Here is a 72,089-nt window from a genome sequence, read left to right as displayed (position 1 = left end):
AAATCGTGGACATGACACTCAAGAAATATGGAGGCAAACCGCGGACACGTGTTTCTGGCTATTGGCCTCATCAGCGCGGTGCAGCCAATTGCAAAGGTGGACAACAACTGGTTACCAAAAATGGAAAAAAAAACATCACATATACACGGTGTCACCAACAGGAGCCAACCGCACATTTGTGGTTTCAATTTGATTTATATCATACACACTCAATAATATATATATCTCTGTATCTATATCCTGGACCCGGAAGTCACTCTACAGGTAGAGTTCTTGGAAAGGTCTTGTTTGTTCTCAAAAATATTGTGCCAAATAAATTTTCAAAAAGGATAATAAATGTAATATTGAATTCCAAAACTATGGCACCAATACAATCAACCTTAACCTTAACCTACCTACACCTGCGAAAAATATCTTAAATTTTAAATCATGAACAGAATTACACCACAAAGTACCACTCTATAATAATTGCTGTTCTGTGGTATAACCTTGTTGAAACTAAAATGCTACAACGTTCTCTGCCTTATGACAGATTACTAAAATGGCTGCTCAGTGAATGTTTATAAATTAATCATTAATATCAATTTTACAAATGGTTATCGTTCTCAATGTGTTTTAAAATGGTGAATGAATGTTCAGTGAGTTTTCAAACACTGAGAAATTGAAATGTCTCTCCTGGATCCCTTCTATCAGCAAACAGGTTCAGTGATGGCGGTTTGAGTTTTTGGTGCGGTGAATTGATCTCGATGTTTCTTCTTTCTACTCCAATTTTTCCAATTGATACTATGGTAAGTTCAATTGTCTGCTTTCCACTATATAATTTTATTTATAATTGAATCTATATGTATTTTAATAAGTTTGATTTATCAATTCTCAATTTTAATTCAATTTTCAAACTTTCAAAAATTGTACGTGCTTCTCGTTCCAGCGTTGATAAATCGACTCCCTTGGCTTCCCCTTTCAACAAACTCCCCTATCTCCTTGGCAACCAATTTTTGGAAAATTCCAAATGCTGTCAAAACCTTCTAATTTGTAAATTTTGGCACTTCACTCAAACTACACTTAGTTTATTTACCATTTGTACTCATAAACAAACTCTAATATCTAATATTTACAATATTGGTTGTTTTATAACAATTCATGTTCTGTATTTTACAAAATTAATTTTTGAAATTTGCATTTGGCAAAATTCATGAGCTCCTCTCCAATTCTCTCACCTAGTAGGCTAGACAATATTTTAGCTTCATGGTTTTTTCATATACTGAGTGTTTTTCCTTTCACAAATTGAAACTCTTTCAAAATATTGATTTGGATAATTTGAATAAATTGTAATGTTGTTTTGTTTTCTAATATTGATTTAAAAGGTTTTATCAATTTGTTTTTATGTTTCAGGAAAATATATATCTGGTGACTGATCTTTTCAATACTGGATTGTGACATTTGAATTTCAATGGAAACCAACTAAGGAATGATTTAGTTGTTACATTGTGTGCGTAACCATTTTACTGAGAATAAAAGATAAGAAATTTTTAACGGAGGTAACGTATCTAACCTATATTTTAAATGAACAAACTTATTAACTAGTCTCATCGGTCAAGATTCTTATAAACAATAAATATCATTACAATATATATATATATATATATATATATATATATATATATATATATATATATATATATATATATATATATATATATATATATATATATATATATATATATATATATATATATATATATATAATAAAAAAAATAATATAAACTCCAACAAGATATCCAATTGAATGCTACAAATATAAAGCATGATATAAAATAGAAAACAATAACTAGTAAAATACAATAGACTATTAAAAAAATATTACAAGATATGTAACAGGGAATTTTCCTGCATCTCCTTGCTGAAATTTTCCAATTCCCGAACTCAAGGTGCAAGTTTTTTCATTTGTTTCTCATGGACCTCGCAAATGAAAACCAATCTTGTAATTTTTCAGGGTTAAGCGTAGGTGGGGAAGTAGATTCTGCACTATCATGTTCGTATTCGGGATTGATCACTTGAATCTGTGGAATAAATGGAGGTGATGAACTAAATCTTGTTACGTTTGAGTTATGATAATTACCTGCTGAACTGATGTAGAAGTTTCTACTGTGACTTTCATCTCTCTCACTTTGATTGACTTGCCCTTTTCCCTTTTATCACGTTTCAACTTTTGCCTTCTTGTAGATTGCGAGTTTAGCCTCCTTCGCTCCTTCATTATTTTTTCTTCACTCTTTCTTTTTTTTTACGATTCTCAATGCCATCATGGTTAGACATCCAACCTTTCATTAGTAGGTTGATTTCCAATATATTTCCCAATGATTGGTTGAATGTGAAGATATAAACAGAGTAAATCGCTGTTTTTATTACCATCTTTCATGTTCCACATTGAAATTTGTATTTAACTTATCTATTTTTTTCTATCTTCTATAAGTGATAGACATGAGTAATCAGTTTTCAAAAAAATAATAGATTAGGTTGAACACTGTCCTAAATCACGTAGTGTTCCATGTGCACCAACCAAATTTTGTACACTCCGAGTAAACTAACGTAACCTAACCAGTCAGATCATCATCGGTAATGTCTATTTCAGGATCAGGAGAATCAGGTATCACAATGATTTCTGGGGGGTCGGCCAATTGATTTTGTTGTTCAATTTTTTCATCCAAATATGGCTCCATAACGTCAGGGCTGCGTGATTACCAAAAGATCGGAAAAAATTCATTCATTACATTCATTTGTATCATGAAAATGACCAAATTCTTCAGCTTCGAATTCAATTCCACGATAATGTCAACTTGAATCTCTCCATAGAATTAATCCTCGGAAGAAACGAAATCAGGCTTACTTGTGGAATTCGCTTCTTTCACAACCGGTGTTACTTGATTCATGATGAGTGAATAAGTAGTCAGTTATTTGCAGTGTGAAACTCAAAACCTTCAATTATTCGACCTTGACCTTGAATGACATCACAAGTCTTTGAGCTATATACATGTCATATGACCTTGAGTTATGAATACGTCGTATAACCTCGGGCATGGGGTTTTGACCGATCTCCAATTATTCTACCCCAACATTGAATGACATCACACGTCCTTGAGCTATATGTATGTTATATGACCCTGTGTTATGAACACGTCATATAACCTCAGGCATGGAGATTGACCTTGATGATTGACTTTGTCTTCGACACATAACCTTTGAATGTATTGAAGGAGTATCTTATTTCCTTCTTAGAGAAATATCCATTGATTTGACTTCATCTGAGTCGGCAATCTCAATATAGCATGTGGAATTTTTATGAACTGTGCCATTGATTGCATTCAATAACACATTATTCAATACTGCAATCATTTATTTTTTCAGAGAGAAAATTATTGACTAATTGTTACTTTCAATATTGTTTTAATTAATCAGATTTACACTTTTAGATATGACTAGAAAATAACATATATAACTCCATTTTTTTTTAATGAATGACTAATGATTACTTTCATCATTGATTTTTCAAATATAAATATACACTTTTGCATATAACTAGAAAATGTTATTTTTTTGAAAGTAAATGACTGATTGTTACTTTCATTATTTATTTTTTCAAATATGAATAATCAAACATAAACTTTTAAATATGACTAGAAAGTGACATTCACACATTACAGAAGAATAATTAGGGGAGGTTTCCCGAACTATTAGTGCAAAAAACATCAATAAGTGATGAACATTCCTTTTCAAAAAGATTTATTTATTTACGAAATACAACTTTCAACCTCAAAGAACGATGTTAACTGTATGAATGCTAGTAACTAGGTTTACTGAGGAAGTTGAACGGTTCGAAGTTCGGATGGTGCTTCCAAAGGTTCCTTGGACTTCGATCTGGTTCGTTGCATTCTTTAGTAGATGAGGTGAGCCGTGAGCCAGAAAGACTACCAGAATACAGTATATGATGACAGTCCATGCACTGGGGGTGAATGGGATCAAGTATGTTGGTAATACAGTACGGTTTTCAATTATTCTCGACTTGATGTCGTGTAGCTCGTCTAGTTCAAATTTTTCCAGTTGTAAACTCAGGTTCAGTTTTGTTGCTGAGATTTGCTTGGGTATGTTAACTTCAGGGAATAAAATCGGCTCACTCGGCGTGGCTAAACGAATTTCATTGGAAATGACTTCTTGGAATGTCGTCAATTGGCAACCATTTGGGATCTCGAATAGAGATCTATTTTCTTCTTCTTGGTGGCATTTTATTTTAACAGTTCTTCCTTTTGGTAGGAGGCCAATCCATTGGTTGAATTCTTCGAGCCGTTTGAACATTGGGTTAGGTGGATATGGATTTGCTGGCAGCTGCATGGATCCTTGATGTCTATAAGCTGAATTTCACAAGGATTGGTGTCTTTTGCTTCGAAGAGGTCAGCTTGTTCACAAATGTATAACTGTGGACGGATTTTCATGCAAGCGTCGCTCATGAATGCCTACTACAATTCATTTTTTTTGTAAAAATGAATAGGAGTTGAATAAAGGTGGTAAAGGTTTAGTTCATAGGAGTATGTTATTGGCACATAGAGAATATAGGTAATCTTGTTGTTGAATATATAACAACCAATTTTTCAATCAAAGGTATATTTTCTTTCAGTATTTACTTCAGTTGATTTTCAGCATTTTCTTCTACAAATTTTTAAATTCTCAAATTATTTGATGTGTCTTTCAAATAATCTGCATTTTTTTTTAAATTTAATGTTTTAGGTTGTATGATTCAGTTTTCAATTTGTTAATTTCAGTTATTATCGGATTCAAATCACAATAATGAATAATCGAATGATAAAGTTCTCGTATTTTTGCTCAGCCAAGTTTAACGGGAATCAAGCCGGGATTATTCTCAAGGTTTCGAAGTGTTATTGCCTTTTGGGTCGCGAGAACTCCGGGTAAGCTGGAACGGTAAACACATGTTTAGTTGTCGAAAGAGTAAACTCTTCGAAAGTGAGCGTTTGACATTGTCCATGTGAATCTTTGCTTGATGTGCAGTAAATAAAACTTTTCTGTGTTCATCAATTGTTTTAATTTTGCTGGGTTTCGCGAATTTATTTGCATTCTTTTTCCGTACGTGAGTTTCAACAAATATCTTCTGTTTTCGTTTAAAGATTTCTAGAAAATCTCTATTTTCATTCAGTCTGGAAATTGTTTTTTGTTTCTTTGAAATAAGGTCGGAATTTATTTTTAAATAAAGTAGTTTCACACATTCTCTGTGTTGTTCGACGTAATCCTTTAGAAGTATTTGGTTTAATTTCATGTCCAAAAGTTCGTTACCTACTGGTTGTGTGTCCATTGATAACATCAATAGGTTTTAATTTAATTACAGAATGAATGGAGTAACTAAGCTAGAGTTCCATAAATCATTTTTATTTTTATTGGTGTTTTTGAAAATCCCTTTGTATTGAGAAGGCGACGATGCTCGGAAATGGTGGAATGAACTTAATTTTATACAAACAAGTAATTCTGTAGCTACTGCATTTTGAATTCAGTTCTGTTATCTAAAATTATTTGTTTAGAAATACCATAGTGTGAAAAAAAGTTAATTGAATTAATCGCAACTTCAGTACCTGCGACAGCGTCGCGAAGGTATGCTTGTGCATAATTTGAGACGGTATGAATTATTGAAAGGAATTTAGATTTTTTAAAGGTGAAAATATCTATGTGAACAATTTCGAAAGGACCTACCGCCGTGGGTGTGACATTCATCTGTGTTTTCACAGATGAACGTCATTATTAACGTCGTTGACAGAACTCGCATTCATTAGTAAATGTTTGAATCGAGTTTTTCATATATGGTCAGTAATATTTTTCTTTTATTCTTTGAGGTGTTTCATCGATGCCTCTGTGATTTGATTTTCCTCCATGATCATTTCTGATTGTGTTTTCTATACCCCGTTTTTTCGTGACATCTAAAAGTTTCTTATTACATTTTTTGAATTTAAGTGCTTCTGAAATGGTTTTGTAAGGTCAATGAAAAAGGCACATATAAATTAGAATCTTGTGATCTTGCTGGGGAGTACAAAACTGATGAGATCAAGATTTCGTTCTGACCATAATCAACAGTGTAATTTACTATTGGGATATTTACGATTGGGTTTTCGTCTGTGTTGGAATTAACAGTATGTTTATCGGTTTCTTGGGTATTTTCTAGGGTGGTTTCATTATCAGTCCTTGTATTATCCTCGCGAGTTTGTTCGATTTCGTTACTATTATTCAATAGGGGTGTATCGTCACCACCTCCCTGTATAGTGTGTTTGTCTGATTAAGTAGAGTTTTTGTTTTCATTTTTTTTGTTTATATTCTTATCGCGAGAGGACTGTGGTTTTCTGTCTGCCGCGAGAGGAAGAACATATAGACAAAAGGTTCGATTCCGGAGAAAGAATCGAACCGAAAGTGCTCGAGAAAACTGCAGTTGTACTGGAAAAGTGCAGTTTCTTATCTCTCTCTCTCTCTCTATTCACCGATTCCTCAAGTGCCGTTGTGACCAAAATCAAGGCAAGGAAATCACAGACACGTTAAATTCTCTCTTTTTGATATCATTATTATTGTTAGTTAATTCTCATTCATTAGCACCACTGAACAGAACGAACTACTCGATAATTTTCAAAGACCTATTAAAACAGTCCACTAAGTTACCCAATATATAACATGGTCCATACGATCCGGATATTGTGAATTCTTGAAAATTTTCGTTTGTTCGTTTTGTTCAGACTCTTTAGTTCTCAGACAAATACATTTAATTTTCTCCTGTTGGCAAAAAACCCAAGAAGTCAACGTTCTGTTGAATACCTCTCTATCGTTTTGTTTTTTAATTTCACATCCAATCTTTACTTGTTTTTTTTTTTTGAAAAATATTTAATACTTGAAGTTTTTGCTAGAGGTGAGATATTGATTCTCAATATACGAGGTGTGATCGAATAATTTTGATCGGTACGAGTATTTATCAAGCTATTTTGAAGCTTGTTATTCAGCAATTCAGTGGTAGTTCAAGATGACGGCTAACGCGAATAAAATAAAACAATGTCGGGCTCTTCAACAAATTTGTATAGACCGTATGAGCGATATTGCTGAAATAGCAGAAGCTGCCAAAACGTCTGTGGATCTTCATTCTCTATTTAAATCAATGTGTTCGCACTTAGAAAATATTTATCAAGACTTTGAAAAGCATAATGCAGTTCTTTTGCCACTCCTCATTTCAGTGGATGAATATGACAATGAGGAATTTAAAGTTCTATCCAGAGGATTTTACAAGCATTATTATGCAGCAAAATCTACCTTTTCTCAATTATTCAATACAGTCGATGTTGTAAACAACCCAGGTCCACCCGAAATGAGTCATGTGAGATTGCCAAAAATCGAACTTGTTAAATTTGATGGCAATTTCAAGCAATGGAAAACCTTTATTGACATGTTCAACAGTTTAGTCCATGATAACTCCTCTTTGAAAAACATAGATAAATTTAATTACCTAATTAATTCCTAATTTAATTCCGTGTTAGGAATCACACGTTAAAAGGTAAGACCTCGTTAATCCTTGGCTCGCACAAGTTTCGACTTCTGAGGGTTGTCGTTCGTAGGGGTGCGACAGCTGGTTAACGGAAAATCAGATTTTAAAACAGATTTTTTTTTTTAAATCTCATCTCTGTCGGGGTCTCCGTTAGCACTTGTGAAGTGTAACCCTATCTCGGATGCAAACTATATTGTTGCATACAATTCTTTGATAAAACGTTACGAAAACAAAAGACTCCTTGCGAATGCTCACTATCTCGAGTTAGAAAATGCTCCTCGAATCCCTGATAATAATATTTCCTCTCAAAATCTCAGAAAACTCGTAGACACGTTCACAGAAAATATTGCAGCTCTGAAAAATTTAGGGTTTCCTACAGACCAATGGAGCTTTTTGCTTTTTAATATGCTTGTACGGCGGTTAGATTCAAATACAGTTGGTCGATTCGAAATTGAAATTGGTTCGGATGACATACCTACATTTGATGACCTTCGAGATTTCGTGCTAAAACAATCTAGTGCCTTAGATAGAACTTTCGATTGCACACAGAAGAAAATTCCTAAACCCGATATTAAAGCCAGAACACATTTGCAAAACTCATCTTCCAATTTTACCCCCAGAAGATCGTTTCACGCCCAGGTTAAACAAGTGATCTGTTCAGTTTGTGATGGCAATCATCATATTTACAAATGTCCACAATTCATCTCTCTGAATGTTAAGGATCGCTTTAATATGGTGAAAACGAAAGGATGGTGCTTCAACTGTCTCGGTTCAAGACATGTGATAAAAGATTGCACTTCAAAATCACACTGTCTTAATTGTGGGCAGACACATCATACTTTGTTACACTTTGGCATCACCGCTCCTCCCATAAATCAACTTCATCAAGATCAAAGCTCATCTCTGCCTCCTGTAGGAGATAACCTACCACAAAATCAAGCTTCTTCTGCTTTCACGAACATCAAACCCTCAACTCATTCTCAATGTCAACCGTCGAACATGAATACTACCATACTCTTATCAACAGCTCTTATTGAAGTTCTTGATGCCCGCGGTGACTATCAGCAAATTCGTGCCCGCCTCGATTCAGGTTCACAAATCAACATTATAAGCCAAAGTTGCTATAATCGTCTTGGATTATATAATCAAAAACACAATATTTCCCTCTCCATTCAAGGTATAAATGAAATGAATTCCTCAGCTTCTAAAGCAGTCTCCCTGCAGATTCGCCCGTGCACTAGCCCTAAACCTCTTATCAAGTTGAATGCCATCGTAATGCCCAAGGTTTGTAATAAAATGCCTAGTCATGACCTCAATGTTACGTCTTGGTATCATTTGTCGAACCTCAAGCTTGCTGACCCTCATTTCAACATCTCCAATGAAATCGATCTTCTCCTAGGAGCCGAAATATTTTCTTTGATCCTAAATAGTGGTCGCCGGCCTGGGAAACATAACGAACCCAACGCATTTCATACCATTTTTGGTTGGATTCTCATGGGATCAATTCCCAACCCTTCTAGTTCGGAATTACTCACATCTTTACATTGCTCTTGTAATCCTCATCTCGACTCTACACTCAAACGTTTTTGGGAAGTGGAGGAAGTCCCAAGAATATGTAAGTCCTCTCCTGAAGATTCTGTTTGCGAAGATATATTCTCTAAAACTGTGTCCCGAACAGCCTCAGGCAGATATATAGTCTCACTTCCCTTTCGAGCCAATGCACCTATATTCTCTAATTCTCTAGAACTCGCTCTCCGACGATTTCATCTTCTCGAACTCAAATTGAATAGAAATCCTTCATTAAAAGAACAGTATTCCGAATTTATGCGGGATTACCTCTCTCAACACCATATGTCACCTATAACAGAAACATACAATAACGCTGATTAATATTTCATCCCACATCATTGTGTTTTGCGACCAGAAAGCGCTACCACCAAACTGAGAGTGGTATTCGATGCTTCTGCGAAAACCACAAGTGGGGTATCACTCAATGATACTTTATTAATAGGACCCAAGCTTCAGAGTGACTTGGTTACTCTCCTATTGAATTTCAGAATAAATCCTATCGCTCTCATGGTAGACATTCGTCAAATGTATCGTCAAATTCTCCTTTCCATACAGCATAGGAAGTATCAAAAAATTCTATGGAGATTCTCTCCAAACGAGCCAGTTCAGAAATACGTTCTAAATACTGTCACCTATGGAGTGAGCTCGGCCCCTTTTCTTGCGATGAGAACCCTTCTGCAGCTTGCTCAGGATGAAGGTGAAGAATTCCCCTTGGCAGTCAAAGCCATAAAAACCTCCTCCTATGTAGATGACATCGTGACAAGTTGCCAGTCAGTTCAAGAAGCTCAAAGTCTCAAATCTCAACTCATTTCGTTGCTCAGAAGAGGAGGATTCGTGCTTCACAAATGGAAAAGTAATCACACTTCTTTACTTGCCCAAGAAGTTTCGGATAACTCTACCTCGCTTGATCTTAATGATGATTCAACTGTAAAGGTTCTAGGTTTACAGTGGAATGCTTCCGCTGATCATTTTTCTTTCACTATATGTTCCAAGTCAGTACCTTGCTCCAAGCGAAATATACTTTCCGAAATTGCCAGGATATTCGACCCCTTGGGATTTCTAAGTTCTCTTACTCTTTTTGCAAAAAGGCTCATTCAACATTTGTGGACCTTAGGAATAGGCTGGGACGAAAATCCTCCTTCGGAAGTGACATGCATTTGGAATCGGATAAAGGATGAGCTTCCAATTCTCTCAAACATTAGCGTTCCTCGCTTTCTATTCCATACCTCTTCTTTTTCCTGTACCCTGCATGGCTTTGCTGATGCCAGTGAACATGGTTATGCGGCCGTTATATACTGTCGATATGAAACTATGGATGACATACGCGTTAGCCTGATATGCGCAAAATCCAAAGTATCTCCTCTTAAAACCCTCTCTATCTATACTAGCTGATCTCCTCTTTTTCGTTATAAAGATTTTTGACAAACAAATTCCCGTAAGCAATATTTTTGCCTGGTCAGACTCATCAACAACCTTGTCATGGATACGTTCGTCTCCTCATAAATGGAAAACTTTCGTGAGTAACCGCGTAAGTCGAATTCAAGACAAGCTCTCCCCTGAAGTTTGGCATTACATTCCATCAAAAGACAACCCTGCTGATTGTGCATCTCGAGGACTTTTTCCATCCCAGCTAATAGATCATTCCCAATGGTGGGCGGGGCCTTCTTGGCTTCGCCAACCTTCGACGTTTTGGCCCTCCATGGTTAGCTCCGCTGAGTTAGATGCAGAATATCTCCTGGAAGAAAAAAGAACTGTTTTGTCCACCCAAAGAGAAAGTAATTTTCTCGATATCCTGTTAGAAAAGTATTCCTCGTTCACCAAAATTCAAAGGATTGTCGCTTATGTAAAGCGTTTTCTTCATAATTGTCAGCTTCCTCCTTCCGAACGAAAGTTGTCTTACCTCACGTTCGAAGATCTCCATCATGCTTCACTCTCCCTAGTTAAACATATCCAATCTCACGTGTTCCACTCTGAAATCTCCTCCTTACTCAATGGAAAAGTTTTAGAGAAATCACTCCGCAAGTTGAATCTCTTTCTTGACACAAATGGTCTCTTGAGAGTAGGTGGTCGTCTTACACACTCCAAACTCACTTATGACAAACGACACCCGTTATTATTACTCAGCAAACATCGGTTAACCGACTTAACCATCGAAAGTGTACACTGCCAATATTTCCACCCTGGTTTCCAAACTCTGTATTTTCTCTTACTCCAGAAATACTGGATATTATCTGCGAAACGCACCATCCGTAAGAAACTTTCAAAGTGCCTTACATGCTGGAAACAAAATCCCATTCCATCCCGAGCTCCAATGGGAAACCTCCCTCCATTACGCGTGTCACAGATGAAACCATTCTCTTGCATTGGCATCGATTTCGGCGGACCCTATTCCATAACTCTCGGTCGACATCGTGGTGCGAAAACCCACAATGCCTATATTTGCCTCTTCGTGTGTTTTGCGACTAAGGCACTCCATTTAGAGTTGGCGACAGATTTGACATCCGAGACGTTTTTGGCAGCTCTGCGGCGCTTGATTGCTCGACGTGGTAGGGTTACAAAGATATTTAGTGATAACGGGACTAATTTTATTGGAGCTTCTCGAATCCTCAAAGGTTTTCATATTGCTGCTCAACAAGAGCTAATCGAGTGGAGTTTTATCCCCCCTTCTAGTCCTCACTTCGGTGGATTGTGGGAGGCTGGTATCAAGTCAGTTAAAAATCACATTTCTAGAGTCCTTGGAAATCAGCTTTTTACCTACGAAGAATTCAACACTTTATTGGTCCAAGTAGAATCAGTTTTGAATTCTAGGCCGCTCTGTCCGTGCAGCTCTGACCCTAATGATCTGCCGTTCTCACTCCAGGTCATTTTTTAACTCTGGAACCGCTGAATGCTTCCCCCGATGAAGAGCTTGGCAAAGTCACGTTAAATAGACTATCACGGTGGCAGTTGATTCAACATTTACATAAAGATTTCTGGTCGCGATGGAGCAAAGAGTATCTCCATACCTTGTTCCAGCGAGGCAAGTGGACTGATCCCACTGTTAACATTGAACTGGGTACGATGGTTTTAATTAAGCACGACTCAATGCCTCCCTCACGTTGGCAACTTGGCCGTGTGGTTGAAGTTTATCCGGGCACAGACGGAATAATACGCGTTGCCTCAGTAAAAACTCCTACTGGATTGCTCAAACGGTCAGTGGTAAAGCTTTGCCCTTTACCACTCGAAAATAATCAATAAAATGCCTCGGCATTTTAGGTGGGCGGTATGTATCGTCACCACCTCCCTGTATAGTGTGTTTGTCTGATTAAGTAGAGTTTTTGTTTTCATTTTTTTTGTTTATATTCTTATCGCGAGAGGACTGTGGTTTTCTGTCTGCCGCGAGAGGAAGAACATATAGACAAAAGGTTCGATTCCGGAGAAAGAACCGAAAGTGCTCGAGAAAACTGCAGTTGTACTGGAAAAGTGCAGTTTCTTATCTCTCTCTCTCTCTATTCACCGATTCCTCAAGTGCCGTTGTGACCAAAATCAAGGTAAGGAAATCACAGACACGTTAAATTCTCTCTTTTTGATATCATTATTATTGTTAGTTAATTCTCATTCATTAGCACCACTGAACAGAACGAACTACTCGATAATTTTCAAAGACCTATTAAAACAGTCCACTAAGTTACCCAATATATAACAAGGGGAATAGTGTCGTACCTATATGGTGTGGTGTGTCGATGTTTCATCGTGAGTAGACGTGTTGTAGAATAGCTCCACAGAAAAGGCAAACAAACTATCAAAAAGTGCAATAACAAATTTGAAAAATCATCTTGCCATACAAGTAAGTGTTAAATTACAAGTTGTTAGTGTCATTTCAACTCTAAACTGCACGTACTAGTTAGAAGTTGCAACTATTTTTGCATCATGTCGAAAACTAGAACCAACAAGGGAGAGGACGAACTGCACACAACCATTTAAGCTGTAGTCAACAAACTTGTTTCACCTAACGAGTTTATAACACTCCTCTCCGATTCTATCATGGATGTAATCACAAAGAAGTATGATAAAGAAATAGATGTGCTCAAGAAACAAAATAATGAACTCACAAAAGTTTTGCGAAATCAAGAACATCAAATAAAAACTCTAGTTGCTAACCAAGAATCATGTGATCGAATCCGAAGATCTAGAAATGTCATATTCTATGGCGTTCAAGAAAGTGACAATGAAAACTGCATGGACACTTTTCTGGGTATAATCAATAATGAACTCAATATAAGACTTGATCTGATGAGTATTGATAATTGTTTTCGCATGAAAATTCCGGGCAGAAACAATATTAAACCAATTATGACCCAGTTCTCTACGGTTTCTATTAAACAATTGGTATATAATAAAAAGAAGCTGTTAAAGGGAACGGGCATGGTAATTAGAGAATATTTGTCTCCTGAAACACTGAAACTTTTCAAAGCGGCGGTGGAGAAAATTAAGAAAAATGGAAGATTATGGTCAAACAATGGAAATATATATGTCAAGTTAAATGACAAAGATATAATTAGTAAGATTAAGAAGTTAAGTGATATTGAAACTGTGTGAAGTGAAATATTATTGAATTTTCCTTATTTCGTATTCAGATTATCTGCTCTATACAAACTTATTTACGATTCTTCTTATTTCTGTGGGACAGCGCAGTTTAGGCTACCACTTCAAATATTTAATTCATTGTGGGTTATTTTGGTTTTGCTTTTTCATACATTTATTTATTGGAATATCATTGAACAATATGTAATTATTAGAGTTAATTGTTTACAAATAAGTTGTTCGCCCTGAACTGCTGGTATATTTTCCTTTTTTTTGTGCTTCATCTTGTCATTGTGATTGTAGCATTTTCAATTTTTTTATTTTTTTATTTTTTATTTTTGCACATATAATATCAAATAATCAATTGTTGTGGGCTAGTGCAGTTGGTCCGTGCCCACAGTGACTGTTAATTTTTTGTGCTTTGGAAGGTCTTACCTTTTTTAAACTTCTACTTATTCAGTTGTAGAATATTAGAATTTTTTAGAATTGGAAATAGATTTTGAGATAATATTTGGGATAATTTAATAAATATTAATAAACAGGATGGATTATCTCAGTGTAGCTTGTTTAAACGTACGATCTTTGCTACCATCACTTCGTGACGTAAAAAATATACTACAGCAAAATGAATACGATGTTTTTTTGGTATGTGAGACATGACTTTTTGATCATATCACTGATGAAGTCTTAAATATTGCAGATTATGTATTATACAGAGGAGACAGGAATGCTTGGGGTAGAGGTTTATGTGTTTATGTAAAAAATAAGTATCCTAGTGAATTGATTGTAAAGAATGATAAAAATAATTGGGAACAATTGTGGATTAAACTGACAATCCATAAACAAACATTTGGTATAGGTGTGATTTATAAACCACATGACCAAACAGCCAATGATTTTCTTGATTAATTTGAAGATTCTTTGGGATACTTATTTCCAACTGTTGATGAAATGGTGTGTTTAGGTGATTTCAACATAAATTTTATTGAAAAAAATGCGGTTGTCAACAAATTGAATCATATTTTGGAGGTATTTGATCTATCCCAGGTAATTGACGAACCAACAAGAATAACTGATAGCTCGGAATCGCTGATTGATTATATTATACTTAAAGAGAAAAACTTGATTGAGAAGGGTATTATTCATAATGATATATCAGACCACTGTATTGTAAATTGCAAGCTTAATGTAAAAAAGAAAACGACTTTCAAGATGTATACCTATAGGTGTTTCGAAAATTTTAACGAACAATTATTTCTTCATGATTTGAGAAATATATCATTTTTCCGCATTTTCGATCAAGAAGGCGTGGATGAAAAAGTATCTCACTTGGTAAATTGTTTAACTAGCATATTTGATCGGCATGCCCCTATATAATAACTTCTAAAATTACAAAAAAGAAAGCTCCTTGGCTGACATTTGCCTTACAACAAATGATGAATGAACGAAATAAAGCTCTGAATAAATATAAACGAACAAAGTCAGTCGCTTATATTCAATATTATAAAGATCTCAGGAATTATACAAACCAAGCAATAAAAAGGGAGAAAAGGGCATACTTTTTGTATCAGTTTGAGAATTCCGATTTAAAAAAGCTGTGGCAAACACTGAGAACAAATAACTTCTTGAAAAACAAAAATCAAGAAATTCCTGAAAATCTAAAGAAGCCAAGTGAAATTTTTTAATAAATTCCATTCCAAATGTTGCTCCACCTGAATATCTTATGAATTTTTACAGCAACAACAATATTATTCCTTCCACTTTTAAATTCAAAGAAGTCAATGACACTTTTGTATATGACAGCATTTGTAAAATTAATTCCAATGCAATGGGCTATGATGGGCTGAATGATAAATTTATCAAACTTTGTTGTCCTCTAATTGTGCCATATATTACACACATCATAAATTTCTGCCTTTCAAGGGGTGTTGTCCCTACTGTTTGGAAAATAGCAGTGGTTCAAGTTCTACCCAAGAAACAAAATCCTTCAGAATACAAGGATCTTAGAAGAATAAGTATCCTACCCATGCTTTCCAAGATTCTAGAAAGATCCATTGAAGTACAGATAAGACAGCATTTAGCCGACCACTCACTATTGCCTGTTGTTCAATCTGGCTTTCGTAAAGGCTACAGCTGTACGACAGCCTTACTTAATATAGTCGATGATATCATTGCCTCAATGGATAACGGTCTGTGTGCAATATTGGTACTGCTGGATTTCAGCAGAGCATTTGACACTATTAACTTCAAATTACTGCTTAATATTTTGCACTATATAGGTTTTTCAGAATCGGCTGTTGGCCTTATACAAAATTAATTAGACAATCGTAAACAGTGTGTAAAAATTGAATCAAAGCAGTCCGAATATATGACATTGAACTCAGAGGTGCCTCAAGGTTCAATCCTGGGCCTTTTACTTTTTTCTGTGTATACCATCAATTTAATAAAATCCTTAGAACAATGTAAGATTCATGCCTATGCTGATGATACACAGATATATCACACTTTTCCTCCGCAGTTAGCAGATGATGCTTCTGAAATAATTAATAGGGAACTGGCGACGTTCATTAATTTTGCTTCTGAACATTGTTTACTAATAAATTGTGCTAAATCTAAAGTAATGTTATTTGGTTCTATGTATAATCGGGCTAGATTTCAGTTTCCTATTAATATAGAAATTAATAATGAATCGATCCCTGTTGTTGAAGAAGCTAAAAACCTAGGCATTATCATAGAGGCAGACCTAAGATTCGAAAAACATGTTAATCAATTGATTCGACGGGCATATGGTTCACTAAAACTGAATTATAGAAACAGGCATTTAATTCCTTGAAAAATCAAAATGAAACTGTGCGAAACATTAGTTTTATCACATTTTAATTTCGCTGACTCTGTCTATGGTGTGAAAACATGTATGTAATTGATGGTGAACCAACAAATTATTGATTTGACTGCGATAAACAGTGTGCTTGATAATAACCTACAAATTGTTCGAACTTTAATAATTTATATATGAGAAAACAAATTGAAATTGCAGAATGTTACCTGTCCAAATATTTCTTATGAATCAGGAGGAAGACCACCAAACACAATTAGAGCTTCGTATCCATAAAAGAATCATGAGAGATGAAAGTGATCCATTTTCCATGACTGATAGACGATTCATTGATCTTTTTAGGTTGAGCAAAGACCTTGTGGCATATTTATTTCAACATATCATTCTGTATATGAGAGACTCGATTAAGGTAACGAGGATAGGAAAAGAAATGAGAATCTTGATAGCGCTTAGATTTTTTGCAACTGGAAATTATCAGCGTGGCCTAGGTGAAGAATTTCTCCTTTCTACCAGTCAACAAGTCATCAGTCGGTACATTTCTGAAATTGCTCAGTGTTCAATGAGACATATGGCTGCAGAGTGAATTGTTTTTCCAAGAACGGAAGCTCGAAGAAGGTCCATAAAGACAGAGTTTATGGAAAAAGCTGGTTTTCAAAGAGTAATTGGATGCATTGACTGCACACATGTCCGTATATTTACTCCTTCTGAGGAAGAACATTCGTATGTGAACAGAAAAGGTTTTCACTCATAAAATGTCCAGATTATTTGCAGCTACAATCTGGAGATTCTTAACATAAATGCAAGATATCCTGGTTCAACAAATGATTCGTTCATTTGGAGAGCATCAGCTATAAATGCATTGTTGCAACAAGAGTACAATAGAGGTATGTATACATTTCTGTATATAATAAAATTATTTTATATCTCTGTAAATTTTGCAGGTCAAAGAAATACTTGGCTGTTAAGAGATTCTGGATATCCATCTCAGTCGTGGTTACTAACACCCTTTGAGGTCCCTGAAGAAAATACTCCGGAGAGTAGGTATAATAGATCCCATAAGATGACAAGAAGTGTCATTGAGAGATGTAATGGTGTTTTGAAGGGTAGATTCAGATTGCCATACATGTTTTATGATTTATTGAAGTTTAGTTGTATGATAAGTGGATAATGAATAAAAAAATAAATGACCAGTTTTTGTTAATGTCATGAAATTTGGTTTAATTGTATAAAAAAATTAGGTCAGATCATATTGTGTTAATTCAACTATTATCTCAAAAAAATGTAGATAGTTCTGAACTAAAATTAAATTTCTGAATTGAAGTATATTTTAACAAAGTTGAAAGCACTAAAGGGGAAATAATAAATAACCACAAGCATTTTGCTCACCTCAAAGTAAATAAAACAAAAAGAATTGTAATTAGTTTAAAAAGCTATCAACAAATCTATCAACACATAAATAAAAAATATACTTCTTTTAGTGAATTGCCACGTTGAAAAGCATATTAGAAAAAAAACTGTTTTCAGCAGCAAACATATCAAATGAAGTGAGAACAAATTAGAAAAACATTCGAATATTTGCATAGGTACAATGCACTTGTAGGTAGGTACTTTCTGAAGTATCAAACCAAACAACAAGTAACTGATATGATTTCTATAAATATATATAAAAAATATTTTCTCCTGTACAGATACAGCATAACCTTGAACAAGATTTAGTTGTATCATCATTTAATCCCAAATAACGAATATTTTTCAAATATAATCATGATCACCCACCTGTTGATGTGTGTATATATTTAAAAACTTATTTAATATTTTATTTTGGTTTTCGTAGCAGTCTGACAATCGAGCTACATTACTATTTATTTCTTTTAAAATTGAAATTGTTTCATTATGTACTGTTGCCAACGTAACACTTTCTCTACTGGGTTTCAATCGTCTACATTTTTTCATTTTATTTTTTTGTAATTCTAATTTTTCTCTGATAGGCATTATTTCTTTTTGTTTTTCTGGAGTTTTTTGTAAAGTCTGCTTACTTTCAGGAATATTACTAAAATATGTTAATGAAGGCATTCCTGTATTTTCTGTTGGATTTTCTGGAGCCATGATGACACTTTTTTCCTACAAGAACCAAGAAATATGTGAAATTACTACCTTGATTCATTAAACATATGCAAAATTTTGTAATTCTCACCAAACCTATTTCTGGTGTCTCATCCCCAGTGACACATTTCCACCCTACAAGAGACATCAACCTCTCTTCTACAGGGGTTAAGGCTGGCAAAGGTCCTCCTCCTCCTGTTCTTTTCCTTCCACAAGTAATATCTTGTGCTTTTGCCTTGACTTTGCTCTTCCATTTGGTAAAAGCCTTGAAATATACCTTTGCTATAACACTTTCTAAGGATATACTGATCAATTTATATTCTAATAAATAACTGACATCTCCGAATACTCTTGAAAAATTACCTCTACTCACTTGTCGGGTGTTCTTCCCATAACCCAAATTATTTAATTGCTGTGCTACTTGACTCCATAATTTTCTATAATTTTGTGTTGCATCGATCCCTACAAATGCATGCGTAACCATCTCTGGGTGCTACTCTAAAAAATCAATGAGTAACACCCAGTGAGCAGTATTACTTTTCATTCTCCTAATTCCCTCCATATTCACTTTTCCAACAACACACACGGTCAAGAATATTAACAAAGCAAAAATACTCTTCGATATTAATACATCGAAAATTAAGGTTAGGTTACCTAGGTTTGATTTCAAGGGTGAAAATTTTGACTTCCTTCTCAGTTGTATCCATTTGTAAAAAAGAGGAGAGAACTATCGATTCTGTCAGGAGACATCAAAATCGCTGTCGCAATCATAGAAATTACCGATCTACCTTCGTTACACACGATAACTACCGAATGATCGTTCAGATTACAAAACTTGAAAATGATTGTCAAATCTGTCGCTATTCCTAAAGAGAGTTGTTACAGAGTCCCTCTCCTGGGGTATCTGAATTAGTAATAATTGAATGTTGAGGATTAAAAGAAACAGATGGGCCTGCTAGAAGCTCTGACTCCTGGAGTATGTCATCCAGCTGTTCCCAAAAGTTCTCGTTTCTTTGGTATGTACTTCAACACGTGACGAAGCGTCTGCGTTAGTGTTCACTTTGCTTTTTTTGTATATTATAGAGAAGTTGAACTCTTCTTGTTTGATTTTCCATTTCAGTAGTTTAGAGACTAACGTAATAATTACTGCAGATTGACCAGACTAGTGCAGTGGAGATTGGAGTGGAGTTCTTTGGACTGATTTGCCAGTTTCAGATTGTGTTAGGTGTCAAGCAACATATGCACGGAGTCAACAACAGGAGCCAACCGCACATTTGTGGTTTCAGTTAGAAGACCTAGAATTCCCAGGCTACATCTAACATGACCACGTAGGCAGCTATAGCTATCTGCGTGACATCCGGGTCCAGAATATAAATACAAAGAGAGATTTTATCGAGTGGGTATGATATAAAAATCAAAAAATGAAACAATTAGTGGACACAACACTCCAAAAGTGGGGCAAACCGCGGACACGTGTTTCTGGCTATTGGCCTCATCAGCGCGGTGCAGCCAAGTGTAAAGATGGGCAACACTTGTTTGCCGAAAGCAGAAAACCACACATATGCACGGAGTCAACAACAGGAGTCAACCGCACATTTGTGTCACGCAGGTAGCTATAGCTGCCTACGTGGTCATGATAGATGTAGCCTGGGAATTCTAGGTCTTCTTACTGGAACCACAAATGTGCGGTTGGCTCCTGTTGTTGACTCCGTGCATATGTGTTGTTTCCTGCTTACGGCAAACAAGTGTTGCCCATCTTTACACTTGGCTGCACCGCGCTGATGATATATATAATATATATATATATATATATATATATATATATATATATATATATATATATATATATATATATTATATATATCATCAGCGCGGTGCAGCCAAGTGTAAAGATGGGCAACACTTGTTTGCCGAAAGCAGGAAACAACACATATGCACGGAGTCAACAATGATGAGGCCAATAGCCAGAAACACGTGTCCGCGGTTTGCCCCACTTTTGGAGTGTTGTGTCCACTAATTGTTTCATTTTTTGATTTTTATATCATACCCACTCGATAAAATCTCTCTTTGTATTTATATCCTGGACCCCGATGTCACGCAGGTAGCTATAGCTGCCTACGTGGTCATGTTAGATGTAGCCTGGGAATTCTAGGTCTTCTAACTGAAACCACAAATGTGCGGTTGGCTCCTGTTGTTGACTCCGTGCATATGTGTTGTTTTCTGCTTTCGGCAAACAAGTGTTGCCCATCTTTACACTTGGCTGCGCCGCGCTGATGAGGCCAATAGCCAGAATCACGTGTCCGCGGTTTGCCCCACTTTTGGAGTATTGTGTCCACTAATTGTTTCATTTTTTGATTTTTATATCATACCCACTCGATGAAATCTCTCTTTATATATATATATATATATATATATATATATATATATATATATATATATATATATATATATATATATATATATATATATATATAATGGTAATATCCTTCTATTTTGGACAAAACAATAAAACATCAACCAAATGTATATGGAATATAATAAATAATAATATATGATTCTATACCAAAATGATAAATGAATTCAACTGAATAGACACTGAGGTACCTGTTGTTAGGGTAGCTGATGTAATGGTTGACTGCACCCATGTTCTGTGTAGTTTGTCGTGGTGGGTCTGCCAGAGTTCAATACATTTGGCTACTATATTCACCCTTACACTCCTGGGAAACGGCTAAATATGGATTCGAAGGTCAGTAGATTGGTTGGGGAACCCGTAGGGCTACTATGTTCAACCTCATACTTCTGAGAGGTGGCTGAGTATAGATTTGAAAACCAGTAGATTGGTTAGGGATCACAGTAGCTTATAGGTTCTTTGAGTCCGGATAAAAATGTTTTAAGTGCTAAATTTTGTGTTTCAAAGTTTTGGCAATATCTGTTGTTTCATGAGCAATCACGTAGCTACAACGCAAACTTCGTCTCCTTGATCTGAGAAATTTCTAGTCAATATTGTTTTCAAATCCAGACAATTTTTGGTACTTTGAATGTTTACTATAGTTTTTTCATTTCCATTTGGAAATGATTGAGTTCAGCAGATGAATGCTTTGGAAATTATCTACATTGGTGTTTTCGTAAAAATTTGTGATGAGTGATTCACTAATTGATAAAAATCTGTTGTCATTTCGGTTGCCATCAAATTTTGGCAAGCAACTTAAATATTCTGCTCTGAATTGAGCCATAATCAGATCAGCGTATTGATTTGGCAAAATATTAAGAAGGGGTGGTCTTAGGATTTTGTTTAGTGTAGGAGTAGAGTTTCAAAATCTTTGTGAGTCAGTTGAAGGAGTATTTATATCCAAATTTTCTAATGCATTCAACAGTTGATTAAGCGACATTAAAATTGTACTTACAACAAAATGAGTACGACTTTTAGCATGGTATTTATCTACTCATCCACTGTAGGAATGGCATCTCGATCGGCTATTCTGTCTTCTCCAGGCAGTGCTCCTTGCAGAATTGAGCTATGTTGGTTCAAAAATTCGATGAAAGGCTTTTGACAATGGGTACGAGTCTCCAATAGACTGGGTTTTCTGAAGTTTGAGAAGCCACTCCGTAAAGCAAGTCAACAAACTTATCTCCAAAAATTCGATTTTGAGTTCGATAATTAGTCAATCATCAACACGAAAACTGCGTGATCGATTCGTCACAATTCTGAGTATCCTACTGACTGCGCCAAAAACATAAAAAATGTCAACGATTGATGAATATTCCTTTTCAAAAGGATTTATTTATTTACGAAATACAACTTTTAAGCTCAAAAAGAATTATGTTAACAGTATGAATGGCTAGTAACTGACGACTTGAATAAACAAGTAAATTCTGCAGAGTCAGGAGATAAGGCTGAGTTCGCCTCTTCTCTGGTGGCGACATGATATAATTCGCATATTTTTTTCAAGTAATAAAAACAGCTTTATTTAGAATAAAATAAAAATAAATAAAGCTAAGAACTTACATGTTTGCTCTGAATAAATTAGTTTGGAGATAAGTGCAAGCACTTGTTTCTCATAAACAAAGTGAAGGTTAATAAACAATATGAGAATAAAATATAAATATAAAAATAATATGATAATATAGAAAACATCATACACGAAAATTACAATGCATTGTAGAGAAAACGATAAAAAATAATAAATCATGTGTATATGTAAAGATGTAAAAAAATAAAACAGATATAATGATGATATAATGAAATAATATGAGATCCAACAAGATATCCAATTGACTACTACAAATAAGGGGTTTTCCAATAAGGACTTGACAACTTTTTTTGTAAATAAAACGCAAACCATTTGAGATATTTCCAAAACTTTATTACCGACTTGAAATACATTCAAAACATTTATGAATGGAACTCGACTTCGTTCATATGGCTACCGCGGGCACGTCGGCAGCGGTCGATTCGTTGGACCCAATTTTGAATGACTCGGTCACACATTTCGGCCGGAACGGCCGCTATTTCGCGTTCAATGTTGGCTCTAAGTTCTTCCAACGTTGTCGGCTTGTTGGCATAGACCAATGATTTGACGTAGCCCCAAAGAAAAAAATCTAGAGGCGTTAAATCGCAAGAACAAGGCGGCCAATTGACTGGTCCATTCCTTGAGATAACACGCTCGCCAAACTTACTCTTCAATAAATCGATTGTAACGTGCGCTGTGTGGCTTGTGGCACCGTCTTGTTGAAACCACATGTCATCCAAGTCCATGTGTTCCAATTCGGGCCAAAAATAATCGGTAATCATGGCGCGATAACGATCGCCATTCACAGTAACGTGACGATCGTTATTGTCGACAAAAAAATATGGCCCAATGACGCCGTCCGCATGCAAAGCGCACCAAACAGTAATTTTTTGTGGATGAAGTGGTGATTCGTGAAGCACATGTGGATTTTTACCAGACCAATAACGCATATTTTGCTTATTGACGAACCCATTGAGCCAAAAATGAGCTTCGTCACTGAAAATGATTTTGCGATGAAATTCATCATCTTGGTGCATCTTCTCCAGAGCCCAAGCGGAAAACATACATCGACTCAAATGGTCCCTCGGCTTCAATTCTTGAGTCAGCTTAATCTTGTATGGGTGTAAACCCAGATCCTTACGCAAAATTCGCCATAAAGTGGTGTTGGCGATGCCCAGTTCTTGAGAACGCCGCGGAATCGACTGATTTGGATCATTTGCTACGGACGCCTTAACGGTAACGATATTTTCGGAACTTCGACCAGCCCGTTGTCTCACTGGCACAACAGCATCACACAATGAATATGTAGACTCAAATTTTGCACTAAACTTGTTATTTCTTGTCTACTGGGGCGAGAATTACGACCGAAAATTGGAGTTAACGCTCTTAAAGTTGCGGTCACCGACTCCGAATTTCGGTAGTACATTTTTATAATTTCCAAACGTTGTTCGTTCGTGTACTTTACCATAATGAAAATGTTAAGTTTACTGAAACAAAAGAAAGCAACAATTAGATGATTAGTGAAATAGTGCGTTCACAATTTAAATTCAAAGTTTTGTCAAGTACCTATTGGAAAGCCCTTTATAATGCATGCTATAAAATAGAATACAATGATATACAGGGTGTCCCTGGACTTTCTCTTTTCCTCTCGGGAATGTATAGATGGGGTCAAAATATCACCAGTACTTCATATCACTTTTTTTCCTAAAATCCTTCGTTACCAAGTAACGGACCCTCGAAGTTACAAAAAGAAAAATGTTTTTCTTTGATAACTTTTCAAGTGAATATTCAAAATCATCCAAATTTTGGTAATTGACTAAACAAATGAATTCCTTCGATGAGCTTTCATGCAGGAGTCAGTTGTTTTGCTACAAAGTCAGGAACGGACTACCCCCGATGGTCCACACCCCAAAACTTTGAAATGGCAGATATTTTTCAATATTTTTCAACAAATTAAGGTTACTTGGACAATTTTATGAATAAAAGTACTCGTGTGGAAAGTCGATCGGAGCAACGAGTCTTGATAAAAATGTAGTTTCACTCGACGACATCAAACCCGCTCGTCCACCATTATTTGAAATGAATAATTATCAAAGCAGAAATAATAATGATAACGTTAATTCAACAACATTTATCCCGAGATGTCTACCATTATTCGAAAATATTAGTTTTTAAGGAAAATGGAAATGATAGGTAAAATGTTCATAACGAATTTTTATAATGCAAACACGTTTAACTAACGAAACTCAAGAGCCTCAAGAGCAAACAGAAATGAAAAATCCGCTACAGAAACTGCTCGATATGACCACCTTCTCTCTCTATACATTTTCTTAGTCTGCGAAGACACCCTCTCTGTACTTGAAATAGCATTCCAGGGTCGTTTCGTATGGCTTCACAATGTAATGTTATTCTATTCAACAATGCATCTCTTGTGTGAATAGGTGTAGCGTAAACAAGGCTTTTTAGATGCTCCCACAGAAAGAAATCCAATGGATTTGAATCCGGAGACCGCGATGGACATGAATATGGCCCACCTCTACCAATCCATCTATTGTGGAAAATATGGTTCAGATGGTCACGCACAATCAAACTAAAATGAGGAGGAGCGCCATCATGCATAAACCACATATCTCTTCGGGTTTGCAATGGAACATGTTCCAAAAGTCCATTCAAATCGTTCTGAATGAACTCCAAATAACGTTCTCCATTCAATCGGTCCTGTAGAACGAATGGTCCTATAAGATGGTTTCCTATGATACCAGCCCAAACATTCACGTTGAATTTCCGTTGGTGTTTGGTTTGCAATATCCCATGGGGATTTTTTTCGGCCCATATATGGAGATTATGAGAGTTGATAACTCCATCTCTACTGAATCCTGCTTCATCAGTGAATAAAACTCGATTAATAAAAGTCATATCCTCTCTTTGCCTATCCATAAACCAATTGGCATATTCCAGTCGTGCTGGAAAATCTTGAGGTGTCATGGGATGTACCTTCTGGATGTGAAATGGGTGGAGCAGTTGTTCCCTAATTATTCTATGAATAGTGGACTTGGATGTATGGAACTGTTCTGATAGATTTCTGATGCTCATTGAAGGATCATCAGCGACGGCTTCCAAAATATTTTCCCCCAATACAACGGTACGTACAGTCCTAGGAGCGCCCTCACCACCTCGTTTTGGCAAAACTGTACCTACAATAATATCGAAATAAAACAACGTGCTCAAATTAATTATCAATTATTACATACCTGTCTCCCTCAAGCTGCGATCGACACGCTCGAATGTTTCTCTTGACGGTACCGTTCGATTGGGAAAATGCTCGGAATACAGACGACGAGCTTCTGCAGCATTACAAAATGCTAGTCCATAAAATACATGCATATCTGCATATTCATTGAATGTATGGCCATATCAAAAAAATTCAAAATATCCTATAGAATATTGACAATACAATGATAGTCATATGACAACGCACCACTCAACAAAACAAAATCGCATTCCAGTTTCTCATTTTTTATCAAAACTTTCTAAAAGGTTTTTTTGTCAACATCTGTGAAAGAAATGGAACATAATTATTCTCTGGATATTTTTCACCTGATCATGTGCAGCCGTTTTTGTAGTTCATTCGTTTGCTTTTTATTAGTATAGTAAATATTTTTTCCGATGTGCGTTTTTTCAGCTAAATTTAGATTCGTGTTAAAGAATTTCTCCCATAAAATTATAATTATCAGTGAAACTCCTCAACAGTTTAGCTGTGAAGAAGAATTTGAAACATTCGAATGTTGAGTTTCATGAGATTCAGATAACTGATCAACACGAAACGTGATTATTCCACACGTATTATGTACATACAAAATATGGAATGAATTCTATATTTCATAGTAGAGTAGCTTGTTAGTTTAAAAACACCACGAATCTACAGAACTTGATATTTCTTTTGAAAAAATATCTGCTATCACAATTGTGACTTAAACTTCCATATAGGTACTGTACTTTTTGTTTACGACTTCATTTTAGCATACTTTGTATTATTCCTGTTATAAATGTTGTTGAATTAACGTTATCATTATTATTTCTGCTTTGATAATTATTCATTTCAAATAATGGTGGACGAGCGGGTTTGATGTCGTCGAGTAGAACTACATTTTTATCAAGACTCGTTGCTCCGATCGACTTTCCACCCAAGTACTTTTATTCATAAAATTGTCCAAGTAACCTTATTTTGTTGAAAAATATTGGAAAATATCTGTCATTTCAAAGTTTTGGGGTGTGGACCATCGGGGGTAGTCCGTTCCTGACTTTGTAGCAAAACAACTGACTCCTGCATGAAAGCTCATCGACGGAATTCATTTGTTTAGTCAATTACCAAAATTTGGATGATTTTGAATATTCACTTGAAAAGTTATCAATGAAAAACATTTTTCATTTTGTAACTTCGAGGGCCCGTAACTTGGTTACGAAGACTTTTAGGAAAAAAAGTTATATGAAGTACTGGTGATATTTTGACCCCATCTATACATTCCCGAGAGGAAAAGAGGAAGTCCAGGGACACCCTGTATAGTTGAATACAATAGACTATTCAAAAAGAATATTACAGGAGATGTAACAGGGAATTTTCCTGTATCTTCTTGCTAAAATTTTCCAATTCCCGAACTTTTTCTAGTGAGCAGATCTCTCTCGTTGAGCTGCAGTCATTTTCTCACTTTGAGGAGAGATATTTGCTTTTGCAGTGCAGCAAATTTTCCCCTCTTCGCCATATATTCTGTTTTAATTTCATTGTGAACGTGATGTAACTCTAAAAGTTTTCTCATGGACCCCGAAAATGATAACTTGTAATTTCTCGGGGTAAAGAGGTGGTGGGGGCGTGGATTCTACACTATCATGTTCGTATTCAGGATTGATCACTTGAATCTGTGGAATAAAAGGAGGTGATGAACTAATATCTTGCCACGTTTGAGTGATGATAGTTACCTGCTGGACTGATGTAGAAGATCCTGTTATGACTTCCATCTCTCTCACTTTGATATTGAATTATCTTTTTTCCTTTTATCACGTTTCACCTTTTGTCTCCTTCTAGATGTCGAGTTCGAGCTAGACTTTTTAGCCTTCTTCGCCTTTTTCATTATCTTTTCTTCAATCCCCCTTTTTTTTAGGACTCTCAATGTCATCATGGTTAGACATCCAATATTTTATTAGTAAGTTAATCTCGAATATATTTCTCAATGATTCCTTTTTTGTGTTTATGAGATAAACCTAGAGTGACTCGCTATGATAATGCAAGTCTCAAACATTTCTATTATCATGTTTCACATTGAAATCAAGATTGAACTCACCTAATTTTTTCTATCATCTATAAGTGATAGACATGAGCAATTAGTTTTTTAAAAAATAATGGATTAGGTTGAACACTTCCCCAAACCACGCAGTACTCCGTGTGCACCAACCAAATTATGTACACTCCGAGTAAACTAACGTAACCTAACCATTCTGGTCATCATCGATAATGGCTATTTCAGGATTTGGAGAATCAGGTATCACAATGATTTCTGGGGGGTCGGCCAATTGATTTTGTTGTTCAATTTCTTCATTCAAATACGGCTCCATAAGATCAGGGCTGGGTGATTCCCGAAAAATCGGAAAAAATTCATTCATTACATTCATTTGGATCATCCTCCTCCAAATCAATTTCAGTATCTGAATAGCCATCAAAGTTGTTGCCCAGCCCCTTGAATTGATCTGCATTTGCATCTTTGTTTTATAGCCCTTGGTTCTTTAGGCTCATCATAGCACCATTTTCCATTTTTTTTTCACTCTTCCAAGATAACTTTTACCACATTCCCGTAGTTTTGTATTTCTCTTGGAAACGTTTTTTACTTTTTTTTTTAAGTATTCGTACGAAAATGAATTTAAATCGGTGTCCGAATATGGAACTAAATTGAAAATGTTTGTCTCCTTATTATGTTCATCTGGAATTGTAGGTTCTATAAGGTGACTTGGAACTTTTCTTGATCCCCGGTATTATTCATTTGTGGTATCACTGTGTCAATATTATTATTGATTATTTCATCGGAAATTGTTGGTTCTATCTGGTTTATGCCCAAGTGATTGAGTTTTTTAGAGTCTTCTGTTGGTTTTGCTGATATCTGATCTTGAGAAATCATATTATCGTTAATATCAGATAGTTCAGATTCATTATTCAGAATTTTGAATTTGATATGGTGAATTTGTAACTGCTTCCTCGTCGAGATATTTCATTTCAGAAATCAGGGTAGTTGTATTGGATATGTCTTCGGATATACCATGAACTGTGGGTTCAATCAGGTTAATATTGAAGTAATTGAGTTCTTTGGGGTTTTCTGTCGGTTTCACTGATATCTGATCTTGACCAGGAACATTTATTAGTGTATTATTAAATGTAATTAAATTTTGAAATTCGATATCCGAGTCGATGGTGATGGGTAGTACATCAATCAAATTTATTTCAACATTCCGAGCAACTTCAAAATTATTGCTACAATAGTTTGCTTCAGAATTAGAATGAATAACTGTAAAAGGTTTCGGACTTTGATGCAAACTATTGCATTCTTTCAAATGTCCCTGTTCATTGTATTCAGGCTCGAAGGTGTTTTTCAATTTCGATGACACCATTTCTAGCATTTTCTTAGCGCGTCACATCTGGAAAACAAAAAACTCCAACTCAGTAATATAAAACAAATTAATAATCAGTAATTTTTTTTTATCAATTCATTCTGAACACTCCAAAGACAGCAAAATGTAAAGCTGCAATATCCTAGGGCTACATCATAATAACATATCGGAAAAACCGCCCGTCCCATTATTAAAATGAACAGAGTTTCACATTGAGTTATTGGCCTAATGCACTATCAACCTAAACAAATACTTAGTATTATCTAAAAACAACTCACCTTTATCAAAAAACTTGCATGATTAAAAAAAACTGTTAAAAACTCACAAAATTCATCAAAATATCACAACGCCTTTCTGTCTCGACAAGTTTGTGCATACAAATGCGTGTGTTGTAGTGGACTTGGCTGTGTTTATACAACGACACTTAGTCGAGTGGACTTATCTGTATTTCGCATCACGAATTAATTCAGTTACTCGTGAAATAAGGTCACTTGGCTGGTTTACCAATAGACAGAGAATATTAGATCGATATGAAATAACTGATAACCTAATTTACCCCGAAAATGGACTTAGCAGGTTAACACTTTAAGCCGACGATATAACTTCAGACATGTAGTTTCGATTGACGATTGACTTCGTCTTCGACACATAACCTTTGAATGTATTGAAAGATAATCTTAATTTTTTTTTAAATATCCATTGATTTTACTTCATCTGAGTCGTAAATCTCAATGTAGGATGTGGAATTTTTTTGAACTGTGCCATTGATGGCATATAATAACACACATTAATCAATACTTCAATCAATAATTTTTTCAGAGATCGAAAATAAATGACTAATTGTTACTTTCATTATTTATTGTTCAAATATAAATATACACTTTTGCTTATAACTAGAAAATGTTATACATTACGTAACTTTATTTTGTTTTTTTTAAGTAAATGATTATTTGTTACTTTCATTATTTATTTTTTCAAATATGATTAATGTAATGTATTATTGAATAGGATAAGCCAGTGTTTTTGTTTGATATATTTTATGTTTCTTTTTATGCGTTCACAAAAAGATCGAGTAGGTTTTTTTTTTGGGAAACTGGTCTGAAGGGTCATTATAATATATTATTCCAAGTGTGTATGTGAATCAGTATTGTTCATTGATGAATAAATACTATTCGGGAAATGAATAGTTTTCTTTTTTCTCGTACGTACATATCAATTGGCGACGAGGATTGTAACGAGTCTTAGAGGAGATCAGTGAATTGTGAACTTTTTATAAAAGTAAGAATCTGTTATGGATTCTGCGACTGAATTGAAGTGTTTGGGTGGAAATGACCATTTTGGTACCGAGTTTCAAACAGTATTGAGGGACATTTCTCTGGTAGGAGTTGGAAAAGGTCCCATCCAAGATAGATTCAAATAAGAAAAAGATGGTCTTACGTTTGAGACAGCCCTAGAAATCGCATTATGTAAAAAGCAAAGCCAGAAGGAATCGGAGCTTTCACTTGTGACTCAAGGATAGTCAGAACCCAATGCAGATACCATACATCAGTTGAGTTCCCGAAGTAATTTACAGAGTAGAAGATTGGAAACAAAAACAGTGGCGTATCTCATTCAATAATACATTACATTCAATCAAATATAAACGGGGTCAAGCGAACACTATCATGTTCGTATTCAGAATTGTGTTTTGGATTATTATCCACTAATAAGGAATTTCACTTTCAGTAATTAAAAGCTAACTGCCAAATATGTACTGTATATTTCTACTATTCAATACATTCTCCTCATGTACTATTCGTCTCATTTTAGCAAAAACGGTAACTACAATGCGATAAGGTTATTCGCTTGCCCAGACGCGCTCCCCTCTTCAAGTCTATAAATAGAACAGTGTAGCAGTCACATTCGGTGTTGCCACTGCCCCAAATTATCATAGGTTTTACCGATAGTCCCAAACATTTCCCTTACATTGAAAGATTGCTTTCAATCTATAAAGCAGTGTTAGTTCACAGGAAGAAGACACAGTTTAGAAATTGGCCGTTTCACTTCACTTGTATTAGTCTGTACCTTAGCCACACGAACTTTTTTATCTTGACCTGGAAGAACATCAATAACTCTTCCCAATTTCCAGTTGGGTGGGGCCGTATTATCTTTCTTCATGGGAACGAGTTTTCCAATTTCTAAATTTGGACACACCTTGTTCCATTTTGTCCGTACCTGTAATTCGTTCCTATATTCCTTGGACCAGCATGACCAAAAGTGCTGTAGTAACGACTGAATATGTTGAAAATTGGATAGATGGTTTACCGGGATGTCTCTAACATCAGGATCGGGGAGTGACACCATCCGTCGTCCGATCAAAAAATGGGATAGAGTCAAGGTCATTAGGACTAGAGGAAAGTGGAAACAATGGTCTCGAGTTTAGGGCTGATTAATTTTGTGTAAGCAAGGTAGACAGTCCTTCGTGAGTTAAAGAGCCATTTGACATAATTCTCTTAAAATGATATTTGCAAGAACGAACACCAGCCTCCCAGAGGCCTCCAAAATTTGGTGCTTGACTGTGAATCAAATTCCATGAAATTCCCTCATTTCCAAAAGTACTAGTGAGAGAAGTTGCGTTATTTCTCATGAATTCTTCGAATTCCTCAATTTCATTATTAGCTCCAACAAAGTTTGAGCCGTTGTCTGAAAAAGCCTCTCTAGGTTTCTCTCGCCTAGCCGCAAACCGGCGGAAACATACAATAAATGCTTCGGTCGTCAATCCCGATACCACCCCCAAATGGATCGCTTTCGTGGACGTACATATAAATAAACTGATCCAACATTTTATAAGTTTTGCATCACGACCTGGTATGTTTTTGATAAAAAATGGTCCAGCATAATCAATTCCACCTGAGCTAAAAGAAGAGGCCGGTGTGACCCTGGGCTTTGGCAAAATACCCATTTCTTGTGTAAGGGATTTAGGATCTGCCCTGAATTACACACCAATGCGTGATCTTTCTTGAGAGATTGCTACCACCAAATACCCAATAGTTTTCTCGAATTGAACCTAACAATGTTTGAAGCCCTACATGTGATAGCCTTCTGTGTTCAGCTTCGAAAAATAAAGTTGTCAATCGATGCTTTGCCGTCAATAATATAGGGTGTTTTTGTGAATATGGTACATTCGATAGTTGCAACCTACCTCCCACCCTAAGGATACCCGTATTACCAATGAATGGAATTAGTTTGAGCAGGTTTCTATGTTTAGATAAACAATTATTTTTTCCAAGTTCTTGAATCTCATTGAGCAATTTTTATGAGCACAGTTGCATCATTCAACTCCCCAGGTGTAAGATATTCTTTCTGTGACTTATTTCTCCATCGCAAACACCAAGCAATCACTCATCGTAACTGACTCATTCTTTGGATTGAAAGGACTCTAACACTTGTTAGATAGATAGTTTTTTATTTCCAACAGGTATAAATACACCCAATAACAGGAAATGTACAAACTGGATAAATGTATATATATAAAAAAAGAAAATGTTTTAAATGTGATCAAAATGTACATTCACATGCGCGTGTTATCAGGATTAGATACTACAAAAGAGAAAAAAAGAATGTACATATTGTAAGTGAATGTCATAATACAATTTATTATAATAGATAATGGAGATAAATTAATGTCACATGAACTACATATCAGATTGAAATTATTGTAAATGATTGAAATAGACGATCTCTTTAATATGTAATTTTAATATGTAATCTCTAGCACGATCACAGTAAAATACCTTTGCGTGCCTACTATTTAGTCGAGGTACAGTAAACAGAATTTTTGCTCGCAGGATTTCACAGCTTATGTAGTAAATTATAAAAGAACGTTATTGTTAGAATGATACGTCTAGTGTTCAGTGAGATGAAATAGCTTTCATTAAGAAATATAGAGTAATCAACGTTACGGTCTGGGTAAATACAATTTTTTTTCAAATATAAACATTTTAAAAATATGGGGATGGGGATACCATATTAATACCCCATATTCTAATTTGCTGCGCACATAACAGTTGAAATTAGTGTGAAGTTACGCACAACTTTTCATCCACAGTTTATGACGAAAGACAATCGAACAGGGTTTAGAATGAGATATGCGAACAGTGTTGCCAGACAGACTTGCCCAAACAGATTTGTGACCATACGTTCCTTCGGTACGAAAAAAAAGTTCCGTATATTCGGAACTGAATTACTCAAGAAAGTCAAATTACTCACTTTCCAAAAATAGTTTGTTGATAAAAATTTCAGAATGAATTCTGCAAAAGTATATCTATTGACGTGCCCAAACAGATTTGCGTACCATACGTTCCTTGGGTGCGAAAAAAAATAGTTCCGTATAATCGGAACTGAATTACTCAAAAAAGTCAAATTTCTCACTTAAAAAAAGGTTGTTATTAAAATTTTCAGAGTACAGTCTTCGAAAGTATGTCTATTCACGTGTTTGAATATATCTGATTAACATACTTTTCTTCTGTTCTTTTCAAATTTAAATTTTTAATTTGATTACATATTTGGTATGGCTGTTCGGTTGAACATTTAAATGAATAAAATAACATAATACCATAATGAATTAATATCATTATCAATAATTATAGATTCAGATAGGTATTTATCATAATCTGACATAATATTGGACAGTTTACAATAAATTAGAAGTGTAGACAATAATAGTTGATGGAAAAACTAGTAGCGTGTACTCTATTCCCTACTTCACCGGTAACTTTACTCATCAGATCAAAATTAAATTTTGAGAACATATGTCGCAATAATCATAAGGGAATGTGTAGTCAGTTACTTTTATATTTTTACTAATACATGAAATATGAATTAGTCTTTTACAACAAGTACATGTAATACAGTTCTTAGTTACTATATCACCACACAAAGGCATCTTTTTTGCATTTTGGAAGAAGCGTTCAAAATGAACAATTTCATTTTTTCTATATATGCTTCTGGTTTGAAGTTTTAAAACGAAGAGTCGTTTTTCAAAATCTTCATTCTTTCTCTATATGCTTCTGGTTTAAAGTTTTTCAACAAAGAGTCATTTCTCAAAATCTGTTCGAAAAAGTATAATATAAAAATGCCACAGTTACAATTGTTTTACATGTTCTATATTTTTTTTCCTTTGAGGAGAGAATGGTAATGTGTGTATTTTAAAAAATTCAGGAATAATTTTAAATATTTTTCTGATGAGGAATGTGTCTCTCCCATAGGATTAATGAATGTAAAATAATGTTTTTGGATATCTATCAATATAAGACACCAGTGATTTCGATTAATCAATAGAGGAATGGCAATGTTACCTTTTTCAATTTTACATTGATTTTTTGATTGAAAATTTGTGGATGTTTCACTGAATATATTTCCTCCCGAATGAGATTCTAGTATTTGATATGGTTGATCATTAGTGTCATTCAATAAATGGAACGCAACATCAATTAAAAAATTGGATAACCATTGATTATTATTCAAGTAAGAAAATCACTGGCAGATAATTCTCCAATCACATATTTCATATTTTCAAAAACTGCAACCATGTAATCTCGGTCTGTTGATTTATAATAAGAAGAATTCTGTATTAGGTCATTAGATAGGATAACAAATAGTATTTCAGGAAAGCGAAATAACTTCCAAATCTCTCTTTCGCCTTCATGTGACTCATCTAAAATATTCGGGAGTATAAAATTATAATAAAAAAATAATAATTTTGGCAACGTATTCCCAGGTTTCTTCATTTCGGAAAATTCGTTTCATAAATATACCCTTCTTTATATATATAACCAAATCACATCAATTTCTATCGACAATCTCTAACATACCTTGGATCTGATAGTGATATATATGATTGATATTAAGGTCGCCGTTAGCTGACATATAGTCCAATTTGTTCTGGAGAATAGCTTCTCTTGGGCCTTATGAAATAAGGACATATAATTTCCACTATTCCTGTAGAATTGACCAATCCGTCTGGAGAACAACCTAAACAGGGATATGTGGGGTGAATTCGTAAACCAGAAGGATTGCAATTGTTTTTAGTTTTCATTGTGTATTGATATATGGCAATTTCTTCATTTTCTATTCCATATCTGACAGCTACTACTTGAGGAGTAGTTTTTTTCCGCAATCCAAATACTCGATTTTCTTTGTTGTTTGGGTGATTTTTCTAGTTCATAAAAGTCTACATCAGCTAATTCTTTCAAAAAAAAAATCACATTTTTCTGCCTGATCATAACCAGATTGTTCCCTATATTCAACTAAATTTTTGTTACGATCCTTCAAACAAAATTTACAAACAAAATCCCCACTGAAACTGTCACTTTCGGAATTTTCACATGTTGCATGAACCCAACCATCGCATACATCACATTGCACCTATGGTACAGTCACGTCAAGATATCCTTTTCCACAGTTCAAACACATACTTAAAGTTTTGTCATTTTGTTCTGCATAGGAATCAATAGCGGATTTTCCGAAATATTTTGGAACATAGGTTGGCTTCTTCCAAGTTTCTTTGTGATCCAAAATCTTCGCATCAAGATTTTTGTTTCTTGTACATCTCTTGGGATCGATGTTAAACAGAGTCTCTTTACAAATACCAATAGTAAATTCTCTGATTTTCCTCACCACCCTACTATATTTTTGAGAAAGAAAGTTTTTGGCTTTCTCCTACTCCATTTTGATACAAAAAAGAAGGATGAGGGAGTCTCCCAAAGAAAGGAAGGAAGTAACTCTATACATGGATGTGTAGATCATGCAAAGAAGTAACTTGCATGATCTACAAAAATTAATCACTCCTAAAAATATAACCCCTTCAGTTCATATATTTTTGACTTTTGTCACTTTTCAAAACTATATTTTTTATAATTCCAAAGAATCTTTCGACTGGTGCATTACTCAATTTTTTTTTACATAGAATTTCACTCCACAAAGGCAATAGTGTTATGTATTTTTTCATTACACAATGGTATAAATGGACGCTGATAAGCAATACAATGTCAACCAACACCGTAGCAATTTTTAGAAAATGGCGCGCAAAGTGTTCTTAACAATTTCAGATAATTTATACTGATGCCTGGAACCAAACATGAAAATATTATATTTTCCTTCTTTGTAAACAAGTAAAGAATAAATTAGTGCAACAAAAATTACGAAAAATTGTGAGTGCATCGCAAAAAACACATTTTTTTATGTTGCTAAATGTAGTATTGGCTGTTAGTTTCTGAAAAACATGTTATGACATTTGACATGTTTTTTCTAAATGTTAAATAGTGGGTTGCAATTTGACTGTTTTAATGTCAAGAAGCATAAAGCACTATTGCTCAATTGCTATTGGGGTGAAAATTTTAATGAAATAAATCATCAATAAAACACGTCAAACTACTACATCGTTTTAATGGGTTTATTTCGTGTAACGAATCTGAAAGAAATGAAATACTAATATTTCTCTTACATGAATAATATTCTTAATATCAAAATCGTATAAATCGTATAAATAAAATGTCAGTCTTGGTTTTCTTGTTCTACTTCCGAATTGTCTTCGATTTCAAAATCGACAGCTCTGCCAAAACCTTCTGTATCATCAACAAAATCTTCTGACCGGACATTCTTTAAAAAGTTATAAAAAGGTTTAGCATCGACTGAAATCAGTTTCATAAGTTCTTTCAAGTCTTTCACTTTTGCAACTGATAGTTCACGACCATCAGGGTAAAGTATGGGGAGTTCCAACATAAAAAAATTGGGGTTAGATTTGCGACCTTTTCCACCTCTAGATATATCAATTATTTTTGATTCCTCGTCAAGTTTTGTTTTCATATAAAATTTCAATGGATCACTTTTACGAATCTCAATTTCAAATGTTTGCATCCAGGATATTTTTTGTTTGTCTACATCTGTTTTCCTATTGGTGATGCGTTCCTGCATGGGCGCTACTGAACGGAAATCTTCTTTACTCAGTCTGGTAGCCGTGAATTTTTTTTCACGGCGACAGTTTTCCATTACCTTGATGTAGTCTTCTGCTGTATATAGACGAATCTGTGTCTTTAAGGCGCATTCAACATCACCAAATTCTGAGTCATTTGGAAGGTAAGTATGGCCGGGTTGTAAAAATCTAAGTTTTATTTTTTGCAGTGATTTGTGATTATGGAGAATATGTGCAAGCATCAGCATCATTTAAATGCTTCTATTCTGGCCACCACATGAATCTGACCAAAGAATAAGTTTAGTAGTATTTGGTTTCAAATGTTCATTTATAAACTTTTGTATACAAGATCCTACCTCCTGTGTGCCACGATCAGCTTCATTCTCAAGCCATATGTAAAAAAAAAACCCTTTCCAGTACTCCCACAATGTATAACTAAATTGTGTAGATTGAGCTGTCGCTTGTAATAAACAATACTAGTTGGTAATCGCGGCAAGCAATGCGTCTTTTCCAGGTCGAAAGTGAGAGTCTCCAATGAAATATCTGATTTAGAACAAGCCAAGTCCTTTTTCATTCGGTCTCTCAATTTATAAGCATGATCCAAATGTTCTTTATGCTCGTTTTCTAGTAACACCCGGTGTTCACTGGTTGCCCATGTTTTGCTTGCTGTGTAACGGTCACAACGGAAACATGTGTCTTTCTGTGGCTTTTTGAATCTGAGATTGAAATCTCTATAAAAACACTGTTTGAATCTCGAAATACTAACAGGATTTTCAAATTTTTCTTTGTTAAGGTCATACAAGAGCGTTAGATTTAGGTTCGGAGCTAAGAAATTTGCTGTCGTAGTGTTCCTACCGTAATGAGAACTATACTTAGGAAACTTTCAATGAATTGTTTTATTTCTCCTAATTTGTCTTGTGAAATTGCATTTTTACCTCCAGAATGAACACCTCTGTTGTCATTTATAGGAGCTTGCGATCTGAATTTATTTAAGGCAAAATCAATCCTTGATTGACTTATGCCGAGTGTGTTTAGAAATGCATTTTTACAAATTGAGGTATTAGCCAAACGGTATTTCTTGGTAAAAACTCTTTTTGAAGTAACTAAATAGCTTCTCTTCGTTTTTTATTCGATAACGATTCCTTGCAATATTGCACATCTTGCTTCATAGGACCCTGAACTCCAGAATCTTTCGAACTCGCTCTTGCGTTGTTCCACAGACAATGTTTCAGTACATTTGAGAGGACATCTACAGCGATAACTGTCTCCATTGAATTTTTTTGCATTTACTGTCGTTCCTTTTGCACTGATATATTCTACATTAGTGTTCGTCTTTTGTTTTGTAATGCTTCTGTTTTGATCAGAATATTTTCTTTCACGACCTTTTCTAGGCCTTTCCCTCTCTGACAGAAGTGGTCCTTCTTGCTCATTATTGTTATGTTGTGGTATAAAATCATGGTCCTCAAAATTGGTACAATCTTTCACTTGGTTACTTGCTCCACTCTCTCCATTGCTGGTATCGTGAATTACCGGTAGAAAATCAGCTACATTCCAGAGGTTTTCAGCTATTTGATCAAGTTCTACTGTGTTGGGTTCATCTGGTGTTTGTTTGCTAGATGTGAAGAAATGGTCAATGGCTTTGGCTAATGGAGTTGCTGGATCTAGTATAATTTCGTTGGGCTCTGATGGGGACGTTTCTATACGGTCAAGAAATTCAATCACTGGTGAACTGGATACTGTTGTATTCTCAGATACAATGTCACTGCACTTGGAGTTCTGATATGTGAGGCGGCAATTATTATGCAGAGGAGTATATGCAGGTGTAACTGCTTCCACAATGTTTTCCTCATGAACGAAACCTATCTCATTTGATGAAATTGTAACTTCATGTTGTGAGTGATACAGATCTTCTTTCGAAAACTCCTTGGTAGGACTAGTAGGGACTTCATCAGATATTTTTGTAGAAGTAGAAATAACAAGATCCATCAACATTTGGCCTCTACATTTTGGTGGCGACATCCTGAAACAATTGGAAAAATTAGGAAGTTATTTGAAAAATGAACAATTAGTGAATATAAAACGCTAGAAGTTATATCGTCGTACGAGAATATTGTTGATTGTTATCTTCAACCTGAATGTAAGAGTATATTTTCCGGTATTTTGGAGTAGTATATTAAAAACAAAAATAACATTATTTACTTTGATTAGATATTTAGTAAAATAATGTCAAAGCCACTTATAATAAAAATAATTGCAAGCAAAAGCCAATAAATTTTTTTGCAATAATGTGTCAAGCATTATAATTCATTGAAAATGTCAAGCATGGAAGGATTGGAAGGAATAATGTATTTAACAGCTTATGATTACTTCAATCTCTTTTATTAGTTGCCTCCTTCTGCACCTTGTCGTTATTGCCTACCTTGTTGTCCATGGGCCTCTCTCTCCCTCATCATGATAACCAGCATCGTATATTGGCAGGTTTACAACTTAGTTCTGGTCGTATAGTTAAATCCCTAGTAGTTAATACCCAGACATCTCCCCCTTTTAAGTCTTTTTCAACCATACTATGGACTTGCTTCCACCTACCGCAACTGTTACACCGATAAACTTATAACTAATGTTGTTTTATTTACATATAATGTTTGCATCTAATAATATACGTTTTCTACGTACATGATATTAACCTATGTTATTATTCTAGGTAACATAATCTTTGAGATGTTGTGGTCTTTTGACAACTCTTCCTGATCGTGTCAAAAGGACATTGTTACTTGTATCTGGACCTCTACTCTCCTGGCCTTGTTGTACTAATGTATCGCGTATTCTTTCAATCTCATTGTTTGTCTGTTGCTGTTGTTTACTGACTCTGTTAACTTCTGGGTAATTACTTTTTGCTTTTTGTTTTGTTAATTCTTGCTCCTTTATTGTCTGTTCAAGTAATGTGTTGAACAAACCTTCTCTGGTTTTAACACTAGTTGTTGAATATGGTCTTAGGAATCTTCTATTCCGATTCAATATCGTGCCTGATTCATCAATTTTTATAAAATATGCTCTTGGGTGAATTTCGTCAATTCCCACCACTGTTCCTAATTTCCATTCATCTTTTCCCAGGTCAACCATCACTTTATTGTTAATTTTTAATGTTGGTAAGTCTCTTGCTTCTTTGTTGTAATGATTGATTTCTTTTTCTTTCTGTATTAACCTATGTTGTTTCAGGTTTTCTAGGTTTGTTACTTGTGGTTTTAATTGGTCTCTTTTCATTGGGATTTGCCCTTGGATTTTTCTGCTATACAGCAACTGTGCCGGAGAAGGTGTCTTCTCATCAATTGGTGTGTTTCTATACTCAAGTAATGCCATAAATACATCCTTTCCGTCGAATAATGTTCTTCATTAATTTTTTTATTGTCTGTACATGACGTTCTATAAATCCATTAGATTGAGCATACGTTGGTGTTGAAGTCTTATGACAGATTCCCCATTTTTTCATAAAATTTTAAAACTGTTGGCTTGAGTATTGAGGTCCATTATCAGAATAAAGTACCTCAGGGCAGCCTTGCCTTGCAAGGTATTTTTATAATCACTTGATGACTGGTTGTATCATTTGTAAGCTTCAATACTTCAGAAAATTATGACCATGTGTCCACTATCAGTAAAAACGTTTCCCCTTTGAAATAAAATAGGTCACTAGCTACTATTTGCCACGGACCCTCTGCCGTTTCATGTGTCATCATGGTTTCACTTTGTATTTTTCTGAGATAAGCCAAACAGGCTGGACAGTTTTCTACTTTGTCTTTAATTTCTTTTCCCATTTGTGGCCAATACACCATTTCTTTTGCCTTCAGTAATGTTTTCTTCTCTCCCAAATGTGAATAATGTAATTTATCTATTATCTCTTGGTATGACTGCTTGGTTTGTTTTAAATATAATACCATCCACTACATATAATTCATCTCTTATTTTCCAGTATTGTTTTGTCAAAACATTTACCATATCCTTGTGTTCTGGCCATCCAACTTCAATTACCTTCTTGAGTGCTTGCAACTCCGGGCATGCTGCTGTGGCTTCTGCAATACTTTGAAATTTATTCGGACTGATTCCGTCACCACATTTTAGTATGTCTACATGTGCCTGTATTTCTGTTTCTTCAACATGAAAATTTTTGTCATCCACTTTACACCTTGACAGAGCATCCGCAAAATGAAGTTGACTGCCTGGTTTATATTCAACTTTTAAATCATAATATTGTAAAGTGATTCTCAATCTTTGTAGTCTTAAAGGACAGACGTCCAATGGTTTTTTAAAAATTGTAACTAATGGTTTGTGATCTGTTTCTACTAGAAACCTACGACCATACAAATATTGGTGAAACCTTTGGCAGCCAAATGTGATAGCTAGCATCTCTTTTTCAATTTGTGCATAACCCTGTTGTGTTGTTGTCAATGCTTTTGCTGCATAAGCCAAAGGTCTGTTACCTTGGAAAATAACTGCACCCATAGCATCTTTGGAACTGTCAACTGAGAGAGTGATGTCTTTGGTTTCATCGAAGAAAGCTAAAATAGGAGCCCTTGAGAGTAAAGTTTTGATCAGCTCTAATTCGCTATCATGAACAGTTGTCCAAAGCCACATTACATTTTTCTTTAGTAATTTTCTTAAATTTGAAATTTGGTGTGATAAATTTGGTATAAACATTCCTACATAAGTTAACATTCCGAGCAAGCGACTGAGTTCTTTTTGATTCTTAGGACTAGGCATTTCTTTTATTACTTTAATTTTGTCTTCATCTACTTGTACTCCCTTTTCTGATATTTTATGCCCTACGTATTTCACCTCTTGTTGAAAAAATATTTGTCTTTATTAAATTTTACTCCACAATCTCTTGCTCGCTGGAAGAGTTCCTTCAGGGTATGCCTGTGTTCTTCTAATGTTTTTGAGTAAACTGTAATATCATCAATGTAAATTTTTATCCCAGGCAGACCCTCAAAGATCTCCGAAAATACACGGTGAAAAATTTCAGGAGCTACTGAAATGCCAAATGGTAATCTTGAGAACATGAATCTACCAAATGGCGTTGCAAATGTTGTTAACTCTGAGGCTTTCTCAGTTAACATTATTTGCCAGAACCCTTTGTTTGCATCAAGTGTTGAAAATACTTTTGAACCTTGCATGTCTTTAATTAATTCCGTAAACGTCGGCAGCTGATGGTGTTCACGTAAGATCGAATTATTGAGGTGTTGAGGGTCCAGGCACACCCTAATCCCTTTGTTTGGTTTCTTAACAGTAACAATTGGATTTATAAATTCCGTTGGTTCTGTTACTTTTTTTATGATACCCATCTTTTCCATACTCTCAAGTTAATCTTTTAACGGATTGATTAGCATGAACGGTACCTTCCTGCATGGTGTTATACTAGGTATATAGTCTGATTTTAGTTTTATATCAATTGGCTGAGATTTAATTTTTCCAATACCTTTAAATAAATCTTCGTTTTTAATTATTTCATTTTCAACCCCTGAAAATTCTATTGAATCTACTGCTCTTAACATATTAAGTTTGATTAGATCTGGTAATCCCAGTACCGCATGGCTGTTTATTCCTGTTTTCACCACTACCAGAACGATATCATACATGCTACCCTTGTATTCTACCTCATGTGCCTCGAACCTCAACGTTTCCTCCTTCAAAATTTGTTACTGTGTACTGAAAAGGCTTCAAGTTGGGTTTAGTTTTCTATGAATTATACACATGCTCTGGAACAGCATTTACCTGTGCCCCTGTATCCACTTTGAATTTTATGCTTTGACCTAAACCCGAATTGACGTGACCCACCAGCTCCGATTAAACTCATTTACTCTTTCAAGTGTGCTTACTGAAAAAGTTATGTCATTAATTTCATTATTACTATTATTTGGCTCTACCCACGTATTATCTTCAGGATTTTCTTGTAATTCACTTACTGTTCTGCTTCTACATACCCTTGCAAAATGTCCCATTTTTTGCATATTATACACTGCTTGTCCCTGGCTGGGCAATTTACTACTGGGTGTCGTTCATATCCACACTTCCAACAGCTTTGTTGTCCTCGATTATTTCTTTGGTGTTGCGACATTGCTTGTTGGCTCTGCTGTGGTCTGTTACTTTGGCCTCTCCCTCTTTGTCCACTGGGGCCTTGTTGTCTCTGCATGTAGCTGTTGTTTTGGCCGCGCCATCCTTGACCTCTGTTACTGTTATGCCTTGTATATACTGCATCAACTGATGCACCGTGATCGTACATCTCTTTTAAGTGTTTTTCAGTTAATTCAGCTGCCTTGCAGATTGTTACAGCTTTGTCCAATGTCAAGTCGTTTTCACGAAGCAGCTTGTCTATTATACGCTTGTCTTTAACACCACAAACTAATCTGTCTTTGATTAGACTGTCTTTCAATGTTCCAAAATCACATGATGCTGCAATTTTTTCCAGATCTTTCAAAAATTCATCAAAACTTTCGTTTGTTGCCTGTACCCTTATGTTAAATGTATGTCTTTCTACACTTGGATTTGTTTTTGGTTTGAAATATGCTTCAAATTTATCCAATACTGTTTGGAATACCTTCTTCTCCTCCTCAGATACTTCTAGTGTTTCAAAAATATCCATTGCCCCTTCACCAATGCAGTGTAGCAAGACTGCTACTTGAATTTCGTCATCTTTTGTAGAACCTCCTGACGCCAGTGAGTATAATTCAAATGCTTGTTTAAATTTTTTCCAATTTAGGGCCAAGTCTCCATCCATGCTCATTGATTTGGGTTGTTTTAAATTGTCCATGTTGCTTTGTTTAATTAACCTCACTTTTAATGGTTGATTTTCAACCTGTTTTGTTATTTAATGATTTCGTCTAGATTAATTGTTATGTTTTATTTACAAGACAATCAAATTAGGTTATTTTGCAATAACATGTCAAACTATTTAATACGTTCTCACGCTATAATGTATTAGTAGTTGTTGACTTTCAATTAACTAAACTAAAACATTATTTTCGATTCATTTCAAAACAAACTGCGCTCATAATACTTTGTTTTATAATTTTACCGGTAGGTAAAATAACCTCAAAAAATATGCAGTTGAAACCTATCTGATTTACTTCCATTTTTAAACTTACCTGTATAAGTTCAATGTTTACACTTATCACACGTTACACAATACCTCTAGAACACTTTATTATTGAAGTACTTGGTACAAATTTCAGCATAATACTCTTTAATTTATTATTGCAACATTCAGCGTCTTTGATTGATACGGACAGAATACAACTGTTCAGACTTCTGCAATAACGTGTCATGTCTCCTAACACTTGATGCCGATTACAAAATGGCGCTCCCGATGGTGAAACAATGTTAAAGTACTTAACACAATAATGCAAAACGATCTTGGTTGGATATTGATTTTGTGTCAAGTGTTTTCTCATAATTTTTAATGTTCAAATTATTTAAATCTAATGACACTTTTTTGCGAAACGTACTAAAGCAGATTAACTACCAGTTGACATCAAAATCTTTAAATATGATATTATGTGGGTTGACACTGTATTGCTTATTAGCGTCCAAATTTGGGTTATAAAATTCATTACTTTGCTTTCCTGAGCATATTTCAACTTATTGTATTTTCGTAAACTCTCTAAACTTCTCATAATACACACTATTTTTATACAAGGCGTTGGCATCAGTATCTACTTCGTGTGGTGCACATATCTGATCACTGTTCAAACTTAATGAATTCGATAAAACTAATGCTTTTTTTGTCAAAACATTTTTAGCTCTCAAAACAGATTCAGTGTCTGTGGAGATACTCAGTAGAATTACCAGACACTTCAGCCACTCAAATATTTCTTCCAATTCGTTGAGCTCAAATAAGGCAGCAAATTTGAATTTCAAAAATTCTCTCTCAGGAATGTCACTCGTGGTTTTATTTATGTCGTTGCAAATAACTTTGAAAAAATGACAGCAACACATGTATTCCAGTTATCTCATTTGGTCTTGAACTGCTATCATTCAAATAACTATATGTGTTGTTAATATAATCTAATAAAGACATATTATTCCAAAATATAGAAAAAAAGAAAATACACTAAAATACTTGAAAATATTGGCCATCTTTCAAAAATTTTTACCGAATAAATTAAATTTCGACAACCAATTACCAATTGATCCAGTGTCGTGATTACCAGTGATCATTTTCAGAACTGGACAAACCCGATTCTTTTTTGTTTGTATTATTCCTGCATAATAGTAAATTTTATTTTTAACATTTTTTGGTCTTCTGATGATTGTTCCTGTAGCATCTAAATAAAGAGTTGGTTTGACCTCCATTGACGTTTCCTCAAAAACAAAATTAACTTGTTCTCGACTGAAAATATGCACAAAAAAGGTTCGCCTACAGAATTAGTATAATTGTTGTTGTCTCTGTACATCAAAATCATGTCTACAACATCATCGTCACATCTGTCATTTTTTGATAATATCTCTGATCTTAACTTTTATAAACGCCATCTGATTTTACTTTACCTAAATTACCAGACTGAACATTCATTTTTGAAAATTCTTTTGAATCTTTGTGTTTTCTTAGTATAGGTTTTCTTGTTAGTAATGAATTACTTAATAGTTTTCTTTCTGACCCCCTAACATGACTCGTGAACATTTTTAAATGATTATAATGCAAAGAAGAACTCCGAACTAAAACAACATGATCATACATCTTAGTGATATCTTTTATTATTAAAATAAATAATTTGCAATTGTGCGTGATGATGATGTGATCTTTGCTTTTTACATATCTATGGTGTTTCATATTCACTGTACAAATGTTGTTCACTGATTTTTGATTTTTTTCGTAAGACAAAATTAGCCATTCCCCTCAGCAATTCATTTTTTGGAACTGATTGAAGTAAATTCTTCGTGTTAAAATGAAAGAGCCTTCGAGCACGTTACAATGTGAGTATTTTGATCGCATCCAGCTTGGATTCTTAAGATTTTTATTACCAACTGGTAATAGATCCAATGATGATTGATCATTTTTACTTATTTTTTTAAACACTTTTGGCACAACATATTTTTTGCTTGAGACGGAATCATACAAACTGATATCGGAAAAATTTATATAAGTTTTCCCGTAAGTTGAATGTACATTTTCTTTCACCAACTTGAAACAATGGTTTTCCTCATTCTCGATAATTTCATTATTTTGTACCGCTCCGTCACCTTCTGCCGCAAAATAATCTGACTTTCTTTTTTTTTAATTTCAATATTGTTTTTTTTGCGAAATAACTGAAATATGCAAGGATGAATTGACGCTCTTCGAATTTTCAGACATAATTACATTGTTTTTTATAAATTCCTCACATTCTATTGCGAAAGAATCTGATTTTCTAATTTTTTTAATTTCTATATTCGTTTTTCTGGCGAAATAACTGAAATATTCAAAGATGAATTGACACTCTTTAAACTTTCAGAAAATGAAGTTGACAATCTGAATTTTCCTAATTTATGTTTGTTTTTATTATGGAAAGCTTTTAATCACAACCTATTTTTTAGCGAATTCCGTTTTCCAAGAAATATACAAAGTTTGGAATTACACCTTCTTTACTATAATATGATTCTGGTAAATCTATTTTGAGTACTGTTACAGATTTTTTGATTTGTTGTAATAAATCACTTGTCATAATATGGTTTTCGTTATGGGACACGATGAGTTCCTTTATATTTCCGTAATTAAATCTGATAGCACAATATATATTGAACATATTTTCTTACTATCCACCCCAAAAATTATTTTTTTTAATTTATGATATACATTATCGTTATATTTAATATTTTTCAACAAATCGTAAGTATAATTAGCTTTCGAAATTTTTTGTTCCAGCGAGTTATAATCAATCTTATTTTTTCGAAAAACCATATTGAATTTTCTATAAGACGATGGTCATCAAAAATATTATTGTGATGAATAAAACAATAATAAATCATATATCTCATTTCTCATAAAACTGAAAATGAACCTTCCAGTTCAGCAGAAATTCTTGCAGGTCGGATCTCCCAGTTATGAATTTCTACCAGATTATTCATTTTCGACAAAAAAATTCAATCTCCATGAAATTGAAAATGAACTTTTCTGAAATGATACATTAGAGGTTGATTGTAATATTCCATACATATCAGATTTGGAACATTTCAGATGGTCATTTTTTAAGTCAAGAGGAGGCATCGGGTTGGAAAACTGAAATACCATGAAAGGAAAGCTGTAAGGGTTTTGCGTTTTGACAAAACTGAACAGGTAAACTAAACGTGCTAGAGACATTTAGTCCTGGCACCAACGCCCAATATGGACTCTGCGGTATTGGAACTTTCAATTTTCTGGTTTTCACATGGCAGCGGTTAATGTTTATAAATAAGTATTTTGTATCATTTTAATTCAACTGAAGTAAACAAAATATAAAAAAAAACTTTTTATAATAATTCCTTTCATGAAAGGCCTCTGAATATAACTAGTACACTCAGATCATTTTGATGTATAAATTCGTGGATGAGCAGAACCTATTGATATATTTTATCACACCGAAGGAACGTATGGTACGCAAATCTGTTTGGGCACGTCGATAGATATACTTTAGTAGAATATATTCTGAAATTTTCATCGACAAACTATTTTTGATAAGTGAGAAATTTTACTTTATCATGTAATTGAGTTCCGAATATACGGAACTCTTTTTTTTTCGTGCCGAAGGAACGTATGGTACTCAAATTTGTTTGAGCACGTCGATGAATATACTATTGAAGAATATATTCCGAAATTTTCATCGACAAACTATTTTTGATAAGTGAGTAATTTGACTTTCTTGAGTAATTCAGTTCCGAATATACGGAACTTTTTTTTTCGCACCGAAAGGAACGTATGGTACGCAAATCTGTTTCAGCACGTCGATAGATATACTTTTGAGTAATATATTCTGAAATTTCAATCGACAGACTATTTTTGATTAGTGAGAAATTTTACTTTTTTGAGTAATTCAGTTCCGAATATACGGAACTATTTTTTGTCACACACAAGAAACGTATGGTACGCAAATCTGTTTGGGAACGTCGATAGATATACTTTTGCAGAATTTATTCTGAAATTTTCATCAACAAACTATTTTTGATAAGTGAGTAATTTGACTTTCTTGAGTAATTCAGTTCCGAATATACGGAACTTTTTTTTTCGCACCGAAGGAACGTATGGTACGCAAATCTGTTTCAGCACGTCGATAGATATACTTTCGGTAATAAACATATTTCAGTAATCGCACGTTTTATTACGTTGTTAGCAGTTTTAACCGAAACAACCCGAACCAAATTGTCCTTTCCGGGATGTAGCTCCGTTATTTTTTCCAGCTTCCAATGCTGTGAAGGTACGTTCTCTTTTATCAGGATAACAACTCGTCTATTCAAATCATCTGGGGTCTTGCTGACATACCATTTTGTGCGCTGTTGTGAGGTGTTGAGATAATTTCGAGACCATTTCTTCCAAAACTGCTGAATGAGCAATCTTAAGTGATTGTAACGAGAATTGATGGTACGCTTGGTATCTGGAATCTCGGGTTCGGGTAGAGCTACTAAAGACGCTCCGATTAGGAAATGTGTGGGCGTCAATGTTTCCGGATCATCTGGGTCTTCTGTGAGTGGGCAGAGAGGTCGGGAATTGAGGATGGATTCGATTTGAAGACTCCAGGGGAAAACGATCTTAGTTCCATCAGACGGAATTTGAGGAAAATCAAATTCAAAGTTTCCCAACTAGAAAGAATATGTCAGACTCATGAAAAAAATATGCAAAAATCAGCATTTGATCAGAAAATATGTTTATTAACACTCGTACCAAGCAAAATAAGTTTTTGATGTGATTTTCCACAATCATTTCAAAAGATTCTCAGAAATATACGGACTGATGTCACTTTTACCCGGCATTAGGCGTCAATCGGTGGATCATCAAAGTATTCGTCTTCACTTTCTTCTGGTTGGTTGATATATGTTAAACGTCTGTAGAAGTCCTTCGCTTCTGGTCTTACAAGGAATGATGTAAGCGCTTGTAAATCGTCCCACTTTGCCTTCTTGATGGGTATCTGGCCATGGTACAATTTGGTCAACATCACCGCGCTATTTCTCTTTCTTGATGTGGTTTGTGTAGACTTTTTCGCTAATAACGAAGATTGTTGGTACATGCCTGTGAATGTTGCCTTGTGGAAAATCTTACCGGGGTTCTCATTTCCGACTTTTAGCATTCTGACCGGCCGGGTAGGGAAGGGGCATTTAGCAGCGTATTGTGAAACAAGAAAAGCAGTCCAATTCAGAAATTCAAAATTATTTTGTCCACAGTCGATTACTTGGAAAGGGTTCGGTTTTACGCAACAGCTTTTGAATTCTTCCCTCCAGTCATCTGGCGTCTCTGTATATGTTTTTTGATTGATGAGACTCATGTTCCGATCGCAATCCAGGTAGGAATGCCCACGAATCGGAAATATAACTTGCATTGTTTCAAATCGTTTTTCTTGCACAACCATATAGTGTAAAAATCGTATAACAGTGAAGTTCTTGTTTTGCCCAGAACATGAGTCAAAAAAAATTGCCAGCTCTCTAACCTCCATTGGCAAAATGTGGCAAAAGAAGTGGTACATCATTGAACACACGTCGTCAGCTTCTTTTCGAGCAATAGATTCGTCGTAAGTGTAGAATACGGCTTGCGAACTCGATAAAACATGGATGTTGAAGCTAATAAAATTCAGTTGACGTTTGTAGTATACGTCGTTCGTTGTTATGTCAGGTGTTGATAGGTTTTTTGGTAGTCCATTGTGATCGCTTCCATGTTTCTGGATACAGCGTTTACGATAGGATCTCTTCAGCTGATAGAAGCGCTCACTTCTCCTCAGATGAAGTTATTTTCTCGTAGCTTAACGTCTAGCTCTTTCTGTGCCTTCTCTTTGACGGGACCATCCAGATTTGATTTCGATTTCTCAGTTAGAGAAAAAATGTCAGCCTTCAAAGTATCGCAGGTGCTGCATGTATCCTTGCGCGGATAACCAAATGAAATGTTGAAATTATTTTCAAATATGCAGCGGAACGATTCATACTGCATTTTATGATCGGGGTTTTGCTCAATATATATTCTGTGTTGCTTAGATATATTTAGTGTATCAGGTAAATATACTTTCCTCGAATCCTTCAATGAATAATGGGATTTACGGCCCTTCAGACTTTTGATGAAGTCAATGGCCTTTCCCTTGGTCTCATCGCTCAGTTCATGTGGGCGTATTTCATGTTTTTCGCGTTTGTCAGTTGGCGGTTTTCCAACACGGACAAGGGAATCTCTCACATACCTGACTCGTCGATCTGTGATTCTGTGCAAGGATATGAAAGCCTTAAAACAAACTGTTACATCGCGGATTTTTTCATCCTCACTAATCCTAACTCGATAGCTGAATGAAGCTGTATAATTTCGTGCCTCATCTTCATTCTTTCGTGGACGTCGACGCATGACTGGGAGAACAGTAATAAGATCAGCAAGGTAAGCATTTTGACCATTGGTGTCCCTCAAATCGTTAAAATCGCGAATTATTCTTCGGCGTTCTGGCTCACAAATCAAAGTGAAACAGTGAAATCGTGTACACCGGCAGTCAGGCCCAAGTTCGTGGGTGGTAGCTCGCAAGGTTTTCATTACATCTCTAACCCTACCTGTTTTTTTTTATTTTTTTTTCGTTCCGCTGCTCGGAGGTCCTCTCTCTTCTCCACTGGACGCAGAAAAGTCACTGTCCATTGCACTTTAATACTGCAGAATCACACACGTTTGAAAAACAGTAAAGTTTCAAGAGAAATTGTTACGGTACGACGTATGAACAAGAACAAAACACAAGAGGATTGATAAGAACATGTTGGGTGATGCACGCCGATCACTGTAGTTTACACAAACGACAATGGTAAAAAAGGACTGAAGCCGTTCTTCCCATGGCGCGCTAGGACTCACGTCGTTTTTCCCTAGCAGGGCAGATGTTCTTAAGCTTATTTCTATGGAGTCAAGTCACTCTTGCAATTTTTTGATTCAGTCATATTATAGTACTTCCCTAATTGGCCTCAAACTCATTTTGTTGACAAAGTGGACTGAAGTCGTTTTTTCCCTGTGCCCTTCATTTGTGATAATAATGTATAAAATTCCTCAGAGGTAGGATGAACACCATGAACAACTCTTTTTATATGAAATTTTGCTGCTCGAACCGCACTTTTCCATAAGCCCTCGAAATGTGGTGAGCGCGGTGGGATAAAATGCCACTCAATCTTTAAATCTACGAGATAATTTTGAGAATGTTAATGTTTTATCAAACATTTGGCTATCGCCAAGATGCGATCTCATAAATACCGCTCTGTATCTACAAAATTTGTGCCGTTATCAGAATACACCTCACTACAAATACCTCTTCTCGCATTCAAAAAACCTTCCGATGTCAGGTCACTGACTAACTCTAAATGAGCAGCCTTTGTGGCAAAGCACACAAATATACAGAGGTACGCCTTCATCAACTTTCTGTTACGTAATTTACTGTCTCTTATTAAATAAGGCCCGGCATAATCTACGCCGCATATTGAAAATGGTCTAGATGGGGTCACGCGTGAGCTGCGTAATATGTCTCGCTTTGACGCGAAAACAAATAACGCATTCTTTTATAATACGTCTGACAGCATTTCTGACATTCAGTGGCTAAAATTTGGCTCTAATATTAGCCAAAACAATTTGACACCCGGCGTGTAAAATTCTAGCATGCTCTTGCCTTACTATTAACGACGTTACGTGGTGTCTATTAGGTACGATCATAGGATGTTTTTTGTCAAAACTCAAGTTGGAATTTGTTAATCTACCCTCTACTCTAATTATTCCAGATTCGTCTAAAAACTGATTCAGGTTAAAAAGTTTGCTGGACTTATCTAATGATTTGTTTTTCTCTAAAGTTTCAATCTCCGACAAAAATACCTCCCTTTGAACAATTTTTATGACGGTTTTTATGCTTGAGTCAATTTCTGCGTTTGTGAGCGTATTTGTTAAATTTTGTTTTATTTTATTCAACCAGTCATGCTTGAAACGAAGTAAGTATGCTACCACATGTATCAATTTTTTAAATTATGAAAAACGGGTAATAATTTCATTGTTGTTTTTTTACATATATTAACTAATATTGTCCGAATTACAAGGTACAATTTGCGGAGGCCAACGTTTACGTCCTAATTTTAGAAACGATTTACCGTCCCACCATAATGTTGATTCCATTAAATTATTTGGGTAAGTACCACGTGAAATTAAATCAGCTGGATTCGATTTAGATGGTACATGCAACCATTCTATGCCTGCTGTTATTACCTGAATTTGTGAAATTCTGTTTGAGACGAATGTTTTGAATCTGCTTGGATCTGCCTTAAGCCAAGATAACACTGTGGTTGAGTCAGACCAAAAGTAAATATTTCTGAGATTGATTTTGAGCGCGGTTGCCACTCTTTGTGAGAGTTGAGCTGAAAGCAGGGCTGCACACAGTTCTAGACGTGGAATGTGTATAATATTGAGGGGGGCAATTTTTTATTTTGCGCAGATTAATCATGCTAAAATATCACCGTTGTTATTTTTTTAACAAGATATGCGCAGGCGCCATATGCCTTCTCAGAACTGTCACAAAATAAATGCATTTCAATTTGAGTTTGATCTTTAAGTTTAATATGACGAGGAATTCGTGCTTTACTAATGTCACTCAGCTGATTGAAAAATTCAGACCATAAATCTGCTACTTCATTTGGTAACGGTTCATCCCAGTCAATATTTAACTTCCATAGAGTTTGAAGTTCGATTTTTTATTTGATTATAACAGGTTCAATAAAACTATTATTGTCCAATCTCAGAGTTTTTTGAAAGGGGTTGCTGCTGATCCAATGAGACACAGGATAGGGTGCGAAATAGTCCATTTTCGGTTCGAGGGGGAGACAGAGTACTTATTTGGTTGTTGACTTAGTTCTAGAATAATTACAAATTTTTCAATAAAATTGTTAAAAGTAGGTAATAAAAACTTCACACACGTGTTACATCATGTATAGTAATAATAATCATTACCCACCGAAAATAATTACAGGCACGGGACTCGACGGTGAATCTTGTCCTCAAGGACTACAGTAAGGTTATTTAGAAATTGATAAAATGTCTCTTTTCATAATATTTTCAATGGGTTCAGTTTTACATTTGTATTGTAAATAATCTTCTGTTGGAATCCAATTAATCCATAATGTTTCAATACCTCCTATTGTATATTGTAAGTTATTAGACAAGTGTGAAATTTCTTTCAATACTTCATCGTTATTTGACAACCACTGCCGTAAAGGAAAACCAGAATTCCTTAAAATTATATTGACTGTAAATTGAGAATTTCGCTGAATCGACATTTTCGGCTTCACTGAGCCAGTCATCCATATAAAAATCGTACTGTATGGAGTGGCTTGCCTCTGGATGTTTTTTATAGTTTTCCATGGCTAATTGTTCGAGGCACCTAGTTGCTAAAAATGAAGCGCTTGTAGTTCCTTATGTCACTGTATTCAAACTATAATGTTTTAACTGATCGGATTATTCTGAACGCCAAACTATGCGTTGCAAATCGCTTGATTTTCGTTAACGGAGATTTGACGATACATTTTTTCTATGTCGGCTGTAAAAACGATATTATATATACGAAATCGTAATAGAATTGAGAAAATATCTTCTTGTATACAAGGACCGGTCAAAAGTACATCGTTTAGAGATAAACCTGAGTTAGATTTCGCTGATGCGTCAAATACGACCCGCAACTTAGTAGTTAGCGAAGTGTTCTTTCGCACGGCGTGGTGTAGCAAATAGAAAACAGGACCGGCTGGAGGACTATTTGAATCCACCAGAGTCATATGATTTGAGTTTTGCATATTCGTTCATAAATTGTGAATATTTTTTCCGGCGCCTGATAGCATATCGATTTCTGCAGGTTCGTTGAAATAAGGATCGGCTCGTGTCATATTTCGAGGAATATTTAAGCCGGTGATGTCGAAATTGATTTGTGGGATATCCCCAGTGATCTTATCCATTACAAGGAATTGAATGTGTGTTCGGAAAGATGAATTCATCGATTTTTTTTTGTTTTTGTTGGGTAGGAAACGTTCGTTGTGGATCAATTGATTCCACTTATGGGAAATTTAATGGTAATTTCAGCTGTTTACACAGATTTGATGTAATGAATGAAGATTGACTACCGTTGTCTAGTATGGCCCTACATGTGTGACGAGTGTTTTCATTATCATAAACGTAAACTATTGCTGTTGATGAGAGTACAATATTATGATTATTTGTATAAGTATTTGAATGGAGTGTATTAGCAAACGGCAAGGTAGAAGCTGTACTTGAATGATTCTGATTTGTCTGTCTGTTCGAGTCTAAGTGGTGGTTATTTTGATGTTGAATATGATTTAATCCTGTGTTTTGAGGGTCTTGCTGGTTACGATTTGTTTCATTTTCAGACGTGTTTGAAATAACCCTAGGTTGCGTATCTATGTTTAGTAATGTATTATGTTTTTTGTTGCAGGTCCTGCAAAGACTGGCGTGACAATCTTGCGTTGAATGACCCTTGCGTTAACAATTAATAGAAGCTCGGGGTTTCTTTATTTCATTGAAACGTGATGCGATATGAAGTTTTTTAAAATCTTCACAGTGATAAATTCAATTATTATTTTTACAGAAAAGGCATTTGTTTGTGTTGAATGTCGAAACCAAAGCATTTGACAAGTTCTTGTATCGTTTGCCCTTTCATTTTGAGATGTATTATGCGCATGTAAAACTTTATTGTCTATTGCTTCCAATAGGTTACATATATCCGTAAGAAAATTGGTCGTCTATTGTTGGTGAATTATTATTTTTTGTTAGTGTTTCCCATTCCCTTTTGGAATTAGAATCCAGTTTTTCAACTAATAAATAGATCAAAATAGTTCTTCATTGACACACCGGTTTTTGTAGATTTTTAAGCGATCTATAGTTTTTTGAAAACGTATCTAATAAGTGGCGCAACTCCTTATGGGAATCTCTCGCGACAGTAGGGTTTTCAAATATGTTTTTTAGATGACATTTTATAATACGTTTTTCATTTTCAAACCATTTTTTTTAATAAATCCCACGCAACTGCGTAATTTGTGTCTTGTTATTTCTAAGGATTGAATTATTTGCGCGGCTTCTCCTTTGAGGCAGGTTTGTAAATAGTAAATTTTTTGAATATTGCTTGATGTGGAATTATTATCAATTAATGATCTGAACGTATCGTGGAACTGCGTCCATTTATCACAAGTTCCAGTAAAGTCTGGAAGAGAAAGTTGTGGCAATTTTACATTAAATTGAGGTATTTGTTTTGACTCGGGACACTGTTAGAAGCGGTATTTGTAGAAATGTTATTTGGTATTAATTCGTCGGCCTTTGCGAGCAATGCATAATGCTTATCCTCAAAATGTGTTCTTGTTTCGTTGTGTTCTTCGAGGTTCTGAATGTCAAGCTCCTCGATTTCATATTGAACTGTCTCGAATTCGGAAAAATTTTGATAAACCTTTTCAATTCGCCGAGGTATTTCTTTCATCCTAATATCAGTTGTATCCCTAATATCATCTAAATAACTAGCAAAGCGTATTTGTTGACCTTTCAGATAGGCTCTACGACCCTTAAAAATCTTAATCATCTCTTCGGTTATAATAAATTCAGTTTCTATTGATATTATGCTTGAGTGAAAGTTTTTGTTAAGTATTAACAGATCTCAGCGACCTATTCTCGAACGTCGCTACACCCGAAGAGATTATTGTGATAAATGCTAATAGTTACTGAAAATACAATACGATCTACGGAAGATGCAAGATTTCACGAACTGAAATATTTAAAACGAATAAAAAACAGAAACGTAACGGCTCTCCACTTTTATAGAGTTTCGATGGTTGTTCACAATGTTCACATGAATTCGAGCAATAAATATACAGCTAATGAATGAACGTATGATTGATTGTAATGGTTATATGGGTTATATAATCGAATAAGTGAAAAGATAGTTCGGTTATAAGGAAAATGAGGAACGAACTCACGTGGTTTCCTTTGTTAGATGCTTGGCACTTGATGACTGATTTCTTGCTCTGATGATTTGTGTCGAATATCCAAATGATTTTTCTCGATGTCTCAAATGATTCGGCTCGATATTACCAAATGTGGAATCTCGGTGCGATACGAGTATGTTCTTTCGCTACCAAAGATTTACTGATTTTTGCTGGTTGATAGTGAACTGTATTTTTTTTAATGATAACTACTGAATGAAAACAATGTTGTTTTTAGTGGAGGTTATAACTGTCTCACAACTAGTAATCGACTCCCGCTACATGGTTGTTGCTACCCTGTCGTGGTCTAGCATCTTGCACATTACGCCTGCGTTTTGAGTTCGTAAGATAAGAAAGTTATTTACTTCTAAGAAATATTTGCCAGAGCAGTGGCGTAACAAATCTCACATACGGTACTTTGAATATCAGGATTGAATGACATCTTCTGGTCAAATAATATGCCAAGGTCGCGCATTTGAGTCAAATGATTCAAGATTGTATAACTGATATTGTATGGAAACATCAATGCATTTTCTTTCTTCGAGAAGGTAACAGTTGAACATTTGTTGATATTCAACTCAAAGTGGTTTGTAGCATGGACGTAGAAAAATAAATGGACTTGGCAAACCAATACCTTCAACACAGAATGTTTTGAAGCCGCTCGGTTCGGTGGCGAGCGGGTTACGGGGAAGGAGGAATCTTGCGATAGACTGTGGCGCACGCAATAAATTCAATATGGGCAATGTAAACGAAAATATGCAAAATGTTATATACTTATGAAAACTTCAGAAATCTATTCATCAATTATTGTTAGAGATTATAGATATTTCCGATATCAATTACAGGAAAACTTCATTGTATTCGAAATAAATATAATTACTCGAAAAAGCGGTTCTTTTAAAAAACTGTTGAAAATTGATAAATAAAAAAAGAGAAAAAAGGAACAATGTTTTGAATTGAGTATTTTGATCTATTCTAGTTCTATCATATTGAAGCTACAAAATGACAATCACAAAACGGTATTTCTTTATAATTTTAAGAGTAGATGGGTTACTAAAGTAATTAGTAAGAAGATAATATTCACCATTTGATTGAATTTACAATTTGACTGTCTAATTTTCTTTAACCCACCATTATTTTGTTGTAGCAGACTTTCTCTCTCTAACAACGAAAATCATCAAAAGTGTCTTTGCCTCTCTTTGAAATCAAAACTCATTGTTAGATTTTACATCAACTATTATTTTTGTGCTATCACCAGATATATTTTGCCACTATATCAACTTCATAAGGCTTTCGAAAAAGCTTGAATTCGGCTTCCTGCACGAAGAGGAAGTCTTTGTTTGCATCTCAGATGGTATCTTTTTCTTGCTCTGAGGTAGGATTGTAAATTAATCAACTCGAGTTTAAAGAATAACTGTAATGAAACAAATAAAACAATACAAAATAAACAACAATAACAACAATAAAAAAAATTATTACAATTTGAAAAGGAACCAAATATAAATATATCCATGAATTATACCGAATAATATTATATGAAAAATAGTGTCAGTTCACAATTGAAACTAGTCAATTAAAAATTAACCTTTTACAATTATATAGTATTATATAATCATATTGAAACAACTACCCAATAATTTTGATAAATAACCCACTCGATAATATGAATGGGAATATTTTTCAGAAAGGGTTGTTTGAAATTAGAAACTTCGAAGAAGATGAAAACCCAAACACCAAACTGGAATCTCGCACTCTTGGTTAGTGAAATGGGCGTCGAGTGCGAGTGATTCCAGTATGGTGTTTGGGTTTTCATCTTCTCCGAAGTTTCTAAGAGTTTTATTGATTTCGAAACATAACAGTTTTTGTCAATATACTCCTAACTCGTTTTGTTGATGAATCTAATTTAGAGGATGTTTCATGATGAATTCTAATGTTGAAATATTCATTTAAAATCAGTTTCAATAGCTGCAGTGAATGACCACCAATGGCATCTTCATCATACAAGTGATCACCAAAATTATCATATATTTTTGGTGGCATGTTTTTCAGAGTATTATTCACCAAAACATTCATTAGGTTTTTTATTCTATTACTGAATATGTTGTTACTTTTATAGAAAAATCTAAAATACTTTTCAGCAACAACACAAACTTCTACTACTAACTTTGATGCTTCAGTGAGGTTTCGATATTCTTTTCTTATAAGCAGTGTAAAGGTAGTCTCATCATTTTCATCAAAGAAAAGTGACTTACATCTAAAACATGAAACAATATTTTCCAGGCTCCTCGGCACATAACCCACCATATAACAGACAATATCATTAACATAATATGTTAAACACCAAGCAGAAGAATGGATGAAAACCAACGCTTGTATGTCTCCACTCAGTTTATTCTCAAATATTGCTTGGTTAGTAGTCGAAGAAAGATCTTCCCCATTCTCACTGATGGTAACTCGACCACTAATACAAAATAATATCGAGGTTGCATTTAAGTTCAAAGAATTTCCCGTATCTCCAGCTTTTATTTCTGAATGAACTATCAACCTTTTATAAGCTGCCTCAAATTGTCTAGCAGTTGGATTGTTATTGAATCCCCCACGACTTCTAACTGGTCCAAAGAACAATTCAACATGATCCTGGGATAATTTATAAGTCAGAATATATTTCGGTTTTCCAGATTCGACATAAGATTTGTAAAGGCCTTTGAGGCTCTCTATACAAATAAGAAATCCTAAAAAACCAGTTTTTCTCTTCGATTTCAATACCTTAACTTTTCCTGTAGACAGATGCAATATATATTCCTTAATAATGTCAAGATAGTCGAAAAATTGCTTACTCGTTACAGGAGACAAAGGTTTTTTATAATTATATTAAGCAAATCTATTTTTTGCATTGAAAATGTCGACTAAATCATTGAAGTAACGGGCGAACGATGCAGTTGCTTCCGCTCCTTGGAATTCAGGCAGTAATAAATCTTTACATAGATATATCAAAGACTCTGCTACACTTTTACTTAGCGTTTGTGTGGCGATTTTGACTTTCATTTTTTCTCTAGTCCACAGTATGTGACGTTTTCGCAGTTTTGTTGCAGCATGTAACCCCTCATTATATTGAATGTTAACTAATTTGTCAAAATAATCCCAACTTACTTGATTTTTATCAGAGTCTTGCAAGTTCTTATAAGATTCCAAACAATTTCTTACCAATTTCATCATATGACATGGATCTAGAAATAAATATACCTTTTCCTTCATAACAGGATGATTAAAATGAGTTTTCATTGGTGAAACATTGAAATATGCTCCCAGAATTGAAGTCATCTTGAAATTGGCTGCAGTACCATCAAATGTTATAGAGGACCCAATTACCCCAGTTTCATCAACCAACTGTAAACATTTCTTAACAAGACCAGCTTTGTCAGATCCAGAAAGACCATGTAAGAGAAAATATCCAACGGGTATTTTCCAACAACTGTTCAAACAAACTAGCATAAACACCAACACTTCTTCAGCTTCAGGAAGTTGATCGCTATCCAAATCAGTACCAATATCTACATACCCACAAAACTTTTTGCCAGTCCATTCAACTTGTTTTCGAATGGACATTTCATCAAAAATTAAATTACAAATAATATCACTTGTTTTTTGTTTAGCTGCATCAACTTTCAGTTTCAATGCTGTTAACGCTTCTTTTGTCTACCCAGGAGCACCATCAACTGATTGGTACCATTTTGATAAAGTTGTCGGGTGCGGTAAAGAATTATTGAATGTCGTCCTAACATAATAATATGCCTTAGTAAAATAAAAGCTCAGAGTTAGAGCAAATGTTTTAAGTGCTGGTGTATATTTTTGAGTTCTGGGACCCTTGAGCATCCTTTTGAAAAGTTCAGATGTTGACTCTGACATAGAAGCCTGCAACAAAAAATATGCTAGATATCTTTGAAGATCAAAAAGTTGTTATCACATGATTTGTCATAATCGAGTATGTATGAATCCAAAAGAACATAAAATAGTAAGTTGCTGGAACTTTCAACTTCTCAGAATGAGTCGATTATTCATAAAAGAAAACTTTTGTTTCAATTCCTTCACAGATTGTTGAGATGATAAGCAAAATGAAAATTTTAGAGTTAGTGGAAAAAAAGGAGTTTTTGTATATGTTTAAACTGTAGCCATAATGCTACTTGAAATGAAGTGTATAGAAAAAAAATAAACACAAAACCCAATATATCCCATAATGCGCTACATATTATAGCACCGAAAATTTTTCAATCACTTCCTTATGACATCAAAGATGACTATTTCATTATCATTATCATATTTTCTGCTCGGCAAAGAAGTTCATGAGCAATCAACTCTACAAAAATCTATAATTTTCATACAATTTGTTGTGGTGGTGAAACGGATTGAAACCTTATTAACTCACTCTCAATGAACTTTCACAATCTTCACGGACCAAAGATTTAGCTATCAAATGGTTTATCAGTGAATTCAAGTTTGTCACCTTGGACCGCAGTCTCCGCACTGACTGTTGTAAAGTTCTAATTTTAGTTTTCTGGCCTGTCAAGATTTTTTCATTGTTTTCAGATTTCTTCTGACCTTACGAGGAGTTGAAAAATCACTGGTAGCTAGGTCATCAGGAGCTCTGAAATGAATATAAATAAAATTCAGTTTTTTTTTCAAAAACTGTTGATCTTTTTTTGTTTTCAATTGTTATATTGAAGTTTATTAATTTAGTATTATTTCCCTAGTATGAACATCGTTCATGTTTCTTGGGATTAATAAAGAATAATAATAATAATAATGTTCAAGCTGTTATTTGTATTCACAAGCATGCACATGTCAAAGAACATGAATTCTGAATATTCTGGAAAACTAAAAGATTAGACTGCATTATTATTATTATTATTGAACGCATATTGTTACTATTGACAGATACAGATTTGGGAATCGTGGTTAAAATTAGCTTACAAATACAGCTAACTCATTGCTTGTGATAACTTCTTAAAACTATTTCTCTGTTAGATTATTTTTCAGTTACTTTCTCTTCTGCAAATTTGTGGGCGAGTCTGTTTCCTTTTCTGTGACTAAGTTATGGATTAGTTCAGTTTCTGATGCAGTCAATGTTTCTGACCTAGAATCAATACATTTTTCATATTCTCCTTTTGAATGTGTGCCCATTTCTGGAGTCAGAGTATGAGATATTTCGGTGTGATGAGTCTGCACATTGCTTCTTAATCTAAAAATTATAGAATGCTCAGATTGTGCCAATTTCTAAATGGAAAACACTATTAGTTTCAAAATCCCACAGGAAACATTGGAACCAATTCAATTTTCCTTTGATATTTTTTTTAGCACTAAGAGTACAAAATTCCGTGAGCATAAAAGATCATTATTTGATTATTAGCACAATACCAGGAGCAGAAATAGTTATAAAAATGAGCCTCAATCATGTTACACCACCTGGATTTGATCTTACCTCTTTAGTGGAGGGCCATCAATAGATTTGTCAACTTCCAAAAAATTGTTTTCTGAAGCTGTATCTATTGAATCTGTAGATAAGTCATCCTATCTGAAAAAAGTTAATTTATGTTACGAAAAAAATATTGTTAGAAAATGATAACCTTGAAGTTGGAGGAATATACTCTTGAATAAAAGACAAAGGACGGGCACCTTTTTGCAGGAATATTTTTCCACTGGGTTTCACTTCAAACGCTTCTCCCTCAAAATGAACGAAACAAATTCTTGCATACTTTAGAGTATTTTCGGGGCATTGCTTCAATTCCAAATTCTCAAACCAAACTGCTCTTTCATTGGCATCAGTTGGAAATCTGAAAATTTTTGCTCTTTATTCATTAATACGTGTAGATAGAAATTATTAGAATTTGTATATTTAAAATGTTTTCATCTGAAAACATTGCATTTCACTGCGTGCCATGCAAAATGAATTTCGGTTTCATTTTGAAGTACCTATCTATAGCAATGATTATTCACATTGGTTCTATAACGCTGCGCACGCCTAAGTTCGTTGATCCTGATTCTGTCAAAACACTGGAATAGTAGCAATACAGCAACATAGTACTAATATTGTTATAGAAAAAAGTAAATGAACTTTACATTAATAATATACCACTTATTGTAACAAATATTTTTCTGAGTCGAGGTGTCCATAGGGTTACATAAATATTATTGAATAATTTTAGCTGAAATTAAACGTCTTTAGGAAGTAACACAAGACTGACTGAACACTATTCCAACAACGCAATGTCCTGTGTATACCAACGAAAGTATACGTACTTCGAAGAAATGAGGAAACAAAGAAGTTTTGATAAGATTAACTACTCAATATTTCCATTGTTTTGTCTCTACGAATTCTCAGCTTAGTAACCTTCTTTTTCAGGCTTGATCGAAGCTGATTACAAGCTAACATCTCTATATGCCTTCTGGTTGCAAGGTTTTCTCGACGGACCTCGATTGTATGCATACTTTTCCATTGCAGCCATCACATGTTTGAGAATCTCGGGATTCATTTCTCTGCAATGCCTCATGATATCCTCTCTCAAATCTTCCAATGTTGTCGATTCTCATACACTTCAGACTTAAAATGACCTCATATAGAGAAATCTACAGAAGTGAGATCCGGAGACCTTGGTGACTGTTCTGTAGGAACACTTCTGCAATTCCAGCGATCAGGAAAATGATCGCCCAGAAATTGTCGCACTGGAGCTGCATAATGAGGAGGTACATCATCCCAATGAAAAACTATTTCGTTTTCTAATAAATTCATATCCTCCTCAGTTGCCTATTGATGGACGGTATTATTCGATTCTCCAATATATCCAAATATTGATCACTAATCAAATTATCATAGATAAAAAAAGATCCTATGATGTTGTTACCTAAAATTCCTGCCCAAACATTAAGTTTTTGAGGTCGTTGGGTATGAACTTGATGGTATAAATGAGAATTCGTATCACTCCAATATCGACAATTTTGCCTATTCACCTCTCCATTCAAACTATAGGTACATTAATTCGAAAAACAAATTATATACAAGAAATTCTGAGGCAAGTTGATCCGTTCAGTGAGACTTTCACAAAACTCGATACGTCCATCGAAATCATCTTCGTTCAATTCATGAACCAATCTAATCTTATATAGATTAAATGTGTACTTATGAAAGATCCTGAAAACATGTGTACCACTGATTCCTGATTCTCGATATACAAATAGCAGTACAAATAACTCGATCGTTGACAAATCCTGAACGGTTATGCGTTTTATTGTTAACAGATCCAGTTTCCATAAATTTGTTCAATAATTCCGAAACGTATTTGTGTCGTCAATTTCTTCCTGAATGATTATCATTGAAGATACGGACAGCAGCTCTAGCACTATTTCCATTCTGGTAGTACAAACTCACTATTTTAATCAGTCCTAGTATAAACCTTTGCTGCTCAAGAACTCACAAAAACAGAATCACCAATTTTAACTTCACCTGGTAGGTAATCTTAATTGTAGAATGAGACAAATACAAAATGAAGAGAATATTGAATTGAAACTTAACTAGGCAAAATAAGACTTTTTTGGGGTATACTTCACAAAAATGGTGACATGTTCTGGGAGTGCGATATGGAAAGTTAGATCAAATGTGTCAAAATGTGTCTTCCTGTATACTATTGTTGGGGTGTTTTTTTATTTTTCGTGAAAATCATTGTTCCAAAAGTTATTCAGGGTGGCTCGTTTTCAACTCGAATAATGTGTAGCTCCCGAACCATAAGCTTCAGACCATATGTTTCATACTTTGTTGAAATCTGCTCATCATGGATCACCTGATAATGCGAAACAATATAGGGTGATCCATTAAAAAAAATTGGTGACATGCTCTGGGGGTGCGATAGGGAAAATAACAACAAATGTGAATATGTCAAAATGTGTCCCGCTGTATATTATAGTTGACGTATTTTTTATTTCCTGCAAATCATTGTACCAAAAGTTAGTCAGGGTGGCTCGTTTTAAATGAAATACACTGTATTCGATAGTGATAAATAATAAAACACTCAATAATTAGTTTCTGTTTTTTATTCATCAAACAATAATTTTTCGAGTTATCGCATATGTGTGGTTTAGAATGGAACTGTTTTTTTTTTGTATTCAGTACCTTGAATTCATTCGGGACAAATATCCAAATATCATTCATCTAATGAATTGGTATATATTGTAATTTGCGCAAACATACGCAACTGAACTGATTGCGAATGGAGACCGCACACACATGCAACAGAACCGTTTAGTTTCAAAATGAACTTCGATGAGGTGGCAGTGGTATGTGCGCTTCAAATAATAAGAAGAAGAGAAAACGAAAGAAGAGGTTCTGGCTGCATTCAATGTGTTGTATTTTTAAAGATGCTAGCTTTCTCTTATTATACAAACCAGTTTAGATTAACTTTTCTATCTTTTTATTTTTATAATTTTTCCAACATTACATTGATTTACAACTCACATACCTACATAACAGAAAATGACAACTGACTTGCAACTAGAACTAAAGATAAGCCCACAGATACTCCATGATATATGTGACAGTGTGTGATTTGACAAACATATAATATGCAGGATTGCACACACTCCCCGCCTATGCTGCACTACATTATATTTCACTATGTAAATAATTCAAAAACACAAAATAAACATTTTCTAGAATTAAAACTGGTTTCATTACTAACATAAATTATTAGTAAAACATCAGCAAGTTATTTTTCAATTTTCACTACATTGAAACAATATCGAAAATATTTCAATTTTGAAAAAGGTGAAGCTTTAGTTAGATTTGCTTGCTGGTTTTGTATTGGAACATAATGCATTTTTTTTGTTCAATACAATCACGCACATAATGGTGTCTTATGTCATGCTTTGTTCGTTTGGTTTCAAAAGTTGACGCCATTTTGATACAAGATTGATTGTCCTCATATACCACAATAGGAAAGACATTCTCGCACAAAATCTCACAACATATCTGTTAAAAAAATAAACAATCACTCATGCACGATGATAGAGCATTATACTCAGAGTCTGCACTTGATAAAACGACAACACTCTGTTTTCTTGTCTTCCACACAAAGACATCATCATTCATTTCAATAACATATCCAGCAATGCTCTTTCTATCTATCATACTATTTGCATAATCTGAATCAAGAAAAGCTGACAGTTGAACCTTGGATTGATTACGTTTTGTATACATCAATAACTCGGTTTGCTTCAAATATCTCCATACGTGTTTCAAAATGATTCCAGTGTTCAACCGTGTAACAATTTCGAAATTGTGAAAAATAAGTAATTGCGTAACTTAAATTTTGACTGAGCATAATATACATGAGTGAACCAATAAGTTTTTTATATGGAATTGAATCATCACAAACTGTACCAATATTACTCAAATTGAGTTTCATCTGCATTGGCCTGCGGTTGAAAATTTTCCAACATTTTCCAACACCTTTCTGACCAAACTTTTTTGAACATCTTTTGCTTTCATTATCTCTAATCCCAAAAAATTCATATTTTCATTCATAAAATCATATCAAACTGTGTGAACAAACTCTTTTTCACAAAATCAAGATGCTTCCTAGAATTAGAGAAAACGATATCATTATCAACATGTATCAGTACATATGTCTTATCAATTAAATACAAACAAGGATCTTTGTCCGGACGTCGCAATCCCAGTTTCAATAAGACATCACTGAATAATGAATTCCAACACTTAGGTGATTGGCACAGATCATACAAAGACTCATACAGTTTACACACTAAATTTGAATTCTTGTCAACATTCAGGCCTTCTGGTATCTGAATATATACTGGACACTGACATAGCTGAATACATACAATCATCCTCAGAATCTGGATTCATTACATAATCCTTGAGTCAACCAGGTAGTCTGGTATTTCTTATATTTTTCTTCCTCCCGTTTGTTTCTGGTTGTATTTGCTCATCTTCCTCTTTCTGTTCACCCTCTTTTATTTGTTTTCCTTATTTTTCTGTTCTAATTCTTTTTCTCGTTCTGAAAATGAAGTATATGTTACAACATACTGAAGAAACATGGCGTAGAATTGCTGATAAGTTTGCAGTCATTACTCAGTTTCCAAATTGTCTAGGGGTCATAGATTGCAAGCACATAAGAGTGAGAAAGTCCAATCCAACCGGTTTCGAGTTCATGAATGACAAAAACTTCTTTTCCATTGTGCTTATGGCTGTTATAGATGCCAATTATTGCTTTATTTCAGTTGATATTGGATCGTTTGGTAGTGCTAGCGATTCGCAGTGCAACTTAGGTAAAAAACTTAGTGCAGGTCAACTAAATATTCCACCGAATCAGAGACTGCTAAATGATGACAACGGACCGTATTTGACCTTTGTGTTTGTTGCTGATTAAGCTTTTGCTTTAACAGAACACGTATGACGACCATTTGGAAGAAAGAACTTGACCATTGAAAAACGAATATACAACTACCGTCTGACAAGAGCACGAAGGATGGTTGAATGTGCGTTTGGTATAATAGCTAACAAATGGCGAATACTCGAGTGGGCACTGGATGTGGAGCTTTCCTTTTGCGATTCCATTGTCAAGACTTCGTGCATCCTCCATAACTGTCCGTGAACGAGAAGGCGTGAGATTTGAAGATACACTACACGAATGCACTTCAATGGACATGAATGCCACAAATATGCGTGGGGTACATATTGGGGCCACGACAAGAGCATATTTTGCAAACTATTTCACTTCCCCACAGGGCTCCTTTCTTGACAGTATTACAAAATATAGATTACCCAAAATAATGAAATTTTTATATTATATACCTGTTTTGGATTTTTCAACAGAACTTAGGATTTCCCAAAAAACGACCATTGCTGCGCATATTTCATTCCACAAACTGTTGAGTTCATAGGCAAGTAAATAATACACACTTGTAGTCGTCTAGATTCAGAATGCCCTTTATTCAAAAATCGGAAACTGTTCTCTTGTCACGTCACTTATGACAGTACACATCGTTGCCAACTTGAGTGCGTTCCGAAATACCTATATAAACATACATCACATCCCCCTCTTTTTATAATGACAAAAATATAACAATATATTTCCTTACATCATTTATACATTTGCTTAATTATCTAATATATACATTCTACCCCTCCTTATTAGGTTTTTTAACTATACAACCTGAAGCAGTTTGCCCAGGAAAATTATTTGGGCAGTCATGATCAGTATGTTCCTCTCACAAAACATGTTGATTATCTGAAAGATCAGAGATATTTTCCAAATTCTGTGATTCACTTGTTTGAGATTCATTATCAGCAAGTTTATTATCAGCTATTGTAGGAATGGAAAATAAAAACTGTCTGTTTCTTGAGATTTCTGATTTTGAACTTTTCAGTTTAATTGAGTAAGTTTTATCTCTAAGTTTATGTCTGATGACACCTTCTCTTACTCTATCTTTATCTTTAATATGAACTTCTTCATTATTTTGAAGAGGTTTTAAATTATTAGTTCCTCTATCATATTGACTCCAATTGACCTCCCTGTAAATTTACTTCAGAAGCAAGAGCTGCGGCGTACGCAGAATCTGTCTCAGGTGGGGGAACTAACCCCCCATGAGCAGGTTAGCAAACGTTTGCGCTCAAGTGAGGTTTCACCAAAACCAGATGCGAAAAAGCCCTGCACGGCTGAATCTAAAGCATAGTCAGGTGTAGCTGACATGCAAAAAACCCTCATATGGGAAGGTTGTCGTGGGTATCAAGGTGGAAATCTTGCAACTTGACTATTCGACTACCTCATTAACAGAGCATATGCTTAGTGCCTGCCCCGCTGGGGACCGAATCAGTTCTTTAGAGTTCGGCAGAGCCGTACTCTTACCATCTGACCTGAAATACCACTCACCATATAAATTAATCGGCTTCGTCAAGAAGCTGGGTTTGTTTGGCCGAGTGAGAATAGGTGTGCGCCACAATAAACTCTTGCGGGTTGCGATGGAGGGTCGAATAGACCCACTCACTTTGGACTTAACCTAATCTCTATCATAATGGATGTTTTGTCTCTTTTGAAATGTACTGATCAGTGTTTTTGCAGTACATAATTTCAGTTTTAGAATTTTGTCGGTAGTGGGAATTTGAGTACTCAGGTACTCTTGACATTAACGGTTCAAATGATGATGGCAAATTCAAGTCAATTGGAGTGTTTCTCAGTTGCAGTAATGTTAAATTTGTGTCTTTACCATCACTGTATGATTTACTTGAAGCTTTTTTGTAAGTTTGAATATATATCTTTCACTTAAACCATCAGATCTATGATTTTCTGGACTTGATTTGATGCTTTTAAATTCCCATTCATGACAAAATTCAAAAAACTCATTGGAAGTATATTGTGGTCCCTCATCAGAAAAAAATATTGTTGGTATTCCATGACGAGCAAAAATAGATTTTAGGTGTATAATCATAGTTGAACTGGTGGTATCTTTCAATATACAAATTTCTGGATATTTACTGTTATAATCTATTACCATTAAGTAGCTATTTTGACCTATGTAAAATATATCTGAACCAACTTCTTTCCAGGGAAGTTTTGGAATATTATGTGGAGTTGGAGGCTCTCTTTTTGAATTTTGAAATTGAGGGCAAATTGTGCAACCATCTCTAACCTCATTCTCAACTTCAACTGTCATGGAAGGATAATATATTGATGACCATAATGAATTATTTTCAACATTTCTTTCCTTATTAATTGAGGAATTATAATTTGATTATTTATTTCTTGTAGCCAGCCTCTTTTTATGAAGGTTTTCAGATCAATTAGTTTTGTCTCTACTAGTCTCTACTAGATTTTTTGCAACTTATTTTCTGAAACATTAATGCATAACTTCACTAAACAAATTTGTGACTCTAATTCAATATCTAAATCATTCTTTATTTCAGGAATTTCTGAGCAACATCTCGATAACGTATCAGCTATATATATAGCTCTTTTCCTTTTTTATACCTACAACAAATTGTAATCATACCTTTGTAAGTCAAATAACATTCTCTGTAGCTGGTGATGTGTTCATTAAAGGTTTTCTTACCATAGAAATCAATGGTTTGTGATCAGTTTCGATGTCAAATTTTGAAGCATATGTAATTATAAAATTTTTCACAAACTACCAAAAATCTAAGTAGTTCTTTTTCGATTTGCGCATAGTAACGTTGTGTTAAAGTTAAAGCCTGAGATATGTAAGCTAGTGGTTGATCATTTCGTAAAAGCACAGCTCCTATTGAGTCTTTAGAGCAATCAACTGATATTAAACATTTTTCATTTATATCAAAATGTTCTAATAGTGGATCTTTTGAAATTATTTTTTTAATTTGATTAAAACATTCATCGTGTTTAGGCAACCAATGCCATTCTACATTTTCTTCAATTAATTCTAGGAGAGGTGAGGTTGAATCTGATACGTTTTTTATGTGTTTCGACAAGTACGTTATCATTCCTAATAATCTCTCGTATAGAATTGATTTTTGGTTTTCTTACTAAGACTATGGAGTTGACGCAATCTATAGGTTTATCAACCTTCTCAATGATTCTATTTTTCTGTATTTCTGCTAATTCGACTTTAAGTTTCTCTTTTAACTGTATGGAATTTTTATTGGTGGATGTATAACTGGTTGTACATTTTCATTTAGCACAATTTCATATGGCTCTTTCAAGCAATCAATACCTGAAAAAACATTATTGAATTTTTGTTTCACATCAGAATAATCATTTTTAAATTTATTGGCCGTGAGACAAAATTATAAACAGATTTATAATGAAATATTGGACACCTTTTTAATGCAAATCAAAGTTAGATTTGAAGATTTACTCAAATTAAACTACTTTGATTTGTTGTTGTTTGAAAAATTTTCGTTCTATACCAATGATTTTTCCCAAAAACTTTATAACGACTTAATAGCTCAGTATCCATTTTTCGATGTTATTCAACTGAAAAATGAATTAATCGTAATGTACAGCGACCCTAAAATGCTTCAAAATTGCAAGGCTCCTTCAGATTCATTAAATTTTATGTTTAAAAATGATTTGAGAGATTGCATCCCTGAGTTATATGAACTTATATCTATAATTGTGACAATTCTCATAACATCAGCGTCAGTTGAGAGAAAATTTTCAGCATTGAAATTAATTAAATCCTTTAGTAGAAATTCCATGACTCAAAATAGATCAAGTAATATATCTCTTCTTTCAATTGAAAAAGAGTATATAAAAGAATTGACAGGCAACCTCCGATTTTATGACGAAGTAATTGACCACTTTGCCAATTTTAAAAATAGGATTTTTCTTATATATTATATACATATAGGTATTCTGTATATATATTATATATATATATATATATATATATATATATATATATATATATATATATATATATATATATATATATATATATATATATATACGGTATAATGTATATAAAAATGCATATTTTAATCATTTAAGTTGAGCACTTAACACTGCACTACCCGCGTTCAGATTCAGACATAGTTGCTCGCGACGTATCTCTCAGATACACCAAATTATTTTTTAGAAAATGTGTCCTATATTTGCTAAAATTTACTGAAGTGGGCTGTAATTATATCGCACGTACACTATTTTTTATTAAAAAGCTTCATTTTACAAAATGGAACAAAAACTAGATCCCAAAAAAACGAATAAAATATAATATGTAAAATGTGATTGCACAATATGCAGCTGCTTTATCCTGATCCGCTATCTTCAGCATTGAAGTTTCTTTCAGCACATCCTTCCAAACACACGACAGCAGAGTGTTGCAAACAGAGATATGAACCACACGTCCTAAATTTTTTTATCTATTTGGCTTACGAGAAACGTTATCCAGATTCCTTTCTACATGTCTCTCATCATTTTCTTCCTGAGGTGTATTAGTTTTTGTTAACTCCTTGAGACGTAAGGATAAAGTTAACGGCAAAGATCCCTTGGTACTTCTTCGAATGAGGTGCTCTTGGAGGAGTTCTTTCCCAAGAAGCTTCAAAAACACTCTACGTGGTGGCATATCAAATCCATTACCCAGATGTATAATTTGTGCATTTATACCGGCAACATTCAACATTGAGAAAAATACCGCCATAGACCAACGTCTCGTGTTTCTAGCCACGTTATACATCGAACACATTTTATCAACCATGTCAACTCCTATTTTAGTTTTGTTGTAGTATGTTATTATTTTTGGCTTTTTCTTCGCTCCTGTTTCTTCATCTATGGCGCCATCAAAATGCATACTGGAAATCACTAACACATTTTTTTTTGTTACTTTTATTTTGTGGAACATAAGATACTTGTGTTCCTTCTTTTCTGTATGCAAACACAGTGGAATACTCTTCTCTGTGCTTGATATCTTTTAGCTGCATGGGAATTTGCCACTTGTTCTTTTTTAGGGTTCCAACATATGATAGACGTTTATCTGCTATTGTGCTCAAAAGGGAAACATCACTGAACCAATTATCAGCAGTAAGGTTGCGACCAGAATTATTTATTGGAACTATCATTCGGTTGACAACGTCTAAACTCTTATTGCTGATTTGATAAGGTCCCTCAGGCTGCTTGCCCGCATAAATTTCCATATTGCATG

The 72,089-nt window shown here is 34.6% G+C and overlaps 2 protein-coding genes across 2 annotated transcripts in view; both read right to left on the bottom strand.

Moving 5' to 3' along the window:
• Positions 1–36,823: 36,823 nt before the first annotated feature.
• Positions 36,824–56,711, bottom strand: LOC141486153 (uncharacterized). Its single transcript, XM_074183870.1, has 2 exons — positions 56,409–56,711; positions 36,824–39,273 (listed from the first exon to the last, which is right to left on the bottom strand). Exon 2 carries the CDS (start codon positions 39,270–39,272, stop codon positions 38,379–38,381), a length of 894 nt encoding a protein of 297 aa, XP_074039971.1. The 5' UTR covers position 39,273; positions 56,409–56,711; the 3' UTR covers positions 36,824–38,378.
• A 14,248-nt stretch (positions 56,712–70,959) lies between these two features.
• The window catches only part of LOC111504424 (uncharacterized), a 2,607-nt gene continuing 1,477 nt past the window's right edge, over positions 70,960–72,089 (bottom strand). The window contains exon 2 of the mRNA XM_074183957.1: positions 70,960–72,089. This exon is cut by the window's right edge and continues 937 nt beyond it. The gene's annotated coding sequence lies outside the window, so the exon portion shown is untranslated.

The sequence above is a fragment of the Leptinotarsa decemlineata genome, unplaced genomic scaffold, assembly GCF_025532065.1.
Source record: "Leptinotarsa decemlineata unplaced genomic scaffold, Ldec_3_MD MMD2_tig00026347_RagTag_RagTag, whole genome shotgun sequence".
In the NCBI taxonomy this organism is placed as follows: domain Eukaryota; kingdom Metazoa; phylum Arthropoda; class Insecta; order Coleoptera; family Chrysomelidae; genus Leptinotarsa; species Leptinotarsa decemlineata.
Note: the sequence above shows the minus strand (reverse complement) of the source record. Positions and strands in the feature narration are given on the sequence as shown.

What these genes read in the sequence shown, in the direction of transcription:
- LOC141486153 (XM_074183870.1), bottom strand. Translation starts at nt 39,272, where the DNA reads ATGTCGCCACCAAAATGTAGAGGCCAAATGTTGATGGATCTTGTTATT.